We start from the raw sequence: 72,089 nt of genomic DNA, 5'->3' as shown, positions 1-72,089 counted from the left end.
AGTCTCCACTCACTGATCGCGAGCCTCTTGGAAATATATGGCCATTCTTTCACCGTCACTGGGTCAAAATGCTGGAACACCCTCCCTGACAGCACTGTGGGTGTACCTGCACCACACGGACTGCAGTGGTTCAAGAAGGCAGCTCACCAGCACATTCTCAAAGGCCAATTAGGGATGGGCAATAAAACTGCTGGCTCAGCCAGCAAAGCACACATCCTGCAAATTAATAAAAAAAATCAGACTGTTCCCTCTTCCTTGCCCCTCTCTCTCCCTCTCTCTGCTCCCTAATCATCCAATCATAGCTCCCCATTCCCTTCTCCTCCAATCACAGCTACCCTTGGTCTGCCCATTTTTCCAATTAGCCTTTACCCTCTTCTCCACCAATCAGATTCACCCCTCTCTCCCAATTCCTCCAATCACAGCCTTCCATTACACAGTCCACCAGTCACTGCTTGCATATTCCCCTGCCTTCTTCTCCGTCAATCATATTGCCTCTCCCCAACTCCGCTGTCATGTGATGACTAAAACAAGGAAATGCTGAAACAACTCAGCATGTCTAACAGCATCTGTGGAGAGAAAAACAGAGTTAACATTTCAAGTTCGCATGACTCTTCTTCAGAGGTAAAGGGAAGTAAAAACGTCTTGAATTTTATACTGTTTAAGGAAGGTGAAGCTGGAGAGGGCCAGCGATAGGTGGGGGCAAAGGATAGACTGACAAAGATGTCATGAACAAAAGGACAATGTAGGTGTTAATGGTAGTGGCATTGGCTGAAGGAGCTGCTGATGGTAGCATTAATGTAAGAAAGCAGAATGTGATAATAGCAGGACAAGGGTAGGTACTCTGGAAAGAGCAACGTGAGCAAGTGACAAATGACCCAAGGGGGAGGGGACAGTGGTGGGAAAAAGGACCCAAAAGGATAAAAGGTGGAGATAAAAAAATTAATCAGAATGAAAATAAATAAAAATAAATGGATAAGAAAATAAAAATTTTAAAATAAAAATGAATGTTGAATAAAAGGGATAAAAAAGGGGTGGGGGTGGGGATGGAGGAGAGAGTTCATGAAGTTGTTGAACTCAATATTCAGTCCGGCAGGCTGTGAAGTGCCTAGTCGGAAGATGAGGTGCTGTTCCTCCAGTTTGCGTTGAGCTTCACTGGAAAATTGCAGCAGTCCAAGGACGGACATGTGGGCATGAGAGCAGGGTGGAGTATTGAAATGGCAAGCGACAGGGAGGTCTGGGTCATGCTTGCGGATAGACCGAAGGGGTTCCGCAAAGCGGTCACCCAGTCTGGGTTTGGTTTCCCCGATGTAGAGGGGTCCCCATTGGGACCAGTGAATGCAGTAGACCAAAATTGAAGAAGGTGCAAGAGAAATGCTGCTTCGCCTGAAAGGAGGTGTTTCGGCCCTTGGACAGTGAGGGGGGTGGGGAGGGGGGAAGTAAAGGGGCAGGTGCGATTGCATGGGAAGGTGCCGTGGGAGGGGTGGGGAAGAGGTGTTGGGAGTCATGGAGGGGTGGTCCAGGGAGTCCCGAAGGGGCTTACCCTTGTCTGGCAATTATCACGTTCTGCTCTCTGACCTTAACACCGCCATCAGCACCTCCTTTAGCCAGTATCACCGCCATTAACACCCACTTTAGTCCATGACGTCATTGTCAATCTCTCCTTAGCCCCACCTATCGCTGGCCTTCTGTCCAACTTCACCTACTCCACCAACACCCCCTAAACCAGTATATATTTCATCACATTTCCACTTCTCTTTAGCTCTAAAGACTCATCTAGACTCGAAACGTTAACTCTGTCTTTCTCTCCACAGATGCTGTTAGCTCTGCTGAGTTTTTCCAGCAGTTGGTTTCAGATTTCCAGCATCTGCAGGATTTTCCTTTTATCCACTTGTCTCTCCTTGCCCCCTCCCCATCACAGTTCCCGCCCCTCCCATCTCCGTTTGTCCAATTACTATTCTTCACGCTAACCCGCTGCTCCAATCACAAATTGGCTCTCTCTGAGCTCCTCCAATCACAGCTTCCCTTCCCCTTCGGTCCCTCCAATCCCATCTCTCCTCGCTGCTCCAATGGCAGCTCTTCATTCTCTCCGCCCGTTCCAATGACATCTTTCTTCTTTCCCCGCTCCTCCAATCGCAGGATCCGCACTCTGATTTCCCCACCTCCCTTCCCGTTACCCAACCCCTACACGCTCTGTGAGCGTTCCTCCAATAAGAGCTCCTCTCCCTCACCGGCGCTCCGCCAATCGTAACTCTCCTCTCTCTACGCGCTCCTCCACCCACAGCTCCTCGCTCTCTGCCGCTCCTCCAATTACAGCTTCCCTCCACGATCCGGCTACGCGCTTTGTCGGTTGGGGTTTGAAAGTCGCGCACGCGCTGCAGGCTTCTGTCCCGGACTCGGGGAGATGGCGGCGGAGCTGGAAGAAGGGGCGAAGGGGAGAAATTCGTCTGAGGAGCACCTGGGACTGTGACACTGATGTTGTCGAAGCCAACTCTACCAGCCCCGAAACCCCAAGAACTTAAACACTACCTCCAAACATTAAATTTCATCACTAATACCAATCTCTGAGCCTGAACCGCTAAAGCCCAATAATCTAACCCCCAACTCCAAACCCTAAACCCCAACTCCAAACCCTAACCCCCAACTCCAAACCCTAACCCCCCCAACTCCAAACCCTAACCCCCCCAACTCCAAACCCTAACCCCCAACTCCAAACCCTAACCCCCAACTCCAAACCCTAACCCCCAACTCCAAACCCTAACCCCAGCTCCAAACCCTAACCCCCAACTCCAAACCCTAACCCCAGCTCCAAACCCTACCCCCAACTCCAAACCCTAAACCCCCCAACTCCAAACCCTAACCCCCCAACTCCAAACCCTAAACCCCCCAACTCCAAACCCTAACCCCCAACTCCAAACCCTAACCCCCCCAACTCCAAACCCTAACCCCCCCAACTCCAAACCCTAACCCCAACTCCAAACCCTAACCCCCAACTCCAAACCCTAACCCCCAACTCCAAACCCTAACCCCCAACTCCAAACCCTAACCCCCAACTCCAAACCCTAACCCCCAACTCCAAACCCTAACCCTCCCAACTCCAAACCCTAAACCCCCAACTCCAAACCCTAACCCCCCCAACTCCAAACCCTACCCCCAACTCCAAACCCTAACCCCCAACTCCAAACCCTAACCCCCAACTCCAAACCCTAACCCCCAACTCCAAACCCTAACCCCCAACTCCAAACCCTACCCCCAACTCCAAAGCCTAACCCCCAACTCCAAACCCTAACCCCCAACTCCAAACCCTAACCCCCAACTCCAAACCCTAACCCCCAACTCCAAAACCTACCCCCAACTCCAAACCCTAACCCCCAACTCCAAACCCTAAACCCCAGCTCCAAACCCTAAACCCCCCAACTCCAAACCCTAAACCCCAACTCCAAACCCTAACCCCCAACTCCAAACCCTAACCCCCAACTCCAAACCCTAACCCCCAACTCCAAACCCTAACCCCCAACTCCAAACCCTAACCCCCAACTCCAAACCCTAACCCCCAACTCCAAACCCTAACCCCCAACTCCAAACCCTAACCCCCAACTCCAAACCCTAACCCCCAACTCCAAACCCTAAACCCCCAACTCCAAACTCTAAACCCCAGCTCCAAACCCTAAACCCCAACTCCAAACCCTAACCCCAGCTCCAAACCCTAAACCCCAACTTCAAACCCTAACCCCAGCTCCAAACCCTAACCCCAACTCCAAACCCTAAACCCCAACTCCAAACCCTAACCCCAGCTCCAAACCCTAACCCCCAACTCCAAACCCTAAACCCCAACATCAAACCCTAACCCCCAACTCCAAACCCTAACCCCAACTCCAAACCCTAACCCCCAACTCCAAACCCTAAACCCCAACTTCAAACCCTAACCCCAGCTCCAAACCCTAACCCCAACTCCAAACCCTAAACCCCAACTCCAAACCCTAAACCCCAACATCAAACCCTAACCCCCAACTCCAAACCCTAACCCCAACTCCAAACCCTAACCCCCAACTCCAAACCCTAACCCCCAACTCCAAACCCTAAACCCCCCAACTCCAAACCCTAACCCCCAACTCCAAAGCCTAACCCCCAACTCCAAACCCTAACCCCAACTCCAAACCCTAAACCCCAACTCCAAACCCTAACCCCAGCTCCAAGCCCTAACCCCCAACTCCAAACCCTAACCCCCAACTCCAAACCCTAACCCCCAACTCCAAACCCTAACCCCCAACTCCAAACCCTAAACCCCCAACTCCAAACCCTAACCCCCAACTCCAAACCCTAACCCCCAACTCCAAACCCTAAACCCCAACTCCAAACCCTAAACCCCAACTCCAAACCCTAACCCCCAACTCCAAACCCTAAACCCCCAACTCCAAACCCTAACCCCCAACTCCAAACCCTAACCCCCAACTCCAAACCCTAACCCCCAACTCCAAACCCTAAACCCCCAACTCCAAACCCTAAACCCCAACTCCAAACCCTAAACCCCAACTCCAAACCCTAACCCCAACTCCAAACCCTAACCCCCAACTCCAAACCCTAACCCCAGCTCCAAGCCCTAACCCCCAACTCCAAACCCTAACCCCCAACTCCAAACCCTAACCCCCAACTCCAAACCCTAACCCCCAACTCCAAACCCTAACCCCCAACTCCAAACCCTAACCCCCAACTCCAAACCCTAACCCCCAACTCCAAACCCTAACCCCCAACTCCAAACCCTAACCCCCAACTCCAAACCCTAACCCCCAACTCCAAACCCTAGACCCCCCAACTCCAAACCCTAACCCCCAACTCCAAACCCTAACCCCCAACTCCAAACCCTAACCCCCAACTCCAAACCCTAACCCCCAACTCCAAACCCTAAACCCCCAACTCCAAACCCTAAACCCCCAACTCCAAACCCTAACCCCCAACTCCAAACCCTAACCCCCAACTCCAAACCCTAACCCCCAACTCCAAACCCTAACCCCCAACTCCAAACCCTAACCCCCAACTCCAAACCCTAACCCCCAACTCCAAACCCTAACCCCCAACTCCAAACCCTAAACCCCCAACTCCAAACCCTAAACCCCAACTCCAAACCCTAACCCCAGCTCCAAACCCTAACCCCCAACTCCAAACCCTAAACCCCAACTCCAAACCCTAAACCCCAACTCCAAACCCTAACTCCCAACTCCAAACCCTAACCCCCAACTCCAAACCCTAAACCCCCAACTCCAAACCCTAACCCCCAACTCCAAACCCTAAACCCCCAACTCCAAACCCTAACCCCCAACTCCAAACCCTAAACCCCCAACTCCAAACCCTAACCCCCAACTCCAAACCCTAAACCCCAACTCCAAACCCTAACCCCAGCTCCAAACCCTAAACCCCCCAACTCCAAACCCTACCCCCAACTCCAAACCCTAACCCCCCAACTCCAAACCCTACCCCCAACTCCAAACCCTAACCCCCAACTCCAAACCCTAAACCCCCCAACTCCAAACCCTACCCCCAACTCCAAACCCTAACCCCCAACTCCAAACCCTAACCCCCAAATCCAATCCCTAACCCCCCAACTCCAAACCCTAACCCCCAACACCAAACCTTAACCCCCAACTCCAAACCCTAACCCTCAACTCCAAACCCTAGACCCCCCAACTCCAAACCCTAACCCCCAACTCCAAACCCTAAACCCCAACTCCAAACCCTAACCCCAGCTCCAAACCCTAAACCCCCCAACTCCAAACCCCCCAACTCCAAACCCTAACCCCCAACTTCAAACCCTAACCCCCAACTCCAAACCCTAACCCCCAACTCCAAACCCTAAACCCCAACTCCAAACCCTAAACCCCAACTCCAAACCCTAAACCCCAACTCCAAACCCTAACCCCCAATTCCAAACCCTAATCCCCAACACCAAACCTTAACCCCCAACTCCAAACCCTAACCCTCAACTCCAAACCCTAGACCCCCCAACTCCAAACCCTAACCCCCAACTTCAAACCCTAAACCCCCCAACACCAGACCCTAACCCCCAACTCCAAACCCTAAACCCCAACTCCAAACCCTAAACCCCAACTCCAAACCCTAACCCCCAACTCCAACTCCAAACCCTAACCCCAACTCCAAACCCTAAACCCCAACTCCAAACCCTAAACCCCAACTCCAAACCCTAACCCCCAACTCCAACTCCAAACCCTAACCCCAACTCCAAACCCTAAACCCCAACTCCAAACCCTAACCCCCAACTCCAAACTCTAACCCCCAACTCCAAACCCTAACCCCCAACTCCAAAGCCTAACCCCAACTCCAAAGCCTAACCCCAACTCCAAAGCCTAACCCCCAACTCCAAACCCTAAACCCCAACATCAAACCCTAACCCCCAACTCCAAACCCTAACCCCCAACTCCAAAGCCTAACCCCCAACTCCAAAGCCTAACCCCAACTCCAAACCCTAACCCCCAACTCCAAACCCTAAACCCCAACTTCAAACCCTAACCCCCAACTCCAAACCCTAAACCCCCCAACTTCAAACCCTAACCCCCAACTCCAAACCCTAACCCCCAACTCCAAACCCTAAACCCCCCAACACCAAACCCTAAGCCCCTACTCCAAACCCTAAACCCCAACTCCAAATCCTAACCCCCAACTCCAAACACTAAACCCCCCAACTTCAAACCCTAACCCCCAACTCCAAACCCTAAACCCCAACTCCAAATCCTAACCCCCAACTCCAAACCCTAAACCCCCCAACTTCAAACCATAACCCCCAACTCCAAACCCTAAACCCCAACTCCAAACCCTAACCCCCAACTCCAAACCCTAACCCCCAACTCCAAACCCTAAACCCCAAATCCAATCCCTAACCCCCCAACTCCAAACCCTAACCCCCAACTCTAAACCCTAAACCCCAACTCCAAACCCTAACCCCCAACTCCAAACCCTAACCCCCAACTCTAAACACTAACCCCCAACTCCAATCCCTAACCCCCAACTCCAATCCCTAACCCCCAACTCTAATCCCTAACCCCCAACTCCAAACCCCAGCCCCCAACTCCAAATCCTAAACCCCAAGTCCAATTCCTAAACCCCGACTCTAAACCCTAACCCCCAACTTCAAACCCTAACCCCCAACTCCAAACCCTAACCCCGACTCCAATCCCTAAACCCCGTCTCTAAACCCTAAACCCCATCTCCAATCCCTAAACCCCGACTCTAAACCCCAACTCCAATCCCTATACACCAACTTCAAACGCTAAACTGGAACCCCAAACATTAAACTCCAACACTAATGCCAACCTCAGAGCCTGAACCCCTAAATCCCAAACCCTAGCCCCCAACGCCAAACCCTAGCCCCCAACTCCAAACCATAAGCCCCAACTCCAAACCCTAAACCCCAACCCAGAATATTAAACTCCAACACTAATACTAATCTCAGAGCCTGAAACCCTAAATCCCAAACCCTAACCACCATCTGCAACCCTAACCCCCATTTCCAAAGCCTAACCTCGACACGAATGCCAATCTCTGAGCCCGAACCCCTAGATCCCAATCTAACCCCCAGCTCCAAACCCTAAACTCCAGCACTAATGCCAATCTCTGATCTTGAACCCCTTAAATCCCAATAATCTAACCCCAATCTCCAAACCCTAACTCCCAAGTCCAAACCCTAAACTCCAATACTATTGCTAATCTCTGAGCCTGAGCCCCTAAATCCCAATGACCTAAACCCCATCTTCAAACCCTAACCCCCAACTCCAAACCCTAATGCCCAAATCCAAACCCTAACACCCAACCTCCAACTCCAATCCCTAAACCCCAACTCCAATCCCTAACCCCCAACTCCAATCCCTAAACACCAACTTCAAACCCTAAACCGCAACCCCAAACATTAAACTCCAACACTAATGCCAATCTCAGAGCCTGGACCCCTAAATCCCAAACCCTAGCCCCCAAAGCCAAAATCTAATGCCCAACTCTAAACCCTAACACCCAACCTCTAACTCCAATCCCTAAACCCCAACTCCAAACCATAAACCCCAACTCCAAACCCTAACCCCCAACTCCAAATATTAAACTCCAACACTAATGCTAATCTCAGAGCCTGAACCTCTAAATTCCAAACCCTAACCCCCAACACCAAACCCTGGCCCCCAACTCCAAAGCCTACTCCCGACCCTCATCTCCAAACCCTAACCCTTAATTCCGAACCCTAACCCCAAACCCTAATCCCTAACCCCCAACTCCAAACCCGAAACCCCAACTCCAAACCCTAAACGCCAGCACTAATGCCAATCACTGAGCTTGTACCCTCTAAATCCCAATAATCTAACCCCCATCTCCAAACCCTAAACCCCAACTCTAAACCCTAAACTCCAACACTAATGCCAGTCTCTAAGCCTGAACCCCTAAATCGCAATTACCTAAACCCCAACTTCAAACCCTAAACTCCAACTCCAAACCCTAAACTCCAAAACAGATGCCAACCTGCGCCGGAACCCCTAAATCCCAATAACACTAATGCCAATCTCTGAGCCTGAACCCCCTAAATCTCAATAATCTAAACCCTAACTCTAACCCCTAAACTCCAACACTAATGCTAGTCTCTGAGCTGGAATCCCAATAATCTAATCCCCAACTCCAAACCCTAAACTCCAACATGAATGATAAACTCTGAGCCCGAACCTCTAAATCCCAATAACCTAAACCCTAACTCCATACCCTAAACTCCAACGCTAATGCCAATCTCTGAGCCGGAGTCCCTAAATCCCGCTAACCTAAACCCTAAACTCTAACAATAATGCCAATCTCTGAGCCTGAACCCTAAATCTCAATAACCTATGAAAATACAAAGAAGGAGCAGGAGTAGGCCATTCAGCCCCTTGAGCCTGCTCCTCCATTTAATAAGATCATGGTTGATCTGATAGTAACCTGAAACCTGCATCCCGCCTACCCCCGGTAACCCACCACCCCCTTGTTTGCCAACAATCCATCCACCTCTGCCTTACAAATATTCAAAGACCCTGCTTCCACTGCCTTTTCAGGAAGAGTTCCAAGAACGTCTAAGTGAAATAAATTCACCTCACTTCCATTTAAAATGGGCAAACCCTTGTTTTTAAACAGTGACCCCAAGTTCTAGATTCTTCCATAAGAGGAAACATCCTCTCCATATCCACCCTGTCAAGATCCCTCAGGATCGTATATGTTTCAAGTAAGTCACCCCTTACTCTTCTAAACTCCAGTGGATTCAAGCCTAGTCTGTCCAACCTTTTCTCATAAGATAACTCTCCATTCCAGGTGTTACCCTGGTAAACCTTCTCTGAACTGCTTCCAACGTATTTACATTCTTCCTTAAATAAAGAGGCAGAACTGTACACAGTACTCCAAATGTGGTCTCACTAGTGCCCTGTACAACTGAAGCATAACCTCCCTAATGTATTCAGTTCCCCTCACAATAAATGATAACATTCTATTAGCTTTCCTTATTATTTGCTGTACTTGCATACTAGACTTTTGTGATTCATGCAGTAAGAAACCCAGATCCCTCTGCACCTCAGAGCTCTGCAACTTCTCACCATGTAGATAATATGCTTCTCTTTTATTCTTCCACCCAAAATTGATGATTTCACATTTTACCACATTATACTCCATTTGCCAGATCTTTTCCCACTCACTTAACCAACCTATATCTTTTTCTGGCCTCCTTATGCCCTCTTCACAACTTACTTTCCTACCTCTCTTTGTGTCATCCACAAATTTGGTAAACGTCCCTTCATCCAAGTCATTTATATAAATTGTAAACAGTTGAGGTCCCAGCACTAATCCCTGTGGCATGCCACTCATTAAATCTTGCCAACCGGAAAAAGACCCATTTTTTTCCTACTCTCTGCTTCCTGTTAGCCAGCCAATCTTCCACCTATGCCAATAGGTTACCCCCATACCATGAATTTTTATTTTCCACAATAATCTTTGATGTGGCACTTTATCAAATGTCTTGTGGAAATCTAAGTACAGTATATCTACCGGTTCCCCTTTATGCACAGCACATGTTACTTTCTCAAATAACTCAATATGTTGGTTAAACATGAACCTAAAACCCAACTCACTACCCTGGCCCTAACCCAATTTCTGACCCTGAAACCCGAACCCATAAACCCCAGTAACTGAAACCCAATGCCAAGCCCCAATCTGACCCCTGACCTTGAAACCCAATAACTTACACCCAACGCCAAATCCTAAACCCCAATAACATTAACCTTCACACCATGGAACCCAGCCCCTAACCTCTAATCCCCAGTAATTATTATTCGCAACACCATAAATATGAACCACAAACTTCTAATAATACTTACCCCAACCCTAATCTCAACACTAAACCTCAACTGCGACCACTAATCCCCAATACCCACAAAATCTCCATAACCTTGACCTCCATCCCAATGATAAAAACCTAAAACTCAACCACTAATCTTTATCCTTAACTGTAATATCCCAACCCCCATCACTAACCCCTATCCTTAAATAAAATAACCAATCGCAACCACTAATCCCCATTCCTAACCAAAATATCAACCCTAACCACTAACCCCAATCCTTAACCAAATTTTCCTAACTCAAAACACTAGCCCAATCCTTAACCAAAATATCCCAATGAGAACTGCTAACACCCATCCTGAACCAAAATATCCCAACCCCAACCACTAATCCTCATCCTTAACCAAAATATCCCAACCCTAACCACTAAACCCCATCCTTAACCAAAATATCCCAACCCCAACCACTAACCCCCATTCTTAACCAAAATATCCCAACCACAACCACTAACTCCCATCCTTAACCAAAATATGCCAAACTCAAGCACAAATCCCTATCTTTAACCGTAACATCCCAGCCCCAAGCACTAATCCCAAATTTTAACACCCCTGTCGTAAACACTGATCTCTAATAACTATGAATCTCAACCCCTCCCCACCATGTTGTCAATAGACACAGGGCGGCTCACAGTGTCACTGGACCCTGTAACATCACCCATGATGTTGACAATAGTCAATATGGAGGAGGAAGATCCAAATCTCAATGAGAAAGAGTCAGACTCGGATGAGAAAGTGGTGAACACAGGCTTCCTCTCTGAGACCAAATACAGAAACGCCTTTAACACTGAGCACTGCAAAATGGCAATCAGAGTTCCTCAATTATTTGAACAGACAGCAAAATAAAACAGGCAGAATGCCATGAAAATGTTCAGAACAGCAAGTAAGGTAAAATGTTAATGAATAGTTGAAGTGATTGTTTTAATAGTTTCAAATTGATCTCTCTCGTGTCTCGAAGATTAAGGGGCGATCTAATCTAATGGGATGGGCAATAAATGCTGGTCTAGCCAGCAACACCCACATCCCATGAATGAATTTTTTTTTAAATCATGGTGTTTACGTTGATTAAAGGAGTTGATACAATTGGATGTGGAGGGAAATCCAGAACAAGGGGGCAAAAAGTTAAAATTTGAATTCAGGGATGATGTCTGGAAGTGCTTCTTCACATGAAGGGACTGGAAATCTGGAACACTATCCCCCCCCCCCAAAAAGATGAGGCTGAGCATCATTTGGAAATTTCAAAACTGAGATTGATTTTTTTTTGGGTGAGGGTGTTAAGGATCACGGAACCAATGTGCGTAAACAGAGTTGAGGTACAGATCATTCATGATCCAATTATGTGATAGGCTTGAGAGTCTTGTTACAGACAGCAGAGAGATTGTAGGGTTCCCTTTTCACCTCCTGACTGACCGGATACAGATGTTTTAAAGAGAAAAAGTGTTTTAACCCCTTTAGTGCTGTAACTCTCAAGAACAGGCAAAAGACAGGTTTTCCCTCAGTTTAAAAAAAGGATCAATGACTATTAGTGAACACACAAATGCATTCGCAACAGCACACTCACACATGCGCAAGAAAAGGTGATTACAAAAGAGATAGCACTCACTTAGGTCCTAAGAGTCCAAAATTTTACTGTCACCCTTGATTCTTTCGGGATGCAGCCTTGAAACGTTGCAGGCCTGTGATTTTCTTTTGGTTTATTGAAGAGATGGAGGTGGAAACAGATTCACAGTGGCTTACTACTTGCGGTAGCAGGTTTCTGGCTTCATTCCTGTCACGGTGCAGTTGAATCCCTGTGGGGAGATCTGGTTTGGTTCTTCAAATTGTTAAATTAAAGGCTAGCCCCAATTCTCTGCTAGCTTTTCAGTATGGTCCTTCCTTTGCTGGACAGGATCTATCCCTTCTCTCTTTTTCTCTCTCTCTGTGTCTGCTCCAAAAATGTGTCTTCCTTTTCAAAACCTGGTTTCTGTCAGGTGACCATAGTATCTGTTTTCCAATGTGCACACAAATGATCTCTGACAACTTGGCACTGACTCACAATAATCTTTGCGTTTCACCCATTCGTATCTACTTGTGATAAAATGGGATTTTTCCTTACGTTCATTCTGTGGAATTCTATTCTGCAGCCAAGAAGTCTCCAATTTCATTGTGAACTAGCTTCTACAGTTATTAGGATAATGACAGCCATTAATCTGCAGGGAAGGTTTGTTGCATTTTAATGCTTTCTCAATGGAATGTTCCAATAGTTCATTTAATGTGTTGTCCAGGCAAATAAACTAGCTTCCAGCCTTGTGTCTCACGTGTCAGTGCAGACTTGATGGGCTGAAGGGCCTCTTCTGCACTCTGTGATTCTGTGTAGTTCCATGTATATTGACAGTAAAAAAAGAGGTCACCTGACATCTCAACTCCATTTTGTTTCAAAGTAATGTCCCCTTTTTCCATAATCCCTGACTATAACTGTGTATTTTAAGATCCCAGCTGATGTTGCTACTGGACAAATCAGATCGCAGGGTGAAACCTGGCTTGATAGATCCTAAATTTTGTTTTTGTTTAGAAACATGGAGAGAGTCACTGAACAGAGTCACTCAGTCTGCTGATGAACTTTTAACAAAATAGTAAGATATTTCTTAAACAAAGAAAAATTAACTATATTACAGTACACCTTCACCCAGAACACTACCTTTACAGATTATATACAGCTTCATAAGGATAACACAAGTTACAAAATCTCTTATACTCTAGTGTTCACAGTAAATACACAGCCCATGTAAACCAAAAAGCAACCTGTGGTTGGACACACCACACTCTGAAACCAAGTGACAGAGGCCACCCAAAGCAGATGCTATGGATATTTCATCAATTCTCTCCAGATGCTTGTCATACCGTGAGCCAACCGGTCTCACTGAACTCCGTCTTTCACATGGGGGTTTCCAACCTCCACTCTCGAAGAATGCATCTTGGAATTTTCTCCCAAACTATGCTTTCACTTGGACTTTTTCAAAAAGGATCCACTTCCATGGTTTCAACACCTCTTTCTGATGTTCCTCTCCCTTGCATCACCACATGCATTCAAGCTTCACTTTCCATGCACTCTCTCAGAAACTCAGCCATGCCAACAGAACACCACTGCTTCACAGGCCCGTAGTAAGGAGTCACCCACCTTTGGCTGCCTCTTTGGATCTTCTGGCTTCTCACAAGACCACATTGCCTTGAATATGCTCCCTGTAGCTTTCTTTCTTTAATTTGAAGCCCTTACCGCTCCTCCTTTAGCTTAACTGAAAAGGACCTTATTCAGACTCCTGTTCTTTACACTTGACTTCACTGTCTTCCTGGAGCCATCTACTGCCCAACTCGCTGGTTTTTGGAACTTCTTTCTTTTCTTGGGGACCTGCTCCCTGCAGTTCCCTCTCCTGTCCAACTTCTTCACCCTGTGGTACGCACAGACTAACTGAACTAAAACTGCTTACTGTTTCCCTTTGTGTCTTTGAGGGATCCTTGTGGCGAGGCAACAGCACGATTTTTCTTACTTTGTTTTAACTTCCCTGAACCAATTGAAGGGTCATAAAACCTTGTTAAAATGCAGGTGTAGAAACAAAGCTCCAGAGCTGCTGGCCTCACTCTAAAATGAAACCAAAATCCAGGCTTCACCTTTCCAAAATGCAAATAAAAAAAATTAACTTAAACTTAAAGCTACAGCTTATTTTTAACACACACAAGTATGCATATAACTTATTTAGAACTATCTCTAGTTCCTAACATGTGCGTGTGACAGGTTAATGGCTTCCTCCTGTTCCTGTGAAACAGGCTTGAGGGGCTGCATAGCTTACTCCTGTTCTCCTGTAACAGGCTCGAGGGAGGCTGAATGGCCTTCTTCTGTTCTGAGTAAGACATTCAGTGGGCTGAATGTCATCCTGTTTGTGTGTAACATGCTGAGGGGGCTGCATGACCTCCTCTTGTTCCTGTGTAATCGGGTCTAAGGGGTGAATGGCCTCTTCTTGTTCCTGTGTAATCGGGTCTAAGGGGTGAATGGCCTCCTCCTGTTCCTGTGCAACAGGCTGAAGGGGGCTGAATTGTCTCCTCTTGTTCCTGTGTAGCAGACTCGAGGGGGCTGAATGGCCTCCTCCTGTTCCTGTGTAACAGGCTCAAGGCGTTGAATGGGTCGCCTCCTGTTCCTGTGTAACAGGCTCGAGGGGCTGAATGGGCCGCTTCCTGTTCCTGTGTAACAGGCTCGAGGGGCTGAACGGGCCTCCTCCTGATTCTGTTTCCCTATCTCGAACTTTACTGAAAGGATGTTAAATTGAAGATGTTGTAAGATAAAAGCTTGGATGGAGTGTGAAGTCCTGACCTACAAAATGGTAGTTCAGTGTTGAGTATATGCTTGAACTTGAGAAGTATCTTAAAAAGGAGGAAAGTAAGGCCAATTTGACATGTCAAGTTTGTGATGGGGGCGGGCAGGGTGACTAAGGCCTCAGTACGTGTAATCTTGTGCCAGTGTGGTACAGGGCACTATCACAAATGTAGGAGGAAAGTCACTTTGGCTGGAGCTCTAACACAGCAGGATTCAGCAAGGACGCTGTCTTCAACAATGTCATGGTGCATTTGAAGCTTTGGTCCAGTTGTAGGGTGGGTGATGGGCAGAATGAGCATATGACAGATGAGCACAGCATCCAGGCTGGCGCACACTGAGCTGATAATGGGTAGGCAGCATGCCATAAAATAATCTGAAACTGTTAATGAGTGCATGCTTATACATCTTTTCAGGAGAAGCAAGTCCACAATGCCCATCTCTCTCAGGTACTTTATAGTCCTGAGAGATGATCAGGATCAAATATAGCACTCAGCAAAGCACTCAGCTGCTGAGAAAAAGCCTGTAACTCATATGATTTTAAAATGGATACACTGTTCATTCACATTAGCACTGGCAGCAGCAACAGATCGACTAAGCTGAGACCCTACCAGCTTCCACTTGAAAATGGGAACCGCACATGGCATGAATCTGACTCGAAAGATGTAATTGGGCCATTAATGACCTTAAATACACTCGTAATTGACATTTACATAACATGGGCAGGGTTCCCACTTTTATGCCTGGCTGCCTGGCCTATTATGCCAAACGAGAGTGTTGCCCGACGTCTTCACGCCTGATAATACATCTCCAGATGTGGGGAACGCTCCTGATTTGGGCGTGTATTATTCTGCCTGATGTCTTTCCGATCAGACATTAAACTGATGCAACCTCCTCCCCCCACCACACATGCACACACACACACACACACATACATGCATAGTCTCCAGACCCTGACCCTGACCCCAGCCTTCTTAGCTGAATGTAGAAGTTTGCATGGCACTACTTTGATGACGAGCAGGGGCGGTTCTCATGATGAAAGGAGACGGACCTCCTGAAGAAAGGAGACGGACCTCCTGAAGAAAGGAGACGGACCTCCTGAAGAAAGGAGACCGTCCTCCTGAAGAAAGGAGACGGTCCTCCTGAAGAAAGGAGACTGACCTCCTGAAGAAAGGAGACGGACCTCCTGAAGAAAGGAGACCGTCCTCCTGAAGAAAGGAGACGGTCCTCCTGAAGAAAAGAGACCGTCCTCCTGAAGAAAGGAGACCGTCCTCCTGAAGAAAGGAGACCGTCCTCCTGAAGAAAGGAGACCGTCTTCCTGAAGAATGGAGACGGACCTCCTGAAGAAAGGAGATGGACCTCCTGAAGAAAGGAGACGGTCCTCCTGAAGAGAGGAGACGGTCCTGCTGAAGAAAGGAGACGGACCTCCTGAAGAAAGGAGACGGACCTCCTGAAGAAAGGAGACCGTCCTCCTGAAGAAAGGAGACGGTCCTCCTGAAGAAAGGAGACGGACCTCCTGAAGAAAGGAGACGGACCTCCTGAAGAAAGGAGACCGTCCTCCTGAAGAAAGGAGACGGTCCTCCTGAAGAAAAGAGACCGTCCTCCTGAAGAAAGGAGACCGTCCTCCTGAAGAAAGGAGACCGTCCTCCTGAAGAAAGGAGACCGTCTTCCTGAAGAATGGAGACGGACCTCCTGAAGAAAGGAGACGGTCCTCCTGAAGAAAGGAGACCGTCCTCCTGAAGAAAGGAGACCGTCCTCCTGAAGAAAGGAGACGGACCTCCTGAAGAAAGGAGACGGACCTCCTGAAGAAAGGAGACGGTCCTCCTGAAGAGAGGAGACGGTCCTGCTGAAGAAAGGAGACGGACCTCCTGAAGAAAGGAGATGGTCCTCCTGAAGAAAGGAGACCGTCCTCCTGAAGAAAGGAGACGGTCCTCCTGAAGAAAGGAGACGGACCTCCTGAAGAAAGGAGACGGAACTCCTGAAGAAAGGAGACGGTCCTCCTGAAGAGAGGAGTCGGTCCTCCTGAAGAAAGGAGACGGACCTCCTGAAGAAAGGAGATGGACCTCCTGAAGAAAGGAGACGGTCCTCCTGAAGAAAGGAGATGGTCCTGCTGAAGAAAGGAGACGGACCTCCTGAAGAAAGGAGACGGTCCTCCTGAAAAAAGGAGACGGTCCTCCTGAAGGAAGGAGACGGTCCTCCTGAAGGAAGGAGACGGACCTCCTGAAGAAAGGAGACGGACCTCCTGAAGAAAGGAGACGGACCTCCTGAAGAAAGGAGACGGACCTCCTGAAGAAAGGAGACGGACATCCTGAAGAAAGGAGACAGTCCTCCTGAAGAAAGGAGACGGACCTCCTGAAGAAAGGAGACCGTCCTCCTGAAGAAAGGAGACGGACCTCCTGACGAAAGGAGACGGTCCTCCTGAAGAAAGGAGATGGTCCTCCTGAAGAAAGGAGACGGACCTCCTGAAGAAAGGAGACGGTACTCCTGAAGAAAGGAGACCGTCTTCCTGAAGAATGGAGACAGTCCTCCTGAAGAACGGATACGGACCTCCTGAAGAAAGGAGACGGTTCTCCTGAAGAAAGGAGACGGACCTCCTGAAGAAAGGAGACGGTCCTCCTGAAGAAAGGAGACGGACCTCCTGAAGAAAGGAGACGTTCCTCCTGAAGAAAGGAGACTGTCCTCCTGAAGAAAGGAGACTGTCCTCCTGAAGAAAGGAGTCAGTCCTCCTGAAGAAAGGAGACGGTCCTCCTGAAGAAAGGAGTCAGTCCTCCTGAAGAAAGGAGATGGTCCTCCTGAAGAAAGGAGATGAAGTTCCAGGGGCACTCTGAATCTTGAAGATGGACCTCATCGAAGGCACTGAAGTTGGAAGATCCACCTGACAGATTTTCCCCTCACCCACCACTGCTCCATGGACCATGATCCATGGTCGCTGGAGGCCTGCATCTTGAACTCTGAAGGCAGCCGCAAGCCTTCTTCAGCTAAGTGCTGATATGTAGACCCCATGTTGGGTCTTGATGTGTTCTGGGTTGGTGTGATTTCCTGCTGGCACTGTTGACGATCAGGCAGGTGGTTGGGGGGTGGTGGAAATAATTCCAAAAGGGCCTACATCTGCGTCCCATTTGTAGGATGCAAATTAGTTTCATGCGGAGAGAACATTTGTGTGTGCGGAGGGTTCCTCTGTGTGCAGGCAGGACAACAGTGCCCTGTTAAATCCAACCTCTTGATCTTCTTTTTCATGTTATTGTATACCAATATTGTGAAAGTGCTCTCAGGTTCATTGAGTGGGTAACAAGCTAGCAGATGGAGTTTAATATGGGAAAGGGTGATGCTATTACTTTGGTAGTAAAAAACAACATTTTTTGAAAGGTATGAAGCTCCTAAGTATTGATGTTCAGAGAGACCTGCATTCACCCATACAAGGAATGCAAAGTTAGCATGTAGGTGCAGCCAGTAGTTTGGGAAGAAATGGTTGCCCTATGATGGGAAGCCGAGTAAATTGGATCTTGGCTCTCTGGCATTAGAAGTATGAGAAGTGAAAAACACAAGGTTCTGCAGGGGCTTGACAGGGTAGACACTTAGAGGTTGTTCCCTCTGACTGGGGAATCTAGAACAAACGGGCATAGTCTCAGTATAACGGGCTGATTACTTACCACTGAGGTGAGACACACACAAGAATTAGGAGCAGGGGTAGGCCATTCAACCCCTCGAGCCCACTCTGCCATTTGATTAGATCATGACATTGTGAATCTTTGGAATTGTCTATCTTTGAGGTTTGTGAATGCTCCATCGTTGAGTATGTTTAAGGTTGAGATAGATTTTCAGGAAGCAAGGGATGTAGGGCGAGGCGGGAAAGTGGAATGAAGATAGAAGATCAGCTGTGATCGTATTGAATAGTGGAGCAGGCTCGAGGGACATATGGTCTACTCCAGCTCTTATTTTTTATTTTCTTACATTCACTCCCTCCACCATAGCAGCAGTGGGTATCATCTACACGATCTACTGCAGCAACTCGCCAAGGCCCCTTCAACAGCACCTTTCAAACCTGCAACATCTACCCCTAGAAGGGCAAAGGCAGCAGGCGTAAGGGAACACCAGCACCTGCAAGTTCCCGCCTAAGTCACAGACAATCCTGACATAGATCTATACTGCCGTTCCTTCACTGTGGCTGGATCAAAATCCTGGAACTCCCCACCTAACAGCACCATGGGAATACCCATATCACAAGAACTGCAGAGGTTCAAGAAGGTTACAGTCTTGAGGGCAATTAGGAATGGGCAATAAATACTGACCTTTCCGAGATGCCCACATCCCAGTGCGAGCAAACAAAAGAGGACATCCAATTTTAAGTCCTTGAACCCACATCCTCTTGACTGAGAGAGCTACCAATTGACATGGTGATACCTTAAACTGACAGCTTATTTAAATTGGATTATGAATTTCTTTTCATAGACCCACGGTTTTCTAGAATAGATTACAGAGAACGAGGAGCATCTGTAGTATTTTGTTTTTGTACAGAGAACATAGGGACTGAGTTACAAAGGAACAGAAGTAGACCTTTCTGCCTGTCAAGCCTGCTCCACCATTCAATTAGATCATGGCTGATCATCTACCTCAATGCCACTTTCCTGCACTATCTCCATATCCCTCAATGTCATTGGTCTCCAGAAATCGATCGATTTCTGTCTAGAACATGCTCAGTGATTAAGCTTCCACAGCCTTCTGGCTGTGGGTAGAGAATTCCAAAGATTCACCATCCTGTGTGTGAAGAAATTCCTCATCTCAGTTTTAAATGGCCTGCCCCTTATTCTGAGGCTATGTCCTCTGGTTCGAGACTTACCAGCCAAGGTAAACATCCTATCCACATCTACCCTATCACACCCTGAGAGGATTTTGTAAGTTTCAAAGAGGCCACCCCTCGTTCTTCAAAACTCTAGAGAATACAGGCTCAGTTTCCTCAATTTCTCCTCATATGACAATCCCGCCATCCCAGGGATTAACTGGGTGAACATCCATTGCACTCCCGCTATGGCAAGTGAATCGTTCTTGAGATAAGGAGACCAAAACTGTACATAATACTCCAGATGTGGTCTCACCAAGGCTCTGTATAACTGCAGCAAGACATCCTTACTCCTGTACTCAAATCCCCTCACAATGAAGGCCAAAATGCCATTTGCCTTCCTAATTCTTTGCTGCACCTGCATGCTCGCTTTTAGTGACTCATGAACAAGGGCACCCAGGTGGAGTTAAGAACAGCATTTCGGCAGGTTTAAATTGGGTAAATGGGTTCAGTTCTGGTTACTGCATATAGCAATGACTTTTATAGATAGTGACAGGCAGCAGAGTATAAGGATGCAGACTATATCCAATAGAAACCACAGTGAATATTTCTGAGGAACAAATGAAGCTGCAAACGAGGTGCAAGTTTAAGGGAAAATTAGACAGGTGTATGAGGGAGAAGAAAATAAAGGCTTACGATAATAGATTTAAAAAAGGAATGATGGGAGGAGGTTCGATTGGAACATTAAAGCCAGCATTGCCTGACTGGGCCGAATGGCGTGTTACTGTGCTGTTCACCCTTCATAATCCTCTGTAATAAGATTGTGAAGATTAGTAAACTGGAGGAATGGACAAAATTGTAGGAGGCAGATGTTAGAATCCTTGCTTTTCAGTCAGAAACTTGTCAGTTTGAGTTCCACTCAGGAGACTGGAACACAAATTCTAGGCATTTGTGTGTGCTGGAAGCTACATATATTAATACACAGGGCCCTGTTGTTTGTAGACAGAAAGAACATGTAAACATAATGCGCCTGTTTCAGCGAAACAAAATAAGTGACAGCCATTTGCTGGATGATTCCCCAGGGCAATGTCTTGCCCAATCAGAATCAAATTGCATGGTTTAAATTTCAAACAATGCTTGGCAATTAACAGTCAGGCAACATCAACTGGTACATTCTCCATGGCAATACCAATCTGTGTCTATTTGCCAACCAATCGGCACTGTATTGTCATACAGCATACATGTGTTGTTTCCCCTGACATTGGTATTTTCTTGCAAATTGTCCCGATGAGTGCAAGACAAAAAGCTTTTTCAGCAATACTTAAGTCCTGCATTACCAAATGATTATTTACATTCTGCCTTGATAGATGGCCAGAATATTCACCCCATTCTGAGGCAGGCCTTTGAACAACATCGCCATATCAGCATCATTGATAACCTCTTGGTTGATGACCTCTTGGTCTATGATGAGCGGTTGGAAGTCCTACCAGCTCTCTGCCTAAAGCTCCTCCAGAAGATTCAGCAGGCGAATCTTCATATTTCCCAAGTGCTGGGCCAGGGCTCAACAGCCCGTGCAGAAATCCCAGAAATGGCCGAAATTTATAAGTCCCGCCCCTGAAACCAGTACTTCACTGGGTCAGGCCAGTGTTCGAAGAGGCAGGTGCCCACTTAAATCACCAGCTGCCTCCACTGAAGTAAGAGTTTTGAACTTGAGCTTCATGAATCCTGGAATGTGCAGAGCAGACCAGGTAAGAGGAGACCTGAACTTAATGGGTTGTTTGGATTGCCAGGGCATCCCTTTGGTGAGTTAAGATACCCCTTTGGAAGAGGTGAGGCACCTTTTGGGATTGCTAAAATTAAATATGATTATGCACTTTTTATGCACAAGTGTCAAGTTGCCAAGGAATTGTCCAGCTGTCAAGGAACTGTTAAAGAACTCCCCAGCTGTCAGTGCTGTCCAGGAAGTGTCAAAGCTGTCAATGAACTGTCCAAGGAAAGCAGGCTAGTTGGCATGGTGGGTGTAAATGCAAAGGGTGGTCAGTGGGGGGCCTGATTTGTCATGTTTTGGCATTAAGTTGACATTGGGGTTATAAGAGGCCATGGGGGGGCGGTGGCGGTGGGTAGAGGCACATGGGCTTATGAGGGGCCATCAGGGGTGGCTGGCAGCATTGATTGGCATGGATGGGTCATAGGGATTGTGTGAGGGAGTGACAGCTGGAGGGCTGTTTTTAAAAATTATTATTTACTTATTTATTTGCACACAGCGCTGAGCACAGAGGCAGGCCTTGTGACCAGTCCACCTCTGCACCTAACAGCCTCCGTACTTGTTCCGAGGTCGCCCGCCCCAACTCCTATTTCAGCCCAACCGTCCCCCGACTGAAAATCCAGCCTGCAGGCAGACATTTTTAAAGGTCAGGTTCACAGAGCCAGGGAATCTCCCATCTCTGTGTACCTGACCCCGGAACGAAAATCTGGGCCATAGTCTCCAACTGCATCACCTGTGCCATTCAGAGACTGGAGCAGAAAGAACCACTTCATCCCTCCTCTTTCCCATCCAGTCCATGGGAATGCTTTGGCATGAACCTATTCGAATTCAAAGGGAAAATATTTCCTATCATTGCGGCTTATTATTCCCGCTAGACTGAGGTGCAAAAGTTACATGCGCTCACCTCTAAAGTAGTTATAACCTCCCTGAAGAGGATATTTTCCATGCACAGCATTTTGGACATTGTCATTTCTGACAATGGGCCATAATTCATCAAAAAGTCTTTCCAATCATGTGCAAACTTCATTTGGATTTGTTCATGTCACAAGCTCGCCAAGGTAACCTCATGCAAACGGACAGGCTGAGGGCGGTGGGGGGTAGGTGGCGGCGTACAGTACCAATTAGGCCTCTTCAGATTTTGAGTCAGCCCTGCTCAGCTACCACTCTGCACTGTTGCAGAGCGGCTTCACCCATGCGAGCTTTTAATGCAGGCTAAGAAACCAACTTCTTCCCCTTCCTCATACATTAACACCACAGTAGAGCAGCACCACTGTGCCTGTGCCGAACAGAAGGAAGAATGTTATACAGCAGGCCATGCTGGGCTCACAACCCACTCATACTTGAAAGGGGAGAGATGGATTAGGGACCAGCAGCGAGAAGCTACTGGAATGGATAGTTTGCAACGTCAAAGATCATATCTTGTCCAGAAAGAAACCGATATCACCTGAAGAAATAGGGGAGCCTTGATCTCAATGAGCAAGAGGCCATTCACCAGATGAACTGCACACCCTGATCCTCAGGAGGAAACTACAACTACAGAACCAATAACGATGAAAACAAGAAATTATGACCCTCGGAGAATAAGTTTGAAGCAAACAGATCCTCAACAACCTCAAAAATGACTCTGTACACCTTCTGGGAGATTGCTGAAACCACCACAAAAAGTTATCCTTGTAAAAACAGCGACTTTGGGGGGAGGTGTAGGAACATGTGTACATAGCTAGTAAAGACTTGGGGGGAGGTGGAAAGGGTCAACTCTTAATATTACTCTAACAGTAGCTACTGAGCAGGTGCAAAAGGGGCGACATAATAATATCTCTCAGAAGAGAATGAGGGGAATCAGAGAGGAGCAATGGCTCAGTCCTAGTGCGTTTTCATCCTTTACATAGCTGAGTAGGCAAATAAAGGATAGGTTGAAAAAGGATCTTTGCCTCCAGTCGGACCTCTCGCCAAGAGTAAGATACCCAACATCTTCCAAGATGACCCAGCAATAGCTGACCCTGCTTCTCAAGTTCACCCAGCTCAGGGATTCAGAACAATCTAGAGGCTGGAGATCACTAGGAGGCACCACCCAACCGGTTGAGCGGGAAAGACTCGTGTCGGGGTGGTGGCTAACTCTAGGATAGCTCGGCTTAAACTACTGCCCTTCCAACACATACAGAGAAGGTTAAAATCATTTTCCATCGCCAGGTTAAGGGCACCTTTCAAAATACTTACAGTTGGTTGATACACCTCCACTTACTATGAATTCCCAATGGACTTTGGTCAAATCCTTCCTTTGGGAATCATAAATTTCTGGTTATAAAATGTGCCCTTTGTAAAGGGACTGAATAATCTTCCCCTCTGTCTGTTAAAGTTGTACTCCATATCAGGTTCAAAATGAAGCAGGATTTAGAGAGTCTTAACCATCATTATGCCTGGGGAGAATTTCTTGGGTTGATGCCCTAATGCTCAGACATAATTAAACTGAATTTTACCAGCTTCCTGGTGGCAGGAACATAGGGGAGCTGTTTCAGAAAGCTCCAGAAATGGCCAGGGTGCAGAGTTGTTGCATTTCTGTGTACAGGCGCACTACATTTCTGTATAGAGTGGGGAACTACACTTCTGTATCCTTGGAGTAGGGTGGTGGAGGTGGGTTACATTTCTGTGTACAGGGAGCATATTTCTATATGGGGGGGGCGGTTTCTGTACACAGGATAGGGGCCTACGTTTTGGTTACAGTAGTTGCATTTCTGTGTACTGAGGCAAAATGGCTTCCTCCTATTCCTGTGTAACAGGCTCGAGGGGGCTGAATGGCCTCCTCCTATCTTTGTGCTCCTAAATCTAACTCCAGATCGAAAGGATGTTAAACTGAAGATGCTGTGAGAAAGAAACTGGGATGCAGTGCAAAACAGTGACCAACAAAATGCTAATTCTGTAATGTATGGACTTTTGAATATAAGAAACATGTTAAAGGGGAAGAGAATGCACACTCAAGTTCAACCTTTCATCTGTGAGAAATGTATAGGGAACAGTGAACAAATGAAGCTGCAATCCTTCTTGAACAGAGGCGTAATGCGGCCTGTTTGTACCCTGGAGTACCAAAATACTAATCCTACAATTGATTCTCTTACGGATTAACCTTGTGGATTATTATCCCTACACTAATCACATGTACTGAATGGGTATCAAGCTGGAATACACCAGGAAACTATAAGAACTCTATATAGGAAATGCTATTTGGATTTTTATCTTCAGATAGGGGATTCCATCTGGGGCCTCTTTAAAAAAAGACTACCCCTCCAACAGTGCAGCATTCCCTCAGCACTGACCCTCTGACAGTGCAGCACTCCCTCAGCACTGACCCTCCGACCATGCAGCACTCCCTCAGCACTGACCCTCCGACCGTGCAGCACTCCCTCAGCACTGACCCTCTGACTGTGCAGCATTCCCTCAGCACTGACCCTCCGACTGTGCAGCATTCCCTCAGCACTGACCCTCTGACAGTGCAGCACTCCCTCAGTACTGACCCTTTGACAGTGTAGCACTCCCTCAGCACTGACCCTCTGACAGTGCAGCACTCCCTCAACACTGACCCTCTGACAGTGCAGCACTCCCTCAGTACTGAACCTCCTACACTGCATCACTCCCTCAGCACTGACACTCTGACAGTTCAGCACTCCCTCAGCACTGAACCTCCGACACCACAGCACTCCCTCAGCACTGACCCTCTGACAGTGCAGCGCTCCCTCAGCACTGAACCTCCTACACTGCATCACTCCCTCAGCACTGACACTCTGACAGTTCAGCATTCCCTCAGCACTGAACCTCCGACACCACAGCACTCCCTCAGCACTGACCCTCTGACTGTGCAGCAATCCCTCAGCACTGACCCTCCGACAGTGCAGTTCTCCCTCAGTACTGACCCTCCGACAGTGCAGTACTCCCTCAGCACTGACCTTCTGACTGTGCAGCACTCCCTCTACTGACCCTCTGTCAGTGTGGAGCTCCCTCAGCACTGACCCTCTGACAGTGTAGCACTCCCTCAGTACTGACTCTCCGACAGCGTGGCGCTTCCTCATTGTTGACCCTCTGACGGTGTGGCGCTCCCTCAGTACTCAGTAGTTATGGACCATGATGGGAGAGTGTCCAGTCGATTCTAGCCCCACTTCTCTCCAGGTTGTAATAATAGTTTAAATGTCTAACTCCCCCACAAAACTGGTCAGTTGTTTACCTTTGAAACTGTTATTCCCAGCGTAAAAACACTCTAATCAGGTTTCTTTTAGTAAACTCAAAAAAAATTGACTTATTATAAAACTCTTTTTAAAACAATTTATAAAATTGGTTAATGTACTAGTTTAGAAATGGAACAATTTCCCCATGTTTTAAAAAATATTCAAACCTCCACTCACTCACACACACAAACACAAAACTGGAGAAAACAAACACAGTCCCTTGCAAAGACTGAAGGGTGGGAACATTTATTTCAAACAGATAAAATTCGAAAAGACCTTGATGTTGTTGATCTAACAGAATTCTTGTCACAATAATCTGGAAGCTCATTCAGAGGGATTTTCTAGTGAAACTGTCCTTGATGACTGTTACTTATCATAACTATGTGGACTTTCCTGTCCCCATGAGTCTCTTCTCTGTAACGTTGATTGATGTCGGTAGTCTGTAATCAGGCTGATGTCCCAGATCCTTTGCTGATTATCGAGGTGTACACTTTCACACACAGTCCAGCTCTGTGATTACTCAGTGACTGAAGATAGTTGGCTCCATTTGGACTGAACTTATTCATCTGCAAACTGAAACAGAGCGGTTAATATCAAACATAGGTTAGTCATCCCAACAGGAGATATTCATAAAGCAGAGGTATGTAGGGAGAGACTTCTTGTTTTATTAACAGGCAGTAAATCAGGGGCTGAGGACACACAGTGTCCCAGAATGGACTCCTGACCTGTGCCCAGGCTGCAGAAGGGGAAAATTTACCCTTAAAACATGGACACCATGGGTGAATGGGTGCAGTGATTGAGTGTGTGTTTAGACTACAGTCTAATATACAGTATAAATGTTTATTCAGATCCATGGGGAAGTAATGCACTGTTGGAGGGAGGGAGCATTGAAACGAAAAGATTATAAATTGGTTCAATGTGAGTTTCTGGAGGGAAAGAGGGAAGGGCTTGGAAATATGCTGAGCAGATGGGCAGGTTTGGTTAAAATTTCCTCAAAGCTGTAAACACATTGATCCTTAAGTATTTTTTTAAATTGCTGAATGTTCTTATCCAAGTTCTTAGGTGCAGATCCACATCTGGAGCTGAACACAGATTCTAGGCTGACACTCCAGTGCAGGACTGGGGGAAATACGGCACCGTGTGAGGTGCCAGGCTTTGGATGGGGAATGAAGTAAATACCTGATCTTCCTGTTTCGGGTGATGCTAAATGTCCAGTAGTTCTATTGGAAGAGGAGCCAGGAGTTAATTCTCTCCCAGGGTGGAATTTTACGGGGCAGTGAGAGGCTGTGGAAAATGCAGCGAGCTGTTCAACAGTGCATTGAATTCGGCAGGACCAGAAAATCCCGCCGGCAGGAGGGGCCATAAATTTCCATCACCAGTGTCCTGGTCAAACAAACACTCAACCAACACCACTGGGGAAAGAAAAACGCAAAACATTTCTCATTGCTCGTGGGATCCTGCTATGTTCTATAAGGTGATTCATCGGGATGTAATACATGTGGGTTGTTTCTATCATTTGATCAGAGTAAGGGGAGGAAGGAATACATTAAACATAGCCTTGCACACAGGTACACTCACCTGATCTCCTGCAGGTTGGTGTGTCTCTTGATCAGATTCTGAAGAGCGTTAATGGATTGGTCTGTGAACAGATTTTTGGACAGGTTCAGTCGCGTCATTGACAAGTTTCTAATGGGAATCCTGGTGAGTTCCTCTGCGGAGGCATCTGTCATCCCATTATCCTCCAGTCTGCATAATTCAGAAATAACAGATACAATAACAGAAGAACAAGCTGTTTACACAAGAGACGTATAGGGTGAGATTTTACAGTCCCGTCAAAGTCAATGGACTCTTGAAAGGCTCTCTGTGAAGGGGCCGTAAAATTCCACCCATGGAGATGGTGACAGAAAATGAGTGAAATGGCAGTAAACTGGAGTCAAAATGAAATGTACTGCAATGCTCGTGCGCGCGCACAGTTACTTACTGTAGTGTTTGGATCGGACAGCTCTGCTGACTCAGTGTGACAGTCAACAGTTTAAGTCCCTGGTCTCCGAGTTTGTTCTTATTCAGATTTAAGCAGGTTAAAAATCGGTTGTTACTGACAGTGAAAATCAGTTGATCAACAGCATTATTTCGAATCAGATTCTCACAGAGCCTGGTGAGGAGAAAGAACATTGTTAATAGTTACTTTATAAGAAAGATTTCCTACACACAGGAAGACAAAGGCAAATTAACTTAATTTAAAGATTAACTTAAACTAAAAAAGAGGCAGATCGAGAACCAGAGGGCACAGATTTAAGGTAATGGTAAAAACATTTTCCACACAACGAGTGGTTAAATGTCTGAAATGCCTGAGTGTGTATGATGGAGGCAGGTTCAACTGAGACATTCGGGAGGGAATCAGATGATTATTTGAAAAGCAACAATGTGCAGGGTTACGGGGAGAAGGCAGGAGAATAGCTCCAGGTGAAATGCTCATTTAGAGAGCTGGTGAGGACACAATGGGCCGAATAGCCTCCTTCTGCAATGTAACAATTTTGTGATTTGTGAACTTACTCCAGAGTCTGTATTTTACAGTGACAGTTGCTCAATGCCTCACATAGGCTTTTCACTCCAGTGTCTCCCAGTTTATTCTTACTTAGAAAAAGCTGCGTCAGTGACGAGTTACTGGTGAGACCCATTGCAAGTGGCTGGGCATCCATGTGGGAGATATCGTTGGAACACAAGCTGGAGGGGTAGGAAAAAAAAAAGTGCACAGTTTGTTAAAATTGAAATTGCAAAGTCATGTATAGGCAAGCCACATAGACAATAAACACAGTATCACTTACTCCAGTGTCTGTATTTTACAGTCCGGCCTCCTCAGTGTAGCTGACAGCAGTTTCATTCCTTCATCAGTCAGATAATTACCCCTCAGTCTAAACACAAACACACAGAGACTTAGAGACCAACACTGTGCATTGACCTTTAAATCGAGTTAGTTCAGATTTAGCTCCATGGACTCAATCATTAATTTCTGTTGTATTTAAACAACAAATCTTCAAATGTAAAAGATATCAGAATGAAATCTATTCCTGATACAATCTGATGAACGTAAATCAGTGTGAGTATAGAGAGTGAAACAGGACAAGTATAAAGGACACGAACTGTGGTGGAAGATTAAGGAGGGAGCAAAGTTCCAGTGGTAGTCCTGCTTGGCATCATGTGGAAAGTGGAATTACATACACTGATAACTGCCTGATAGAGGCATTAAATGTTTGAAATGCACTGCTGGTTAAATGTTTGAAATGCATTGCTGGTTAAGGGGAATATCATAGCTGTACGACAGGAGGACACCTTGGTGGGCTCATGCAGCGAGGCAATATGGGTAGAGCTCTGGAACAGGAAGGGTGCAGTCACAATGTTGGGGGTTTACTATAGGCCTCCCAATTGCTGGTGGGCGATTGAGGATCAGTTATGTAGGCAGATTTTGGAAAGATGTAAAAGCAATAGGGTTGTTGTGGTGGGTGATTTTAACTTTCCCTGTATTGACTGGGAATAACTTAGTGCTAGGGGTTTGGATTGTGCAGAATTTGTAAGGTGCATCCAGGAGGGCTTCCTGAGACAATATGTAGATAGTCCAACTAGGGAATGGGCAATACTGGACCTGGTGTTAGGGAATGAACCCGGCCAGGTGGCTGAAGTTCCATTAGGGGAGCATTTCGGGAAAAGTGACCATAATTCAGTAAGTTTCAAGGTACAGATGGATAAGCATAACAGGAGTCCTTTGGTTAAGGTGCTTAATTGGAGGAAGGCTAATTATAACAATGTTAGGCAGGAACTGAAGAATCAAGACTGGAGGCGGATGTTTGAGGGCAAATCAACAACTGACATGTGGGGGGCTTTCAAACGTCAGGTGATAAGAATTCAGGACCAGCATGTTCCTGCTAGGATGAAGGATAAACATGGCAAGTTTCAGGAACCTTGGATAACGAAGGATATTGTGAGATTAGTCAAAGAGAAAAGGGAAGCATTCGTAAGGGCTAGAAGGCTGGGAACAGATGAATCACGTGGAGAATATAAAGAAAGTAGAAAGAAACTTAAGCAAGGAGTCAGGAGGGCTAAAAGGAGCCATGAAAAGTCACTGGCAACCAGGATTAAGGAAAATCCCAAGGCCTTTTATACATATGTAAAAAGCAAGAGGGTAGCCAGGGAAAGGGTAGGCCCACTCAGGGACAGAGGTGGGAATTGTGTGTGGAGCCGGAAGAAATTGGAGAGATACTAAATGAATACTTCTCATCAGTATTCACCAAATAGAAGGACTTAGCAGTCGATTTGTCTAGCGAAGAGTGTGTAGATAGCCTGGATCATGTTGAGATCAAAAAAGAGGAGCTGTTAGGCGTCTTGAAGAATATTAAGGTGGATAAGCCCCCTGGGCCAGCTGGGATCTACCCAAGTGTACTAAGGGAGGCAAGGGAGGAGATTGCTGAGGCCTTGACAGAAATCTTTGTATCCTCACTGGCTACGGGTGAGGTCCCAGAGGACTGGAGAATGGCCAATGTTGTTCCATTGTTTAAGAAGAGTAACGGTGATAATCCAGGAAATTACAGGCCGGTGAGCCTTACGCCAGTGGTAGGGAAATTATTGGAGAAGATTATTCATGACAGGATTTACTACCATTTGGAAGCAAATGGGGGTAATAGTGGGAGGCGGCATGGTTTTGTGAAGGGGAGGTTGTGTCTCACGAAATTGATCTAGTTTTTCGAAGAAGTGACGAAGATGATCAACGATGGAAGGGCAGTGGTTGTTAGATACATGGATTTCAGTAAGGCCTTTGACAAGGTCCCTCATGGCAGACTGGTACAGAAGGTAAAGTCGCACGGGGTCAGAGGTGAGCTGGCAAGATGGATACAGAATTGGCTTGGTCATAGAAGACAGAGGGTAGCAGTGGAAGGGTGCTTTTCTGAATGGAGAACTGTGACTAGTGGAATTCCGCAGGGATCAGTGCTGGGACCATTGCTGTTTGTAGTATACATAAATGATTTGGAGGAAAATATAACTGGGCTAATTAGTAAGTTTGCAGATGACGCTAAGGTTGGAGGTGTTGCAGATAGTGAAGAGGATTGTCAAAAGATACAATGGGGTATAGATCGGTTGGAGACTTGGGCAGCAAAATGGCAGATGGAGTTTAATCCAGACAAATGTGAGATAATGCATTTTGGAAGGTCTAATACAGGCAGGAATTATACAGTAAATGGCAGAACCCTTAAATGTATCGACAGGCTGAGGGATCTGGGTATACAGGTCCACAGGTCACTGAAAGTGACAACGCAGGTGGATAAGGTAGTCAGGAAGGCATATGGCATGCTTGCCTTCATTGGCAGGGGTATTGAGTATAAAAGCTGGGAAGTCATGCTGTGGTTAGGCCACAATTGGAATATTCCGTGGAATTCTGGTCGCCACATTACCAGAAGGATATGGAGGCATTGGAGAGGGTGCAGAGGAGGTTTACCAGGATGCCTCCTGGTCTGGAGGTTATTAGCTATGAGGAGAGGTTGGAGAAACTCAGATTGTTCTCACGAGAGCAACGGAGATTGAGAGGAGACTTGATAGAAATTTACAAAATTATGAGTGGCATGGACAGAGTAGATAGTCAGAAACTTTTTCCCAGGGTGGAAGAGTCAATTACTAGGGGACATAGATTTAAGGTGAGAGGAGAAAACTATAGAGGAGATGTGCGGTATTTTACACAGAGGGTAGTGAATGTCTGGAATTCGCTGCCAAAGGAGGTGGTGGAAGCAGGTACGATAGTGGTATTTAAGAGACAGCTTGACAAATACATGAATAGGATGGGAATAGAGGGATAAGGACCCCGGAAGTTTTAGTTGATGGGCAATATGATCGGCGCAGGCTTGGAGGGCTGAAGGGCCTGTTCCTGTGCTGTACTTTTCTTTGTTCTTTGAAATGGTATATGGTGCGTCTGCAACATTGTAAGTGGGTTCCTTTAGAGGGGTGCTGTAAAAGCTTTCACAGAGCCCAGGAAAAGTTGAGATGTAAATCAATCTGTCTTTCACACAGACACATACCATATATACTCAGATAATAGTCCATCTTATGTAAAAGTCTATCCCGCCTGACTTTTGGCCAAAATAATCTTTGATTTGTCATATACCTCAATTAATCATTCATTGAAACAGTACTTGTGAATGCCGATTCAGTGCAATCCCCCTGTACCAAGCATCAAGAAGATATAATTATTTCACAATAAACACCAATAACATTTGTGAGAATTGAGTAATAGTGGGATGTGTCTATGTGCCTAATTGAATTAGTCTAGGTGCTTTGATCTAAGAAGACAGGTTAAGTTTCAAATGTTAATTGGATAAACATGGGCAAGTTTAGAAATGTAGATGTCAAGGGAACATTTGCATTTTTAAATAAACCAGACTAGCTTGTTTTCAAAGGAGGGGTGAAATGTGTCACCTAGCCGGGTGAAGTTTAGAAACAGTGTGTTTATTTTTCCCAAAGATTACTGGTAAAACTTAGTGCTAAGGGAAGGCTTTATTATCAGGAGATAAAGTCCAAAGACATAGTGAAACAATGGGTATTTGCATTCAAATATGTATAAAGAGAAGACTGTTTGTAAGGGAAGGCATTTATAAGACCTTACAAGTGTGTGAAAAGCCTTCAGTATTTATGCCTCAAGCTGCTGTCCTCAAAAGGACTGAAGTTAAGAAAATTCACTTGGAATTCAACTTATTCAGGGTATCATGTTTCTTTGCCAGGGTCTTTTAAAATCTGTCCGTCTTACTGTTGCCTTAACAAAAGTGTAACTGGGAGTTAGAATGATTAGGGGATTTAGAACTTATAACAGTAATTTGTAGATCTATATATGTATTTAGAATAATTTTTCTTATTAGTAAATGTTTAATCTAGTTTTATAAAAACTTATAAGACTTGGTGGCCTTATTACTACTGAATTGAAGGCACGCCCCCTATACAGATTTAAAATTAGTTGTGACATTTATTTCAAGTTTCCGTCTGGGATTTGAGCAGCTCAACATTTACCGTTGGCTGTGTCATAACACAAGGCTTAGGACAGGGGCTGGGAGCCGTCAACGTGACATTGTCCAATGGCGCAGCCCTTCCCTTTCCCTGACACCGAGCAGCATTGAAACCGCAGGCCCAGCCGAAGCTGCTGCTTCCTCTTCTGGGCTGTGAAGGGTCAGTGGAGGCTCTCTGAAGTGAAATCACAGCCTGAGGAAATTGTATCAGGGAGTGGGCTTGGGTATGATGCCTCCAAGGGATTTTGGCATGTGAACACCATGTTGATGGGTCATTACATTCACCTAACACTCAATGGATGCTGCATGGTGCCATGCTACCCTGAAAGAAGTTCTTATATCCAGTTCAGAGTTCATGGGACTGGTAAAGAGTTAGTTATCCGGTATACCAAGGACCAATTAAGCCCAGGAACAATGTTTGGAAGTAAAAGATAAGTACAATGGTTTAAGACTTTCATATACACATACCCAAATGATGAGTGTGCTGATTGGGTGTTTCCATGTGTCTGAGTGATGGCTTCCCCCATTACCTTTTAAGTGAAAGTAAGTTCCTGGAAACCATTACCCCTGTAAGAATTGACCTCTCTCCCTTAACTTTTTGCTTAAAACATGGGTCTCAAGTATTCGACTTTTATACGAGTATACATGTAGATCTCCTCCTGAGAGGGGAGTGACACTGACAGATCTTGAGAGGGAAAGAGATTGCTCTGATTAGGAAGCAGTAATGAAAAGGAGCAAACCAGAAAAATCAAATGGCTGAAATAGAGGAAGAGATTGATCCTGTGGAAATACCTGAGTATTTTGCATTTGTGTAGAACAGGTGCCAGTCTCTGGATCCCTTCACTCCCTAGGCGGCAGTTATTGAGGTTAAGCTCCTGCATCTCATTACAATGATCAATGACAGTCGCCAGCATAGCGCAGTCCACAGGCATCAGTCGGATTGTATTGTAACAACAGTCATGACCAAGTGTGACTTTCCCTCCCAATCCCACAGTGGACTGCACTAATTCTGCATTCTGTGACTCAAACAGATAGTACAGTGATTCCAGCAGTTTGCACCTGCTGAGTTTATTCTGTGTGTTGAGGTTATTCTGGGTATTGCTGAGGTTGCTTTCAGTTTGTTTCTTCACCCAGTGGATCACGCTGCGGGCGGTGGCCTGATGAAGAAAGGACCCCAGAATCCCTCCGAGTATCTGAGCTGAACCTGACGAGGAGAGACCAACCAGAAATCTGAGGAATGTCTTCAATTGGACATTATTCCTGGATTCTGCTGAGAGTAGTGCCAGATTTTGTGGATCTTCAGTCAGGTATTTAGCCAGAGCTGCCACAAACTCCTGGAGGGTGATGTGAATGAACGAGAAGATGGTTTGAGATGTTTCTGTGTCTCGATGTTGTATCATAAACCCTGGCAGGGTCTCTTGTCGCTCCAATTTGAAGTCATTTAGCTGCTTCTCATTGAACCGAGTGATGTTGTTACAGATTCCGAAATAGGCTATTTCACCAGTTCGGAGTACCAGGTCACGAATTTGTTCAGGTCTGAGATCATGTTGTTTATAAATATTGAACTCATGGTTCTTGAAAATGTTTGCTATGTAACTTGCAAATAGCTGAGTGACTGTTGTAGGGAGTGTTGACTGTGTCTCCTGCCTTTGTCTTAATCCTGGGGCTAGTGAGTAATGGACGATTGTGCAGTAGGAGGGGTTGTCACACATGGAGTACAGGATGTCATTCTGTTCCAAGTAGGTGAAAACTCTCTCCGCTAGTCTCTGGTCTGTAAAGTATTTTTTAAAGTACTCCTTGCGCTGTTCCTTTAAGAAGCCCATGATCTCTGCCCACAAATTGATCTCAGCCTTTCTCAATGACTCCAGTTCAGTCGAGCAGGTTGTGATGAGTACTGAACAGCCTTTCAATACTTTCTGTTGAATCAGACATCGCACAATGTCAGACAACTCACATTCACATTCTGGGTGGAAACATTCGTGCTCGGTCAGTGTATTTCTCTTCCTGTCTGTGAAATCAATCTTCTCCTTAAACTCGTCTAAACCATCCAATATAAATAGCAGTCCCTGTGGTTCCTCCCAGAGATGCTCAATCCTATTCTTAAAGTGAGGATATGAATCTAGGATCAGTTTCTTAAAACTTGTTCTGCCTTTAATGTTGAGGTCTCGAAATCTAAAGAGGAACACAAACTGAAACTGTTGGTATATTTTCCCTTTGGCCCAGTCACAGACAATCTTCTGGACCATGGTGGTCTTTCCAATCCCTGCTGGACCACTGACCACTGCAGTCCCGGATCGGCTGCTTTTCCCAAAGCTGCTCCTGAACAACTGACCAATTCTCACAGTTTCCCATTGTTCTTTGATCATCTTCCTTTGACCTTCCTCACGCCGTTTCCCTCTCACTCTTATGTCAAGTCTTGAAACACTCTGTTCAGGATCAGAAACGATGATGACCTGTTCTGTATATTGATCCTCCAGGGAGGATATAACCTTTTCCCCATTGATAACATTGACTGATAATTTCTTATTCTTTTCATGAAGGAATTTTTTGTGTTGGACCTGGATTTCTTGAATTGAAAATTGAAATTGTTATAAAGTGAATAACACAGACAATAACAATAACCGAACATGTACAGAAAAAAATTCAAAAAGGCTCATGAAATGCTGGGCTTTGTACCTAGAAGACCAGAATACAAGGTGGTAGAAGCCATATTTCTGCTATACAAAACCATGGTTAGACCATACTTGGAGAACCGTGTACAGTTCTGGGTAGCACATTAGGCAGGATATATTGGCCTTGGAGAGAGCAGATTTACCAGAATGATACCTGGGCTAGAAAATCACGGCCCTGGACTCCAGGAATTCAATTACAAGAAGCAATAAGACAAACTAGGGATGTCTTCTGTGGAATTTAGAAGCTGAAGGGTTTGATTTAATTGGAGTTTAAGATATTCAGGGGAGCTGAAAGGGTCAATGGCCTCCTCCTGTTCCTACACCCGAAATTTTGAGACGGGAACCCAAACCCGCCCCGCGCTCCCCAGGACCCGAGCCCGCCCCAGCCCCGTGCTCCCCCCGGGACCCGGACCCGCTCCAGCCCCGCGCTCCCCCGGAACCCAAACCCGCCCCGGGACCCAGACCCCCCCCAGCCCCGCGCTCCCCGGGACCCACCCGCGTTCTCCGGGACCCAGACCCGCCCCCGCGTTCTGGTAGTTGGGGATCGCTCTCAGATTAAATCAATTCTTTTCTACATTTTTACCTTTTAGATAGTTGGACACTTTGGTTTCCATTAGACTTTTGCTCACTTCCAATGGTAGGTCGGCTCCTATTGAAATAAATTTCATCATTTATAATTCACAATTTTTCTCTGTATAAACAGAATACTGAATGTTCTAATTTTAAACCTGAGTACATCAGGCGTTACTCCATACCTTTATTTTCAATATCTTGTAGTATTTTTCTCAGTTTTGGTTTTGTGCACTTCATCTTTACAAAGGTTTCCCACATCGCTCTCCCTGCCTGAACTCCACTCTCCATCACGGTGTCCAGGAGACGTTTGGATGCTTCCCGATGATGCCCGTCCCTCACCAGTTGCTGGATTTCCTGAAAAAAACGGGTCAGTCACATCACAGACCATTCTGTCTGCAGTGTCTCTGCAATAGCATTAGGGCAAGAAAACCTACTGTCATTATTTGGTCTACACACTTTTTTCTGAGGACTGAGTGCAATGAGCCATAATTAAGTGAAATAACTTGTGAAAGTGAAACATGAGATTATGAGCTTATTGCTAGATGGATAAACCATCAGTTATTGTTGATTCAACAGACAAGTGTTTATCAGAGATTCCTGGTATGATGATATCATTCTTTGTAATACCATAGGAACCCATGGTGACTGCACTGCAGTAATGATTGTAGTTTTAACGTTGGGCAATATGGGAACAACTACCTAGGAGGATGTGGTGTTGTGTTATAGTCAATGAACTAGTAATCCAGAGACCCAGGACAATGCTCTAGGGACCCAGGTTCAAATCCCACCATGGCAGATAGTGAAAGTTGAATTCAGTCATAAAAAACTGGAATTAAAAGTCTGATGATGACCCTGAAACCATTTTCGATTGTTGTAAACCCCCATCTGGTTCACTAATATCCTTTACAGAAAGAAACCTGCTGCCCTTTACTGGTCTCACCTACGTGTCAATGTGGTTGACTCTTAACTGCCCTCTGAGCCATTCAGTTCTTAAGGGCAATTAGGGATGGGCAACAAATGCTGGCCTAGCCAGCGACACCCCTAACCCATGAATGAATTTTGAAAAATATTCCACACCCTGCCTGATTTCAGTTCAAATCCCACCACGACAGTTTGGGAATTGAATTCAGTGAATTAAATCAATGAATTTGTCTTGGGGAGACAGTGGCATAATGGTAACATCACTGGACTAGTAATGTCAATGGACTAGTAATCCAGACGCCCAGGCTAATGCCACCATGGTAGCTGGTGGATTTTAAATTAAACTAATAAATCTGGAGTATAAAACAAGTCTCAGTAATGGTGACCATGATTGTCGTAAAAACCCACCTGACTCACTAATGTCTAGGACATCTGCCTTCCTTACCTGGTCTGGCCTCCATGTGACTGCAGACCCACAGCAATGTGGTTGACTCTAAACTGCCTGCTGAAATGGCTGAGCAAGCCACTCAAGGCCAGTTAGGGATGGGTAACAAATGCTGGCCTTGCCAGCGACGCCCACATCCCATGAAAGAATAAAGAGGAAAGAAAAGTCATCCTCAAGGCAGTTAAGTGGAAATCGGGAAAATTCCCACCCCTCGGCCTGCCTGCATTAAGGGAAAGTGCCCACGAAAGGTGGGATACTCAGTCTGCAGGGGCTGGTGCAGTCTGGAGTCAGGCCAGCCAACCTGGGAAGAAGTGTGGAGGCAACCAGCAGGGGCTGCCGGGTACGGAGATGAGCTGTTTAAAAGTCTCTCCTCGATGCAATTGGACTTTGTACCAGTGAAAATAAAAAAAAACAAAGAACATCCATCCCTCACCCCTCAAACACTCTCCATATCCCATCCATGTCACCTCATGCCCCCACCCACCCCTCATGCCCCCTAAGCCCCTCTGCCATTCCCCTATGTACCTTCGTGCCCCCTATGCCAAGCTCTGCCCTTCCACCCACTTTCTATGTTACCTCATGCCCCTGTGCCCACCCCCTATGGCCCCTCATGCCCCTTAAGCTAAGATATGGCACTTCCAAGCTCATTGGTTCTATAAAGTGTACAGTAGGTCAATGAGCCCTATAGTGTATAGTGGCATGTCTGAAAAAAGGCTTTGAAAAAAAGTAATAATTGATAAAAGGTAAAAGAGTCTGCTCTACAACCTAATGAAAAGAGTGTCAATCATCCATACTCTTTGAAGTCTCAAAAACCATAAACTACAAACTCTTGAAACCACTTGACTTGTCTAAACATTGTGAAATAGGCAGCAAAGATTAGAGAGCTTGAGCTGTCAGTCAATGTTTAATCTGGGGAGCAGGTGGTCCAGTATTCTAATGGATATTTGGGCTCTCAGCCAAGCATACCATAGGGGGCATGAGGGGGCACAGGGGGGTGGGTAGGTGGGCAGAGCTTGGCATAGAGGGCCCTTTTGAACTTACCTTTTGAAAGGTCCCCTCATGCAGACTAAGGTTCATGACTCCTCCTAGGGGCCGTGAGCCACGAATCTTTAAAATTTTGACCCAACTCTGTGAAAATTATGGAAGCATAGGCAATGCCCATCTCCACAATGGAGCCGGCCAGGTTGGGAATGCCGGATGTGGGCTTCTGACAGGAACCAGCCCACACCCTTTAAAGGCACTCCGGGAATAGGGTCAGGGATTCCTGAATCAAGACCCACCTGACATTTTTTAAAGGACTCCCGAGTCAACCTGACATGGTATAAATCCAGGCCCTAACCTCAGTAATGGTGACCATGAAATTACCAGATTGTTGTAAAAACCCCAGCTGGTTCACATATGTCCTTTAGGGAAGAAGGTCAGCAACCCTTAACTAGGTCTGGCCAATATGTGGCTCCAGACCCGCATAATGTGTCTGATTCTTAACTGACCTCTGAAATGGTTCATGGAAGACACTCAGTTGTACCAAACCACTACATAAAACTACAACAAGAATAAACTGGACATCAGTCTAGTCTTGTCAGACATGACAAAGGCACACCCAGCCTAGTCAATCCTACAAAGTCCTCCTTCACTATTGTTTGGGGACTTGTGTCAAAGTGGACAGTTAACACAATTCCACTGGCAGGTCAGACCCACCAGAGGTACGTAGTGGTTTACAGCCGGGAGGGAGTTGCCCTGGGAGTCCACAACATTGATTCTAGACCCCATGAAGTCTCATGACATCGGGTCAAACATGGGCAAGGAAACCTCCTGCTGAATACCACCTACGGCACCCCCCCACGACTTCTCTCCCCCCACACCACCCACCTTAAACCAGCTTATATTTCACCCCTCTCCTAATTTTACTCAGTTCTGTTGAAGGGTCATGAGGACTTGAAACGTCAACTCTTTTCTTCTCCGCCGATGCTGCCAGACCTACTGAGTTTTTCCAGGTAATTCTGTTTTGTTTTGGATTTCCAGCATCCGCAGTTTTTTGTTTTTATCTCAATGTTTGAATTATGTTGATTTTGTTTGATTTTTATAAAAAAATCCATTGATGCTTTCCGTCGGGAACTTTGGGAATTCCATTCTTTTCAAACTTTAACTGTCTCTACAGGGATGGTAACAAGGTTGGGGGTGGTGGGGTGGTGGTTGGTTTGATCCCTGACCCCGATGTGGGAAGGGGGCTGCCCGAGGCTGAAGGGAGGGGAAGGATTCATTTGGTAGGATGGGTCTGTGGCCTGGTTTGAGAGCCTTGGGCATGCTGGGATGAAGCACTACTGTTCCTCTTGAATCACAAGCAGTGCTGAGAAGCCTCTTGTCTTCTCCCCAACTCTCTTCACCTCACTGCAGCTGTAGGGTTTCCCAAGACCTGGAAAGATTGTCCGACCACAGTTAAACCCATTAGATCCAAGGCTTGAAGCTTCATTAACATATTTAAAATGACAGCCAGCATTCCAACCCTTATTCTGCCTACATAAAACTCAAAGGTGGATGGTCAGCGGGTTATTTACACTTCCATTCTTTACCCATTTCACCCCCCACTTCCCCCAATCTGCATTCAACCCCACCTGCTCACCCATGTTAAAAATGCCTCCTTCACTGTCAAAGCTCGCATGTGAATTATAGACTCCATTGAGGGACACAGCTATCTATTTACAAAATGGAGACGTCAACATCTTCAGGAAAGAGGAGAACAACATTGCAAGCAAGAGATATCAGCATTATTAAAGAAAGTTATTGTGTTGAAACATCAGCGCTGTTTAAAACAATGATCAGCAGACTATTACATTGAAGATTTGCGTTCTATCCAACATACCCTGTACTGATGGCCATCTGACTTTAATTCATTTAGTATCACTAGGCTGATAGCTTCTACAAATTCCTCAATGGCTTCTTCTATTCTCTGCCTGTAGAATTCAGTGACTTTGCGAAGATCATTGTCATTGTAATCTCTCAGAGTCTTTCTGATTGCAGCGCAACTATCTGGAAATAAGGTATAAATAAACTCTGGTTAAAATCAGTGGTACACAATGCAAGTCAATGTGGGTGAAATCAGTAAAACTGGTTGTTGCAAAATGTCAGGGTGTGAGCATTGTGGGCAAGGTCAGCATCTATTGCCCATTGCCCATTGCACTTGGCCCTTAAGGTGGTAGTGGGTTATCTTCCAGTTAAATACCACCCCATCAGCCTTCTTTTCATCATCAGCAAAATGATGGAACGTATCATTGGCATTGCTATCAAGTGCCACTGAGACATCAATAACCTGCTCACTGATGCCCAGTTTGGGTTCCGCCAGGGCCACTCAGCTCCTGACCTCATTACAGCCTTGGTTCAAACATGGACAAAAGCGCTGAACTCCCGAGGTAAGGCAAGAATGACAGCCCTTGATATCAAGGCAGCATTTGACTGAGTGTAGGCATCAAGGAGCCCGAGCAAAACTGGAGTCAGTGGGAATCAGGGTAAAAGCTCTCTGCTGGTTGGGGTCATACTTAGCACAAAGGAAGATGGTTGTGGCTATTGGAGGCCAATCATTGTATTCCCAGGACATCATTGCAGGAGTTCCTCAGGGTACTGTCCTAGGCCCAGTCATCTCCAGCTGCTTCATCAATGACTTTCCTTCCATTATAAGGTCAGAAGTGGGGATGTTTGCACAATGTTCAACACCATTCGTGACTCCTCAGATCCTGAAGCAGTCCATGTCCAAATGCAGCAAGACCTGGACAACATCCAAGATTGGGCAGACAAATGGTAAGTAACATTTGTGCCACACAAGTGCCAGGCAATGACCATCTCCAACAAGGGAGAATCTAACCATCGCTCCTTGGCATACAGCGGCATTACCATCGCTGAATCCCCACTATCAATATCCTGGGGCTTACCGTTGACCAGAAACTGAACTAGCCATATAAATACTGTGGCTACAAGAGCAGGTCAGAGGCTAGGAATCCTGTGGCAAGTAACTCACCTCCTGACTCCCCAAAGCCTGTTCACCATTTACAAAGGCACAAGTGGAATACTCTCCACTTGCCTGGATGAGTGCAGCTCCAATAACACTCAAGAAGACACCATTCAGGACAAGGCAGCCAACTTGATTGGCACCTTTCTACAAACATTGACTCCCTCTACTACCAATGCTCAGTGACAGCAGTGTATACCATCAACAAGATGCACTGCAGGAATTCACCAAGACTCCTTAGACAGCACCCTCCAAACCCACAACCACTACCATCAAGAAGGACAAGGGCAACACTACCAGCTGCAAGTTCCCCTCTAAGCCATGAGTTGGTGAAATATCGGCCGTTCTTTCACTGTCTCCGGATCAAAATCCTGGAACTCCTTCCTTAATAGCACTGTGGGTGTACCTACACCACATGGTTTGCGGCGGTTCAAGAACGTGGTTCACCACCACGTTCTCAAGAACAATTAGGGCTGGGCAATAAATGCTGGCCTCACTACTCCCATAGATGAATAAAATATTCACTCCATGGACTGCAATGTATGCAGTTAGGTAGTGATTTCCAAGATCTTAACCCAATAACAAGGAAGAAACACTCGACACTGAGGAAGTGTTGGACTTTCGGAGGCACTGTCTTTTGAATTCAACATTAAATCGAGGACCCATAAGTGGATGAAAAAGATTCAATGTCATTGTTTTTGATGTAAATGAATGTCAACATCTTTCTAATGATGTATATCTTATTGAAACACCAATTTTACACCTGGACTACAAGTTGAAAATCTACTGAGTGTTCCTGTCCAAACCACTTATTACTGTATCAGTGATTTGTTCACTGAAGTCAGTAAAGGAATTGAGTCACAGGAGATGAAACAGATTGAATTTGCTTCCATTCCCTTTCGGCAATTACATAACTTTCAGAAGAGAATTAGCTAAATATTTGAAGGGGAAACATTTGCAGGATGATGCAGAATAGCAGTGTGGACTGGGACTAATCAGGTAGGTCTTTGAAAGAGCCAGCACAGTCACAAAGAGCTGAATAGCCTCCTTCTGTGCTGTAGCATTCTACGATTCTGATATGATTCTATGATTCAGTGGGGAACTGCTGCAGTCAGTGGGACTGTCAGTTCAAAGCAAGTTTCCATCCAGAAAACTAGTTTTGTCATGCTCAGTCCTGACTCTTAGATGAAGGACAGGAAAGACATTCTTTGACGTGTAAAGGGAGAACCTGTACAGGTACCTGTGTTAGTCTGCTCCAATGCATCAAGCAAATCGATAGAGAAGCGCAACTTCTTTGTTTCCTTCATCGGTGTTTCTCTGTCACTTGCTGCTGCTGTATCCAGATCATCATCTTTGACGCTTAACTTCCTCAGTGTTCTTGTGTAGCTGCTACTCCTTTCAATACTGGCAGGCTCTTGTTCCATAGTCTCAAGTGACTCTGCTATGATGTCCATCTGGTTCATATTTGCATCAGCGGTGGCAGCACTGTTGGTAGCTTTTATGGGTGTCTGATACTCATCATCCATCATGCTACAACCTGAGTCACGATAACTGAATGGAGCTGTTATGCTTCCAATCTGATTCCTGTTACTGAATGCAAAGAGATTTTCACCTCGTTTTCCGAGTATTCCATCCTCACCTCCTGCTGCTAGTTGACTGAACGTAAGGTTACCAAATGGCCCTGCTTTCTCACTCTTCCAATTCCAACTGGTAATATTGCGGCTTGTTTTTATGCCAGGGCTGTGTGTTTCGTGGCTGAGTCCAGCATACCCACTTGTACCGCAGTCCATCTCATTCGCACTCTGCTGACTGAAGACACCACCTTTTTCAGTTGCTGTGCTCGAAACCTGCTCCTCACCCCCAGGAGCTGCACCATGCCAACCTGCAACATTAGCAAAGGTCCCCGAGTCTCCTGCATCCAGCTTTTTCACAGCTTCACCTGCTGGCGTGGGATGGTTTTGCTTTTGATCAGTGTCACCCAGTGTTTCACAGCCTATTATTTTCTTTCTTCCCCAGCCCAACGTAAAGAGAGCCCCTGCCCTCCCTTTAGCCCTCTGTTCTGCCTTGCTGTGGAGTGCTTGGGTGGTGGCCTGGCTTCCACGTCGACTGCTGCTACTCCAAGCCTGCTTTAAATTCCTGAAAGAGAAGCCCTTTAATCTGGTGCCTGGTCCCTGATCCTGTGTCCGCACTGCTGCAAGGCTGCAACTAGGGCTACCAGATTTCCCTGGGTTGCTGCCTGTCAGCTGCATGTTAGCTGAACCGAATAGGGTCCCTGCGGCCATTGGATTCATGTTCTGCTCTTTATTCCTCGGTATCATACATCCGAAACCTGGCGATGCCGAGTTGCTGCTGGCCTGGGGAGGACTGGCAGAAGAGAAAGGGGCAGCACATGCTGTTGGGTCAGGGGCCCATTCCACATCTGCGACAGCCTCGTGAGTCAAAGCAGCGTTAGGAGAGATACCTGTGCTGCTGTCCATTTGGTGACAAGGTTTAGGAAAGCCGATTCTGTGTCTCTCATTCCTATTGGTTCTTTTACATCTGACGCCAGATTTAGGGAACATGTTTGGTTGGAAATGCCCAATAAAAAGAGCCTTTTGATCTTGCGACAGGCAACTATTCCCTTCTCCATTCATTCCCCGCCATTCTCAATCACTTATAATTCAATGCAAAATAATGTTGGAAGTTAATTCCCCTTATTCCTCAGATCACAGTCCTGTTTTCATTACAAATTATCTGTCCCACTAAGTCTGCCTTGTTTTTGTCCCTTCTCACATAAAAACTTGAGCTTGCAAACTTTAACCCCACCCCCTAAATGGATGACGCTGTATACACAGTGTGCTAAATATAGAGTGTATAAACACAGGCACTTGTGATGATACAGTGGGATCAATTCAGCTGCTCTCACTCCCTTGTGAAATCCACAGTCAGGACAAAGGTGAATTTATTCCTTGTATAGAAAATGCTGGAAATACCCAGCAGATCTGGCAGCATCTGTGGAGAGAGAGAGAAAAAAAACAGAATTAGCATTCCAGATTGATGACCTTCCATCAGAATGGGGAGGTGGTAGTGTAGTGGTATTGTCACTGGACCTGGGTTCAAATTCCACCATGACAGATCCAATAAAAAGGTCTGGAACTGAAAGGCTGATGATGATGACTATGAAACTATTGATGTTAAAAACCCATCTGGTTCGCTATTGCCCCTTTAGGAAGGAAATCTGCCATCTTCATCTGGTCTGGCCTACATGTGACTCCAGACCCAAGGGTCATTGTTGGCTGGTTGACTCTTAAAAGCCCTCTGCACAAAGGCAGAGGGGGTCACCGCGGTGGTGCAAAGGCAGTTAGGGACAGGCAATAAATGCTGGCTTAGGCAGTGAGGTGCCCCAATCCCATGAACAAATAAATAAAAAAGTTCGAAATGTGAAAGGTTTTCAGCAGGTGAAAAGGGGGAGGGTGAGGAAAAGAACAAAAAGTGGATAAGGATAAGGGTGGAAGACAACACATTTTAAATGTGATGAGAAAAAGGGTTAACATAAAGAATTGATGATGGAACAGGGAAAGAAACAAACCATGGGTCAGAGGAGCTGTGATTAATGAATAACTGTGACTAATGAATAACTGCTGTCCATAAGCACAATAAAATTCAGAAGAAAGAAAGGCAAACGTGGGCAGACATAACGATCTGAAATTATTGATCTCAATGTTGTGAAGTGCCTCATCGAAAGATGAGGTGCTGTTCCTTCAGCTTTGTTGGGATGCTGCAGTAGGGTGAGGACAGAGGGGTCAGAGTAGTACTGAGTTTTTCCAGCATTTTCTGTTTTTGTACCACAAAACTATTGCCGATTGTCATAAAAGCCCATCTGGCTCACTAATGTCCTATAGGGAAGGAAATCTGCTGCCCTTACCTGGTCTGGCCTACATGTGACTCTTAAATGCCCTCCGATCAAGGGCAATTAGGGATGGGCAATAAATTCTGGCCCAGTCAGTGATGCCTGCATCCCATCGACGAATTTAAAAAAAAGACCCGGCGCATGTTATACTCCAGATAGCCAGGTAGTGATAGACAGAAATAGAGCCACACTTTAACCACTTAACAGATTTTATTCACAGAGGCACTTTTTATTCCAAATGTACACCTCCTGCCCCAACAAGTACCCGCAGCCCTGCAAGAAGCTGAGAGCCCTCATCAGCTGCAGGAGGAAGAATTTCAGGAGGCACAGTGGGAAACAAAGGCTGTTGGACAACCAAGTTATCCAATCCTTCCTGATGAGGAAACGAGACAGTGGATGATGAAGGGATGGAGACAGTGAAGGATGAAGGGATGGAGATATTGAAATGAAGGGGTGAAGACAATGGAGGATGAATTGATAGAGACATTGAAATGAAGGGGTGAAGACAGTGAAGGATGAAGGGATGGAGATATTGAAATGAAGGGCTGAAGACTATGAAGGATGAAGGGATGGAGATATTGAAATGGAAGGGTGAAGACAATGAAGGCTGAATTGATGGAGACATTGAAATGAAATGGTGAATGCAGTGAAGGATGATGCAGTGGAGAGATTAAGATGAAGGGGTGAAGGGACAAATTGTGGGGACAGGTTCTCAGGAAATTAAAGGCAGGAGCTCAATTGATGAGTGAAACGATGTTGATAATATTCCTGGTTTCATCATTATTAAAGTAATAATATTTAATCCAAGTAGTAATGATGAGCATAATTTAAACCTCAATTAAACCATTAGCTGCAGTATTGGGCTCCACATTACAGGATCGATGTTGAAGGTTTAGAATGAGTGTCACTCTGATTTGCCATGATCGGGCCTGGTATCAGGAAATATAAATGCAAAGAAATACTTGTTAAAATAGAGTTTTGGAACATTGACTAATGAATGATGTTAGAGGATTGTTTAAAATTATGAAAGGATGGGGCACCTTAGGTGGAAACAGTTTTTACATTAGGAATGGGGTTGAAAATGAAACGTCTGAGATAGAAGCTTTAAAGTAGGAAGACTTAGAGCAAAGGGCATGATAAATCACTCCACACAGAGTAGTCAGGTGATGGAATTGACAATGGAGTGTTGGTGACCGATTCAGAACCAAGGTCAACATTCGAGATTAGGTCTGTCTTCTGAAACAAGGAGCAGGAGAAAAGAGAATATTGATTGAACCAGAGGATGATACAACACTGAAGGGAACCATTTGGCCCATTGTGTTTGTGCCATCCGTTTGAACAGGCACCCCAATCAGGCCCGCTCCTCCAGTCTTTCCCCCAAACCCTCTAAACGTTTTCCATTCAAGTACTTCTCCAATTCTGTTTTGTGTATTAGCTAGTTCCAGGGAGCAGAGTCGGCGGGCGGAGTTCCAGAGGGGTGAGTATAAACACCTTACCTCGGGGATTCGCGGCCTAGTTCCAGGGAGCAGAGTCAGAGGGCGGAGTTCCAGAGGGGTGAGTATAAACACCTTACCTTGGGGATTCGCGGCCTAGTTCCAGGGAGCAGAGTCGGAGGGCGGAGTTCCAGAGAGGTGAGTATAAACACCTTACCTCGTGGATTTGCAGCCTAGTTCCAGGCAGCAGAGTCGGAGAGCCGAGTTCCAGGGAGCAGAGTCGCAGAGCTGAGTTCCAGGGAGCAGAGTCGGAGGGCAGAGCTCCAGAGAGGTGAATATCAACACCTTGCCTCGGAGATTCGCGGCCTAGTTCCAGGAAGCACAGTCAGAGAGCAGAGTTCCAGGAAGCACAGTCAGAGAGCAGAGTTCCACGGAGCTGAGTCAGAGAGCAGAGTTCCACGGAGCAGAGTCGGAGGACAGAGTTCCAGGAAGCAGAGTCGGAGAGCAGAGTCGCAGAGCAGAGTTCCAGGGAGCAGAGTCGGAGAGCAGAGTCGCAGAGCAGAGTTCCAGAGCAGAGTTCCAGGGAGCAGAGTCGGAGGGCAGAGTTCCAGAGTGGTGAGTATAAACACCTTACCTTGGGGATTCACAGCCTATTTCCAGAGAGCAGAGTCTGAGGGCAGAGTTCCAGAGAGGTGAGTATAAACACCTTACCTTGGGGATCCGCAGCAGAGTCTGAGGGCAGAGTTCCAGAGAGGTGTGTATAAACACCTTATCTCGGTGATCCGGAGCAGAGTCCGAGGGCAGAGTTCCAGGAAGCAGTGTCTGAGGGCAGAGTTCCAGGGAGGAGTGTATAAACACCTTACCCCGGGTCTCAAAAAAAAATAAATTAATTAAAAGTGGCGTCACTGCAAATCTGGGACCTGATTGGCTGGTAGGGAATCTACACTGAATTTGAAACTAAAACATTGTTAAACTAATAAAGCTAATAAATTAATCACTTAATTAATAAGTAGAAGGTATCTAAAACAGAATCAGGTGATTACTGTTCATAGAATTTAGCATTTTTAGTAGAAATCTAGCCCTAGGGAATGTATAGTTATTAAGGAGTCAATAAGCAGTTATTAGATTAAAATTAATTTATTAAATAATTCTAGAAATTGCAGTTGCTCGGGTGAAGTGCTTCACCTGTGGGATGTGGGAAATCTGTGACGCTTCAAGTGTCCAGGACAACTGCATCAGCAGGAAGTGTACCCACCTGCAGCTCCTCACAGACCACATGGGTCAGTTGGAGCAGCAGTTGGATGCACTTCAGGTGGCGGAAAGCGTCATAGACAGGAGTTTTACTGACGTGGTCACACCCAAGGTACAGACAGATAGATGGGTGACCGCTGGAAGGGGCAGGCAGTCAGTGCAGAAATCCCCTGTGGCTGTCCCCCTCTCTAACAGGTATACCGTTTTGGATACTGTTGGGGGAGATGGCCTATCAGGGGAAACAACAGCAGTAGCCAGAGCAGTGGCACCATGGCTGTCTCTGTTGTTCAGCAGCGGGGGGTCAAAGCACAGAAGAACAATTGTCATAGGTGACTCTATAGTCAGGGGCTCAGATAGGTGCTTCTGGTGTCATGAAAGAGACACCAGGATAGTATGTTGCCTCCCTGATGCCAGGGTCCAGGATGTCTCTGATCGGGTACGGGACATTCTGAAGGGGGAGGGAGAACAGCCAGAGGTTGTGGTACACATTGGTACTAACGACATAAGCAGGAAGAGTGACGAGGTCCTGCAGCAGGAGTTCAGGGAGTTAGGCAGAAAGTTAAAAAACAGGACCTCTAGGGTTGTAATCTCAGGATTACTCCCTGTGCCACATGCCAGTGAGGTTTGAAATAGGTAGATTGTGCAGCTGAACACGTGGCTGAACAGATGGTGTAGGAGGGAGGGTTTCCGATATCTGGATCATTGGGATCTCTTCCGGGGCAGGTGGGACCTGTACAAGAAGGACGGGTTGCATCTAAACTGGAGGGGCACCAATATCCTGGCTGTGAGGTTTGCTAGTGTCACTCGGGAGAGTTTAAACAAGTATGGCAGGCGGGTGGGAACCAGAGCAATAGGTCGGCAGGTGAAATAAATGATTGGGGACCAGTGAATATGGCCGGTAGAGGAAGAGCAAGCAGGGAGAAATTACTGAACACAGTGGGACTGGGGGTCTGAAATGCATTTGTTTCAATGCGAGAAGTATAACAGGCAAGGCAGATGAGCTTAGAGCTTGGATTAGTACTTAGGACTATGATGTTATTGCTATTACAGAGACTTGATTGAAGGATGGACAGGATTTAGATGTTTCAGGCTGGATAGAGAGGGATGTAGAAGAGGTGGGGGAGTTGCACTGCTGGTTAAGGGGAATATCACAGCTGTACGACAGGAGGACACTTCGGTGGGTTCATGCAGTGAGGCAATATGGGTAGAGCTCCGGAATAGGAAGGGTGCAGTCACAATGTTGGGGGTTTACTATAGGCCGCCCAATTGCTGGCAGGAGATTGAGGCACAGTTATGTAGGCAGATTTTGGAAAGATGTAAGAGCAATAGGGTTGTTGTGCTGGGTGATTTTAACTTTCCCTTTATTGACTGGGAATCACTTAGTGCCAGGGGTTTGGATGATGCAGAATTTGTAAGGTGCATCCATGAGGGATTCCTGAGACAATATGTAGTTAGTCCAACTAGGGAAGGGGCAATACTGGACCTGGTATCAGGGAATGAACCCAGACAGGTGGTTGAAGTTTCAGTAGGGGAGCATTTCGGGAAAAGTGACCATAATTCAGTAAGTTTCAAGGTACTGGTGGATGAGGATAACAGGAATCCTCAGGTTAAGGTGCTTAATTGGGGGATGGCTAATTATAACAATATTAGGCAGGAACTGAGAAATCTAGACTGGAGGTGGCTGTTTGAGGGCAAATCAACAATTGACATGTAGGGTGCTTTCAAACGTCAGTTGATAAGAATTCAGGACCGGCGTGTTCCTGCTAGGATGAAGGATAAGTATGGCAAGTTTCAGGAAACTTGGATAACAAAGGATATTGCGAGATTAGTCAAAGAGAAAAGGGAAGCATTCGTAAGGGCTAGAAGGTTGGGAACAAATGAAGCCCATGGAGAATATAAAGAAAGTAGGAAGAGACTTAAGCAAGCAGTCAGGAGGGCTAAAAGGGGTCATGAAAAGTCACTGGCAACCAGGATTAAGGAAAATCCCAAGGCCTTTTATACATATGTAAAAAGCAAGAGGGTGGCCAGGGAAAGGGTAGGCCCACTCAGGGACAGAGGTGGGAATCTGTGTGTGGAGCCGGAAGAAATTGGAGAGATACTAAATGAATACTTCTCATCAGTATTCACCAGAGAGAAGGACTTAGCAGTCGATTTGTCTAGGGAAGAGTGTGTAGATAGCCTGGATCATGTTGAGATCAAAAAAGAGGAGGTGTTAGGTGTTTTGAAGAATATTAAGGCAGATACGTCCCCTGGGCCAGATGGGATCTACCCCAGAGTACTGAGGGAGGCAAGGGAGAAGATTGCTGGGACCTTGACGGAAATCTATGCATCCTCACTGGCTACGGGTGAGGTCCCAGAGGACTGGAGAATGGCCAATGTTGTTCCATTGTTTAAGAAAGGTAGCGGCGATAATCCAGGAAATTACAGGCCGGTGAGCCTTACGCCAGTGGTAGGGAAATTATTGGAGAAGATTCTTCGTGACAGGATTTACTACCATTTGGAAGCAAATGTGTGTATTAGTGAGAGGCAGCATGGTTTTGTGAAGGGGAGGTCGTGTCTCACTAACTTGATCGAGTTTTTCGAGGAAGTGACAAAGATGATCGATGATGGAAGGGCAGTGGATGTTATATATATGGATTTCAGTAAGGCCTTTGACAAGGTCCCTCATAGCAGACTGGTAGGGAAGGTAAAGTCGCACAGTATCAGAGGTGAGCTGGCAAGATGGATACAGAATTGACTTGGTCATAGAAGACAGAGGTTAGCAGTGGAATGGTGTTTTTCTGAATGGAGAGCTGTGACTAATGGAGTTCCGCAGGGATCAGTGCTGGGATCTTTGCTGTTTGTAATATACATAAATGATTTGGAGGAAAATGTAACTGGGCTAATTAATAACTTTGCAGATGACACTACGGTTGGAGGAGTTGCAGATAGTGAAGAGGATTGTCAAAGGATACAGTGGGATATTGATCGGTTGGAGACTTGGGCAGAGAAATGACAGATGGAGTTTAATCCGGACAAATGCAAGTTAATGCATTTTGGAAGGTCTAATACAGGCAGGAATTATACAGTAAATGGCAGAACACTTAAGTGCATCGACAGGCAGAGGGATCTGGGTGTACAGGTCCATAGGTCACTGAAAGTGGCAACACAGGTGGGTAAGGTATTCAGGAAGGCTTATGGCATGCTTGCCTTCATTGGCAGGGGTATTGAGTATAAAAGCTGGGAAGTCATGCTGCAACTGTATAGAACCTTGGTTAGGCCACACTTGGAATATTGCGTGCAATTCTGGTCGCCACATTACCAGAAAGATACAGAGGCATTGGAGAGGGTGCAGAGGAGGTTTACCAGGATGCTGTCTGGTCTGGAGGTTATTAGCTATGAGGAGAGGTTGGAGAAACTCGGATTGTTCTCACTAGAGCGACAGAGATTGAGGGGCAACTTGATAGAAGTTTACAAAATTATGAGTGGCATGGACAGACTAGATATTCAGAAGCTTTTTCCTAGGGTGGGAGAGTCAATTACTAGGGGACATAGATTTAAAGTGAGAGGAGAAAACTATAGAGGAGATGTGCGGGGCAAGTTTTTTACGCAGAGGGTAGTGAGTGTCTGGAATTCGCTGCCAGAGGAGGTGGTGGAAGCAGGTACGATAGTGGTGTTTAAGAGGCAGCTTTACAAATACATGAATAGGATGAGAATAGAGGGATATGGACCCCGGAAGTGCAAAATGTTTTAGTTGACGGGCAATATGATCGGCGCAGGCTTGCAGGGCCTGTGCTGTACTTTTCTTTGTTATTTGTATCACTTTGAACCTGCTTCCGCTGCACCGTTAGGAAGAACATTCCAAATCGTCGCCATTTGTTGTTGATCTTCTGCCAATTACTCAAAATAGTTACGAGAAGAATTTGGAACTGGATGGGTAAAATATGATTGCGTGGAGGGTAAAGACCAAGAATTGCTAGCTGGGCTGAATGGCCTGATTCTGTCTTGTGACCTCTATGCATTTCCTTGTACATTAAGGGATCAGCATTAGTTTGGTGATTCATACTTTGGGGGGCAATGGGTCGGTGGGTGGGGGGTGGGGGGGCGGGGGGTGAGGCGGTTGGATCATTGGGAATGTGACCTAACAGTTTGTGAACATTGAGAGGGGCTCTGGAGGTAGATCTGAAACATGGGATTCAGTGATCCAGGGAACTCAGAATGTACAAATCTCATTGAAAGATCTCTTCAACTATTCTAAGATATCAGATCTAAAATTCTAAAATCTAAGAAATAATGGCAGCCAGTTAGCCTAACATCTATCGTAGTGAAAATGCTTGAAATCATTATTAAGGAGGTATTAGCAGGACATTTAGAAAATCTCAATACAATTAGGCAGAGCCAACATGGTGTTGTGAAAGGGAAATCATGTTTGACTAACTTAATACTTTTCTTTGAGGACATAACAAGCAGGGTAGATAATGGATAACCAGTAGATGTGGTGTATTTGGAATTCCAAAGGCATTTGATAAGATGTCGCGTAAAAGGTTACGACATTACAGCTCATGTTGTTGGAAGTAACATATTAGCATGGATTGAGGGTTGGTGAGCTAACAAGAAGCAGAGCAGTGATTAATGGGTCCTTTTCGAGTTGGCAAACTGTAACTAATGGAGCACCACAGGGATCAGTACTGGGTCTCAACTACTTATGATCTATTTTAATGATTTGAATGAAGGGACTGAGTGTATTGGAGCTAAGATGATTGGAAAGCAAGTTGTGAGGAGGATATAAAGAGTCTGCAAAGGGATACAGATAGGTTAATTGCTTGAGCAGGAGAATAGAAAAGCAAACTATGATTTAAATGGAGAGACTTCAGAAATTTGTGGTATGGAGGGATCTGGGTGTCCGAGTACATGAATCACAAAAAAGTTAGCATGCAAGTACAGCAAGGAATTGGGAAGTCAAGTGGAATGTTGGCTTCTATTACAAGGAGAATGGAGTATAAATGGAGGGAGCCCTTGCTACAGCTGTTCAGGAGGTTGGTAAGACCACACCTAGAGCGCTGTGTACAGTTTTGGTCACCTTAATTAAGGAGGGATGCCATTACATTGGAAGCAGTTCAGAGAAGGTTCACTAAGCTGATTCCTGGGATGAAGGGATTGTCTTATCAGGAAAGGTTGAGCAGGTTGGGCTGATACTCATTGGAATTTAGAAGAATGAGCGGTGATCTTATTGAAAAAATATAGGATTCCAAGGGGATTTGACAGGGTAGATGCTGGTAAGATGTTTCCCCTTGCGGGGGAGTCTAGAACTTGGGGCGCATTTTTAAAAAGTGGTCTCCCATTGAAGATGGAGGTAAGGAGTTTTCACTCAGAAGGTTGTTAATCTTTAGAATTCCCTACCCCAAAGAGCAGTGGAGGCTGGGTCATTGAATATATTCAAAGCTGAGTTAGACAGACTTTTGATTGACAAAAAAGTCCAGGGTTATTGGGGATAGTCAGTGACGTGGAAGTAAGACCTCAGTCAGATCAGCCATAATCTTATTGAATGATGGGGCAGACTTGAGGGGCAGAATGGACCACTCCTGCTCCTGTTTCCTTATGATCTTAGGATAAAAAATGTATATTCTGTTCCTGCGACATGCTGAAGCTTTGAAATAAAACCATTATGGATGGTGCTAAAAGCAATAACAAAACCAGTGCAAACATTAGATTAATCATGTGAATGTGAAAGGTGATTTTTTTTGTTTAATTTAAAATATTATTCTGAAGATTCAAAATTCTAGACATTTTGTCTCCTGGAAAGCATTTAGATTAATTTGACCATTTCCAGAAATCCTCCCTGTGAAAGAGCTATCTCCCCCAGTTTTTTCCCTATAGCCCTGCAAAATTTTTTCTCTTCAGGCAGTTAACAAGTTCCCCTTTGGAAAGTCATTACTGAATCAGCTTCCAACACACCTCCAAGCAGCACATTCCTGATCATATCAGCTCGCTATATCAGACCACGTCTCGTCATCTTCGCTCTGGTTCTTTTGCTAATTACTTTAAATATAGATATCTTTATTATATATTATATTATTTCAAAAGTGACAGTGAATGACAATTTGGGATGTAGCGATGTTCATTTTGCTATGGTACAGATTGAGAAGCTGGGAGGCGTCAAACTGAGGCTCTACAGCACCGTCACTGGGAGGAGGGTATAATTACAGCTTGGGCACTTCACACAGGCTGTTTCCATACTAAGTGTGAAGAGACAGGAGGAAGTGAATGCAGATATACAATTTCCATCAGCAGACAGTTAAATGAAACATCTTGACGCATCTCTTATCAACATGTGTAACAAATATATTTGAAGTTACATTGAGTATTAAACCCGCACAGCAGCAGCACCGGTGATGGGGTCTTACAAGGTTGTGATGATACTGAACAGTACAGGAATTGGGGGAAGTGTGTTTGAAGGTGTCAGTGAAAAGCCTCTTCAAGATGGCCTCCTTCACCCATATCCAGGACAGTCTTTATCTGCTGCATCCTCCAGTGCTTTCCAGTAGATCAGCAGCTCGTTGGGTTTCACCCAGTGAGAGGTGATGAGTTTACGGAAGCTGCAAACAGAAAACTTCACATTCCCATCGTGTAATTTCTGCTCTGAGTGGATTTTCACTGGTGTGATCTTCAACTCCGCCAAACACAGCCCGACGTACACATCCTCCGGTTTAAAGTGGGGGACCTTCCTGGAAATCTTCCACACTCGGTGGGCAACATCAGTCGAAAGTACGTACCCAGTGCCTGAGCAGAATGGTGGGTATGTTTCCTGAGCATATTCCTGTTCGCTGACATACCATTTACTGGATTTGTTTTTGATAGCTCCAGAATTCCTCATGATGAAGCCGGTGAAGATATCCGTGTGATTCATTCCCAACAAGAGCTTGGTCAGGTGATCGGTGTTGACAAACATGTCGGAATCGGTTTTCATCACGAAGGAGGTGGACGGACAATCGGCTCACCCATTCCAGGCCCATCAGCACCTTGGTGGTCAGGTTGTAATAAGTGCTGGTGAAATTTTTTTGGATGATGTCCTTGTGCAGTGAACTTTCTTTCAGCAGCTGCTCCTGATGCTCTCGGCTGTACCCGAGCAGGAAGTAGCTCACCACCCTCTTGCCATGGGTTGTCCGCGCTCGCCCCCAAGTCTGGCGAATGACCGAGCAAGCTTAAATATCCAAGTATAATAAATATCAGAATAGAGGGCGCAAAAACCAAATAATATTTCTTTTTTGCAAGCAATTTGAAACAACAGCTTCCAACAAGAAATATCTTCATGCTCTGAGTCACCTGTAAATAAAATAAACAAGTCGATTTTGGTGGAGTCCAGGCAAAGCAAAGGAAAGCGCTTTCCTTTTTAAGACTAGGAACACAGCAATACATGGCCATTTGCCCCTTAACCTGTTATGCAAGAACATGAGGAGGTCATTAAGTCGCCTTGAGCCAGTTACACAGGAACAGGAAAAGGCCATTCAGTCCCTCCGGCCAGTTACACTGGAACAGGAGGAGGCCAGTCAGCCCCTCGAGTCTGTGACACAGGAACAGAAGGAGGCCATTCTGTTCCTCAAACATGTTAGACAGGAACAGGAGGGGTCTGTTCAGCCCTTTGAGCCTCTTACACAGGAACAAGAGGAGGCCTTTCAGCCATTCAGTGAGCTTTTGGCCAACCCGTAGTTTAACTACATGGAGACGCTTGGTCCCTTAACATCCTATCCCAACAAAAATCTATCAACCTCCATCTCAAGCACTTCAAAAGACCCTCAGCCTCAATATCATTTTTGGGCGAGAGTTCCAGATTCCCACTCTCCTTTGTGTGAGGGAGTACTTCCTGACATCACCCCTGAATGCCCTGGCTCTAAGTTTAAAGTTCTGCCCCCTTGTTCTGGACTCCTCCCACCAGAGGAAATAGTTTCTTTCTATCAACACTATCGGCCTTTGTAATCATTTTAAACACCTCAATTAAATATAAGATGGAATCCAAAAGTCTTCTATTGACATATAAATACTAAAAAGAGTGGTAAAATGAGGAGTGGGGCTGATTAGGGATCAAAAAAAATTACACATTTGAGGTAGGAGGCATAGCTGAAGTACTAACTGTCTACTTTGCATCTGTCTTTATCATGGAAGACCAAGTTATGGTGAATGAGGAGGTAGTTGAGATACTTGATGAGTTTTCAGCAATGACAAGGAGGAGTTATTAGATGGCTGGCAGTACTTAAAAGTTGATAAGGCAACAGGACCAGGTGAGTTGCATCCACAGATAGGGAGGGAAGTGAGGGTATCAAGTGGGGAGGCATTGGCCATAATTTTCCAGCGTTCCTTATGGTCAGGGGTAGTGCCAGAGGAAGTGCCAGAGGACCCGAGAATTGCAATTGTTGCACTTCTGTTCAAAAAAGGGTGTAAGGATTAGCCCAGCAACGACAGACCAGTCTGTTTAGCCTTCGTGGTGGGGAAACTTTTAATTCAGGATAATTGAGGACAAGATTAACAGCCACTTGGGTAAATGCAGTTAAGGATCCAGAAGGAAAAAGCAGTTTGAATCATTACTCTTATTTCCCAGTTTTTACTGGTGTTCCATTTTAAGGTATAAAAGACCAGTTTGGACCAGTATTCTTATTTCCAAGTTTTTACTCCTTTTCGTTCTGGAGAAAGCCAGAATGTATTTTTAAATGGCCAGTAACTTGATCGAGTTTATTGAAAAGGTAACAGAGATGGCTGATGAGGGTAATGTAGTTAATGTGGTGTACCTAGACCTCCAAAAGGCGTTTGAAGTGCCATACAACAGACCTGTGAGCAAAGTTATGGCTGATGGAGTAAAAGGGACAGTACCAACATGGATACAACATTGGCTGAGTGACAGGAAACAGAGAGTAATTGTTAATGGAAGATTTTCAGTCTGGTCTGCACTGGAGTGCTGTGTCTGGCTGCAGTAGAGAGCTTCAGTTAGAGTTTGGTGACTGAGGGAGTTTAAGGGTTAAATTTAGGGTTAAATCCTATCTAAACTCTAGTCTTTCTTTAATTCAGCAATTAACTTAAAGTTGCTGTTAGGGTTGGAAGAAGGTAAGTTTCAGTCCAGCCTTAAAACAGGGCTCATACAGGCTCAGCTTGCAGCTGCAACTAGTTAATTATATAACTGGCTTAATCAGGTTTTCAGATGCTAGGTTCAGAGAGTATAAAAGTAGACTACCTTACAGTTCTGACTTTGTCTGCACTAGAGTGCTGTGTTTCACTGCAGTAGAGAGCTTCAGTTGGAGTTTCGTGATTGAGGGAGTTCAGTGAGAAGGGAGGAGGTGCCCCTTTCTTTTTCTACCTTTGCTCAGAAAGAAGAGCGGTGGCCTTGGTAGGTAGGAACTTGTGAGTAAATTAGAAAAGTGTTATATTTTTAAAGTTCCTATACTTGGATTTAACTGTGAAATGCCAGGAATAAGGGAAATTTAAGGACCAATATTAAAAAGCAATATAAATAATCTAAAGCAGAATAAAGTTAATGTAAGGGAAGTAGAATTGAGACGTGGCAGGGCAGCTCAGTCACGTGGAATGCATGTCCTGTAATATGTGCGAAGTCATAGATGCTACCAGTGTCCTAGCTGACCACATGTGCAGGAAGTGCTGTCAGCTCCAGAAACTTGAGCTCCAAGTCAGAGGGAGTACAAATGCATTAAGTTTCAAGGGAGTAAGGTAAGGTGGATGGCCTCTACTTTGATGCTAAGAGTATTACAGGTAAAATGGATGAGTTAAGGGTGAAGATTGACATGTGGAATTGTGATATAGTAGCCATCACTGAGATGTGGTTGAGGGAGGGGCAGGATTGGCAGCTCAATATTCTGGGATATAGAATCTTCAAGTAAGACAGGGGAGGGGGTAAAAGAGGAGGAGGCATTGCATTATTAGTTAAGAAATCCGTTACTGCAGTAAGGAGATTTGATATCTTGGAGGGGACATCGAATGAAGCTTTGTGCGTAGAGCTTAGGAATAAAAAAGGGGCAGTCACATTGTTAGGTGTTTATTATAGACTCCAGATAGTCAGCGGGAAATTCAGGAGCAAATATGTGCACAATTTGCGGAGATGTGTAAAAACAATAACAAGAGGGTATTTATATTAGGTGATTTCAACTTCCCCAACATTAATTGGGATAGACATAGTGTTAAGGGCTTGGATGGAGTGGATTTCTTGAAATGTGTACAGGAGAACTTTTTAGGTCAATGTGTAGAGGGTCCAACAAGGGACGGCGCGGTGCTGGACCTAATTCTGGGGAATGAAGCCGAACAGGTGGCTGAGGGGGTGGTTGGGGAGCATTTTAGTGATAGCAACCTCAACATGGTACAATTTAAGCTTGTTATGGACAAAGAAATAGCCAAGTTGCTAAAAAATGTTTTGGATTGTGGAGAACAGATTTTAGTAAAGTAAGGCAGGATCTGGCCAAGGTAGACTGGGAACAGCTACTTGTGGGGAAATCTACTGAGGAAGAGTAGGAGGCATTCAAAAAGGAATTGGGGAGGGTACAGGCTCAAGATGTGCCCTCTAGAGTGACAGGAAGGAGTAACAAGCCCAGAGAACCATGGATGACCAGAGAAATTCAGTATTCGATGAAAAGGAAAAGAGAGGCTTTTAACAGGTACAAGGGAAGCAAATCAGCAGAGGCATTAGTGGAGTACAGAAAGTACAGGGTAGAGCTTAAGAAAGAAATTAGGAGAGCAAAGAGGGGATATGAGAAAGCTCTGGCTAGTAAAAGTAGGGAAAATCCCAAGATATTCTATAAGTATATCAATGGGAAGAGGATAGCCAGGGAAAGAGTAGGGCCCATTAGGGACCAAGGAGGCAATCTATGGGTGGAGCCAAAGGACATCGGTAGAGTGTTGAACGAATACTTCACATCCATCTTCACCCAAGAGAATGAGGATGAAGGTATTGAACTCGGGGAGAGGCTGTGAGTTTCTTGAATAATTTGATATAGGGAGTGACAAGGTATTGGAGGTGTTGGCAGGCTTAAAAGTGGACAAATCTCCAGGTCCGGATGATTTGTGTCCCAGATTGCTGAGGGAGACCAGGAAGGAGATTGCAGGGGATCTGAACCAATTTTTTAATTCCTCTCTGACCACGGGGGAGGTGCCAGAGGACTGGAGAACAGCTAATGTGGTTCCACTATTTAAGAAGGGTTGTAGAGATAAGCCAGGGAACTACAGGCCAGTGAGTCTCACGTCAGTGGTAGGGAAACTATTGGAGAAAATTCTGAAGGAGAGTATCTATCTCCACTAGGAGAGGCAAGGTTTGATCAGGGATAGTCAGCATGGTTTTGTCAGAGGGAGGTCATGCCTAACAAATTTGATTGAATCTTTCGAGGAGGTGACCAGGTGTGTAGATGAGGGTAGTGCAGCTGATGTAGTTTACATGGATTTCAGCAAAGCCTTTGACAAGGTCCCACATGGGAGACTTATAAAGAAGGCAAATGCACATTGGTTACAGGGTAATTTGATAAGGTGGATTCAAAATTGGCTTAGTTGTAGGAGACAGAGGGTGATGACAGAAGGATGCTTTAGTGATGGAAGCCTGTGTCCAGTGGCGTACCACAGGGATCTGTGCTGGGTCCCCTATTATTTGTCATTTATATAAACAACATAGGTGACTATGTGGGGTTAGGATTAGTAAGTTTACGGATTACACAAAGATTGGCCGGGTGGTTAACTGTGAGGTTGAGTGTCTTGGGCTACAGGAAGATATAGACAGGATGGTCAAATGGGCAAATAAGTGGCAGATGGAATTTAACCCTGAAAAATGTGAGGTGATACACTTTGGAAGGAGTAATTTGACAAGGAAGTATTCAATGAATGGCATGACACTAGGAAGTTCTGAGGAACAAAGACACCTTTGTGTGTGTGTCCATAGATCTCTGAAGGTAGAGGGGCATGTTAGTGGGGTGGTGAAAAAGGCAAATGGGACACTTTCCTTTATCAGTTGAGGCATAGATAGGTAGGGAGGTCATGTTGGAGTTGTATAGAACCTTGGTGAGGCCACAGCTGGAGTACTGTGTGCAGTTCTGGTTGCCACATTATAGGAAGGATGTGATTGCACTGGAGGGGTTTCAGAGGAGATTCACCAGGATGTTGCCTGGGATGAAACATTTAATTTATGAAGAGAGATTGGATAGACTTGGGTTGTTTTCATTGGAGCAGAGAAGACTGAGGGGCGACCTGATCGAGGTGCACAAGATTATGAGGGGCATGGACAGGGTGGATTGGGAGCAGCTGTTCCTCTTAGTTGAAGGGTCAGTCACGAGGGGACATAAGTTCAAGGTGAGGGGCAGGAGGTTTAGGGGGGATGTGAGGAAACATATTTTTACTCAGAGGGTGGTGATGGTCTGGAATGTGCTGCCTGAGAGGGTGGTGGAGGTGGGTTGCCTCACATCCTTTAAAAAGTACCTGGATGAGCACTTGGCACATCATAACATCCAAGGATTTGGGCCAAGTGCTGGTAAATGGGATTAAGTAGGAAGGTTAGGTGTTTCTCACATGTTGGTGCAGACTCGATGGGCCGAAGGGCCTCCGTTGCACTGTGTGATTCTGTGATTCCAGGCTTCAGAGCTTGAACAGTGGCTGCAGTCACTGTGGCACATCCACGAGGCCAAGACCTACGTGGATAGCACGTTCAGAGAGGTGGGCAAACCGCAGCATAAGGGCCTGGAGATAAAGAGGGAATAGGTGACCACCAGGCAGCCCAAGAGAAGTAGGCAGGTAGTGCAAGAGTTCCCTGGGGACCCGCTCACAAATTGGTTTTCCATTTTGGAAGCTGGTGAGGCCGCTGTTTCTTCAGAGGAGTGCAATCAGAGCTGAGTTTGTGGCACCATGAGCGGCTCAGCTGTACAGGAGGGAGGAAGAAGAAAGGAAGAGCTATAGTGATAGGAGATTCATTGGTTAGGGGAACAGACAGGTGTTTCTGTGGCTTTAGACATGACTCCAGGATGGTATATTGCCCCCCTAGTGCCATGGTCAAGAATGTCAGAGTGGCTGCATGACATTCTTCTGGGGGAGGGTGATCAGTCAGAAGTCATGGCCCACATTGGGTACCAAGGACTTGGGTAGGAAAGGGGATGTGGTCCTGTGATCAGAATTTAGGGAGCTAGGTAGAAGATAGCAAGCAGGGCATCTAATTTAGTAATCTCCAAATTGCTCTCAGTGCCACATACCATTGAGTATAGAAAGAGGAGGATAAGGCAGATGAATGTGTGGCTGGAAAGATGGTGCAGGAGATTCCTGGGACACTGGGACTGGCTCTGGGGGAGATGGCACCTGTACAAGCTGGACAGGTTGCACCTGAACAGAGCTAGGAGTAGGAGTTCCTTGCGGGGTGTTTTGCTAGTGTTGTTGGGAGGGCTTTTAGCTAACTCGGCACGGGTGTGGGAACCCAGAGAAAAGAATTGAGAGGAATACCAGGGTGTACAAAATACTGGGAGGGATGGATAGCACTAGTATAGAGAATAGTAAGTTAATAAGGGAGAAAGCAACAAAATCTAAATCAGGGTTACTATGCATGTATGTGAATGCACAGAGCATAGTACATAAGATTGGGGAGTTACAGGCGCAGATTGCCATGTGGAAATGTGTGGCGATAACATAGACCTGACTCAAGGGAGGGCAGAGCTGGGTGTTAAATATTCCTGGGTACAAGTTGTTCAGAAGAGATAGGAAAGGAAGGAAGGAAGGAAGGAGAAGGGGTGGCAATATTGGTTAAGGAGAGCATTGCAGTGCTAGAGAAAAAGGATGCCCCAGAGAGTTCAAGGACAGACTCAATTTGGCTAGAGCTAAGTATCATGAAGAGAAATTAATGTATATATGCTATTGGAAATTATTTTAAATTGGACTTGTAGTAGGGTTTGTGTCTGAGTGTGAGTGTATGTGTTTAAATTGGATTAAAGCCATCTAGTCTGGGTGCTTTGATGTATAGTAGTTTTGAGATGTAAACTGTAAGGTAGAGGGTGCATTTGCATTTTGTTGAATAAACCATTCAAATCTTGCACTTAGCTAGGGAACACCAAACAATATGTTTATATTACAAATAAAATTGGTCCTATGAAAAGTGTTTTATTGTTAGAAGAAGCGGAGTTCAAAGGGCCCGGTGATACATTCAAAGAGAAGGCTAGGTATATACAGAAGAGTTTTGTACGTGGAAGTTAGAGGCATGGAAGATATGAGCCTGTAAGCCTACCACTGTGTCTGTGAAGGAACAAACTGAAAGGGACCTCGTTTTGAATTCATAAGATAAAATGTGCTTTGCCAGGTGTCTGTTTAAGTTTTTGGGTTATTGTTGCTTTGGGGAAGATTATTTGGGAGTGATTAATTTGGGGATTTGTTTAATAGTTATTATGGTAGTAATTTGTAGATGTGTATGTGTTTAATTTCTTACTAGAATTTATAAATGTTCAATTTAATTTTTCTAAAAAAACCTCTGGAGGCTTGGAGGTTTCATTTCTGAATTCAGAGTTGCTTCTCAAACATATCAATTGAAAATATAGGTTATGACAGTTGTTTAAAGTTTCTCTTTGGGATTTAAAATAACTGAGCCTTTACCAACTGCTGTGTCATAACACTAAGGAACAAAAAGGGAGCAATTACATTGTTCGGTGTAGCCAGTAGACTGACAAATAGTGAGAAGGACATAGAAGAACAAATCTGCAGGGAAATTACAGAGAGATGCAGGCATTTCAGAGTAGATATAACGGGGGAATTAATTACCCGAATGTAGACTGGGACAGTGGTAGTTTAAAGGACAGAGAGGAACAAAAGTTCCTAGTTTGTGTTCAGGAGAATTTTCTACAGCAGTATGTCTCCAATTCAACAAGAAAAGGCCTGGTTGTACCTGGTTCTTGGAAATGAGGTGGGCCAAGTCGATCAAGTGTCAGTGGGGGAACATTTAGGAGACAGTGATCATTGTATTGTACGTTTTAGGATGATGATAGAAAAGGATGATAGGCAATCCAGAATAAGAATAATTAACTGGACAAGAGCCGACTTCAATGGGGGCAAGGACGGAGCTGGGGCAGATAGACTGGAATAAAAGACTAGCAGGAAGAACTGTAGCTGAACAATGGGCTACCTTCTAAAAAGAATTGGTTCGGACTCAGTCAAGGTATATTCCATTGAAAAGGAAAGGTAAGACAAACAAATCCCTGGATAAAAAAGGAGCTTGAAATTAAGATAAAGAAGAAGATCTGTGCTTATATCAGGTGTCAGGTAGAAAATACAATTGAGAATCAAGAGGAATACAGAAGGTTCGGGGGGAGATGAAAAAGCAAATAAGAGAAGCAAAGAGGGATTATGAGAAAAGACTGGCAGCCAATATAACGGGGAATCCCAAAGTTTTCTATAGGCATATAACTAGTAAAAGGGTGGTATAAGGAGGAGTAGTGCTGATTAGGGACCTAATAGGGAATTTATAGATGGACCAAATGCTGAGGTATTAAGTGAACACTTTGTACGTGTCTTTACCAAGGAGGTAGATGCTACCCAGGCCATGGTGACAGACAAAGAATCTCTGTCACTAGAAGGGTTCAAAATTGATAAGGAGGAAGTGTTGAATGGACTGTCAGTACTTAAAGTTGAGAAGGCACCGGGACCAGATGAGATGCATTCAAGGATATTGAAGGAAGTGGGAGTAGAAATTGCAGGGGCACCGGGCATAATCTTTCAGTCTGCCCTGGACTCAGGCGTGGCACCAGAGGACTGGAGAATTGCAATCATTATGCCCTTGGTGGCCTTATTCCTGCTGAATTCAAGGTCTGCATCTCGAAATTACAAATTGCAAAAATGGGTTATGACAGTGGTCTCAAGTTTCCCTCTGGGATTTGAACAACTCAGCCTTTACCATCGGCTGTGTCATAATAATAAAAACAGATGCAATTCTGAAGTGGATATCAGAGCAGAGGGACCTAGGCGTACATGTGCAGAAATCATTTAAGGAGGCAGGACAGGTTTAGAGCATGGTTAATAAAACACAAGGACACTGGGCTTTATAGAGGCATAGAATACAAAATTATGATAAATCTGCATGAAAGACTGGTTCAGCCTAAACTGGAGGTTTAGTGGTTCGGATCGCTATGCTTTATGAAGGATGCGACGGAGTTAGAGAGGGTGCAGAAAAGATACAAGCAAATGGTTTCAGGGATGAGGAATTTTAGTTGCATAGACAGATTGGAGAGATGGGGACTGTTATTCCTGGAGAAGAGAAGGTTGAGAGGAGATCTGATAGAGTTATTCAAAATCATGAAGGGCCTGGGTAGAGTAGGTAGCTTTCTTTTTTGTGGAGAGATGGAGAACCAGAGGACATTCATTTAAGATGATTGATAAAAGAAGCAATGGCGACAGTAGGGAAAAGGTCTTTATGCAGTGAGTGGTTTGGATCTAGAATGGACTGCCTGAGAGTGCGGTGGACGCAGATTCAATCGTGGTTTTCAAAAGGCATTTGGATTGTTATTTGAAGAGGAAAGATTTGCAGGGCTAAGGAGAAAAGTCAGGGGTTTGGCACTATTGGCACTAGGCGCATTGACCGAGAGCTGGTCCAGACATGATGGGCTGAATGGCCTCTCTCTGTGCTGTAACCATTCTATGGCAAGCCTAGATTGTGTAACCTGTCCCCACAATGTCAGCCTTTGAGACTGAAAGTGGATGGAGCAAATTCAGAACAAATCTTTCATGAGAGGAAGTTAGCACATCAACTCTTAACTTGTTGGGCGGATGTCCCTCTCCCATAGTTTTATTACCTGCCGTAATGGTTTATTTAAATGAGCTAGAGGTCTCCGCTAACATTATCAATAGAGGAATTTCACAGCAACAAGTTCTGGGCTTCTCACGTTGACAATGACAGGAAGATATAATAAATTTCATAATGTTATTAGAATATATTGTACAGTGGAGTAATAGCGTGTGTGTGTGTGTGTGTGTGTGTGTGTGTGTGTGTGTGTGTATGACTTAATTGAATTAAAAGAAGCTGGTCTGAAGGCTTTGATGCAACAGAAGATAAGCTGGGTTTGAAATGTTAAGTAGGTAAACATGGGGGAAGTTTTAGGATGTAAGGTGTTAAGAGGACAATTGCATTTTTAAATAAACCAGACTAGATTGAATTCAAAAGAGGGAGTGAAATATTACACCTAGCCAGGAGAAGTTAAGAAACAGTGTGTTTATTTTTCCCAAAGAGTACTGTTAAAATTGGTACTATGATATTATTAAAGAGGTAAAAGTCCAAAGACATAGTGAAACAATGGGAATTTCCATTCAAAGGGGAAAATACGTATAAAGGAGAAAAGGCCTGTGTGTAAGGGAAGGCACTCTAAGATCTGAAACAAGTGTGAAAAGCCTTCAGCATCTAAGCCACAAGCTGCTTTCTACAAAGAACTGAAGCTAAGAAAACTCACTTTGAATTTGACTTTTTTTTAATTCATTCATGGGATGTGGGCTTCACTGGCTTGGCCAACATTTATTGCCCATTCCTAGTTGCCCTTGAGAAGGTGGTGGTGAGCTACCTTCTTGAACCGCTGCAGTTCCTGTGGTGTAGGTACACCCATGGTTCTGTTTTGAAGGGAATTCCAGGATTTTGACCCAGTGACAGTGAAGGAACGGCCGATATATTTCCAAGTCAGGATGGTGAGTGACTTGGAGGGGAACTTCCAGTTGGCGATGTTCCCATCTTATCTGCTGCCCTTGTCCTTCTAGGTGGTAGTGGTCATGGGTTTGGAAAGTACTGTATAAGGAGCCTTGGTGAATTCCTGCAGTGCATGTTGTAGATGGTACACACACTGCTGCTACTGTGCATCGCTGTGGGATGGAGTGAATGTTTGTGGATGTGGTGCCAATCAAGCAGACTGCTTTGTCCTGGACGGTGTCTAGCTTCTTCATTGTTGTAGGAGCTGCACTCATCCGGGCATGTGGGGAGTATTCCATCACATTCCTGACTTGTGCCTTGTAGATCATAGACAGGCTTTGGGGAGTCAGAAGGCGAGTTACTCATCGTATGATTCCTAGCCTTTGATCTGCTCTTGTAGCCACAGTATTTATATGGCTAGTCCAATTCAGTTTCTGGTCAATGGTAACACCTAGGATGTTGATAGTGGGGGATTCAGTGATGGTAATGCCATTGAACATCAAGGGGTGATGGTTGGATTCTCTCTTGTTGGAGATGGTCATTGCCTAACACTTGTGTGGTGCGAATGTTGCTTGCCACTTGTCAGCCCAAGCCTGGATATTGTCCAGGTCTTGCTGCATTGGACATGGACTGCTTCAGTATCTGAGGAGTTGCAAAAGGTGCTGAACATTATGCAATCATCAATGAACATTCCCACTCCTGACCTTATGATGGAAGGAAGGTCATTGATGAAGCAGCCGAAGATGGCTGGGCCTAGGACACCTGATGAACTCCTACAGTGATGTCCTGCAGCTAAGGTGACTGACCTCCAACAATCACAACCATCTTTCTTTGTGCTAGGTATGACTCCAACCAGCAGAGAATTTTCCCCCGATTCCCAGTGACTCCAGTTTTGCTAGGGCTCCTTGTTGCCACACTCGGTCAAATGCTGCCTTGATGTCAAGGGCAGTCACTCTCACCTCACCTCGGGAGCTCAGCTCTTTTGTCCATGTTTGAACCAAGGCTGTAATCAGGTAAGGAGCTGAGTGGCCCTAGCGGAACCCAAACTGGGCATCAGTGAGCAGGTTATTGTTAAGCAAGTGCCGTTTGATGGCATTGTTGATGACCCCTTCCATTATTTTACTGATGATCGAGAGTAGACCAATGGGGCAGTAGTTGGCCGGATTGGATTTCTCCTGCTTTTTATGTATAGGACATACCTGGGCAATTTTCCTCACAGTCAGGTAGATGCCAGTGCTGTAGCTGTACTGGAACAGCTTGGCTAGGGGCACGGCTAGTTCTGGAGCACAAGTCTTCATTCAGTACTATTGCCGGAATGTTGTCAGGGCCCATAGCTTTTGAAGTATCCAGTGCCTTCGGCCATTTCTTGATATCATGTCGAGTGAATTGAATTGGCTGAAGACTGGCACCTGTGATGCAGGGGACTTCCAGATGAGGCTGAGATGGATCGTTCACTTGGCACTTCTGGCTGAATACTATTGAGAATGCTTCAACCTTATCTTTTGCACTGATGTGCTGGGGTCCTCCACCATTGAGGATGGGGATATTTGTGGAGCTGTTCAGGGTATTGTGTGCTGCTTTGCCTGGGACCTTTAAAATCTGTGTCCTACTGTTGCCTTCACGGAGGTGTAACTGGGGTTTAGATTAATTAGGGGATTTAGAAGTTATCATAGTAGTAATTTGAAGATCCATGTATATGCTTCAAATCATTTCTTCTATTGACATAGGTTTAATTTAGTTTTGTAAGAAGCAAATAAGACTTGGTGGCCTTTTACTGAATTCAAAGCCTGCATCTCAAAATAAGTACAAATTGCAAAAATAATTGTGGCAGCGGCTTCAAATTTCCCTCTGGGATTTGGGTAGCTTGGCATTTACCATCCACCTGCCATAACAGTCAGAAATAGTTATAAACTTACACATGTAGAAAAAAAACTAAAGGTGCGATGATTGAAACACTGGAGTTCCAAACATGGAACCAGTGAATGATCAAAGCTGGAAACCCTGGAGGTACAAAGCTGGAACCAGTGAAGCATCGATCAAAGCTGGAAACACTGGAGGTATAAACCTGGAACCAGTGAAGGATCAAAGCTGGAAACACTGGACGTCCAAAGCTGGAACCAGTGAAGGATCGATCAAAGCTGGAAACACTGGATGTCCAAAGCTGGAACCAGTGAAGGATCAAAGCTGGAAACACTGGAGGTACAAAGCTGGAACCAGTGAAAGATTAAAGCTGGAAACACTGGAGGTACAAAGCTGGAACCAGTGAAGGATCAAAGCTGGAGACACTGGAGGACAAAAGAGAATTCAGGGCCCTCGTAGATTATTGTTTAAACCTCACGGTCATGTACAGAAGATAATCAAATCAGCTCATCGAATGTTGGCCTTTGATAGAATTATAGAATGATTACAGAAGGAGGCCATTCAGCACAGCAGGTCTGTGTGGCTCTCTGTAAGATTACCTCATCTAGTCCCACTGCCCCATCTTCCCTGCACCCAGCTACGAGACACAGAGAAGATGTCACTAATAAATCCAATCGGGAATTCTGGAGAAACCTCTTTTCCCACAGAATGGAACTAGTTACCACCAGGAGTGGTCGAGATGAATAGTGTAGATGCATAAGGGAGAAAGAAATAGAAGGGGATGTTGTTGGGTTGAGATGAAGAGGGGACGGGAGGAGGCATGTGTATGAATATAAACACCAGCATGAGCCTGTTGGGCTGAATGGCCTATTTGTCTGCTTTAAATATACGTGACATGCGATTTAAGCACATGGACTACACGAAGGTTATAAAACAAGCTTAGTTTATTCCACTGGCATCAAAGCATTATCAACTCTCAAGAGAAAGCATAACTCCAAGAAACAAACTATTTTCAGAGCACCACTGCCCATGCTTCCAATCTCTGCCCTGTTTGGAGCGTCGGCTCCTCAACACACTCATTCAGCAGTCTCTCTCTATCTCTCTTTCTCTCTCTACCTCTCTTTGTGATTCCCTTCGTGTGTCACCGATCTGGGCAAATGATACAGGTTGGGATGATATCCAGCATTTGCTCGAGGTGACCTTTCTCAGCCCCTCTTCCGATCTGGCACTTCCAAATAGCACCCAGGGTCTGTGATGAGTCAGCCACATAGGATTCTAGCTCGGCCATATCTCCAGGGACCGTACGATCAGCAGCACTGGTTGCTCCAGCTGCAGCTTCCTTGTCAGACACATTGACATTTCCTTTCAGCACCAGAGTTGGCCCCCTCACACTGGATGCATCCCTGGAACTCCTGACACACACACGTTCCAGGATTCCCCATTTCGTTAGGACTCCTCTTTGCTCAGGCTACCACCAGCTGCCGCTTCCGGCTCCCCTACACTGTTAAGTGGGCTGAATTTCCGCCCACGTCACCCACCAGACTTTTGGCATTGAGAGACTCCCCTCCGGAAACGGTGTCTGAAGTTGCCTCTAGCTACAGGCCTGATGCCACTGGTGTGACCACTGGTGTGGAGCTGCTTCCCTCCTTTGGCCAAAGTACACCACTTACAGCCCTGGCAGTAACCAGCAATATTGGCAGCTACCCCTGGCCACCACCTTCTTGTCAATACAGCCGTCTTCTCCAACACTTGGTGTCCCTCCTGATCACAAACCGTGGTCAACACGTGACGCTGGAGACTGCCACGGGCAGGGTGAGTTGCCTCACCTCCCTCCTGTTGTCATGAACCAGCTGATAGAGAATCCCTCCTTCGACCTGTTCCTCTTCCAGCATTTCAGTGGCTTACGTGCCCATTCAAACTCCTTCATTAGGCAGCTTTGGATCGCTGGACACTGAGTTTTCCAGTAGAATTGATGTCTTCAATGAACAGTTGAAGCTGCCTGAAGTCCTGTTTGGAGGTGGATGGCAAAGGTGAACCTGTACATGGCTCTATTCCTCTGGATCTCCCTCATAAACACATTGGTGACACTTTTATGGCTCCCTGCCCAGGTTCCATAGAGAGAATAGGGGTGAGAATGCTGTCATTTTCTTAAGGCATGGCGTCGGCCGCAATCCTCTCCAAACTGGCAAAAGTGGTCCCCTTCCATGTTCAGCCTTCCAGATGAGCACCTCAGCATTTCCCTTTCCTTTGTATCTTGTGAGGGAGGAGGAATGGAATTTCACTGGCTGGGGTCACCATGCCTGACAGCTGTGATGTATGTGGTTGTTCGGGGCAGCCTCATTGGAATTGCCCAACCCTGTTACAATACCAGAACCTCTTTGGAGTATCGTGAGGCTTACTGTAGAGATAGGACAGCAAAGATTAGATTTGTGCTTGCTGCACAACAACCTGTTCTGCCTGCCTCTTCATCCAGATGTTGACATCCCTGTCCGTGCTGACAGGAACCTCCCTGACACTGGCCTCTTTCCTCGTCTTAGGACTCCAGCCGACCCCAATTATCCGGATGATGTAATCCCGTACGTCAAAGGTCAGTCAGAGTTTGTCATTTGAGTCTCTTCAGCTCCCTCTGGCCATCTTCATCCCTCATCGCTTCAACTAGCTCAGCTGCATGTCCCTGGTCAATCCGAAGGAGTGATCCAGGAGGATAATGCAGTCGAACAACTTCATCGGCTCCAGGTTATGGAGTCCAGGTCCTCTCTTTGATTGCTCGCACTCATAAAACATCTGCTGCAGCTGTGAAAGGCTACTGCTGTCACCAAAAATACTGGGCCGGGACCTCGAAGATCTGTTGGGGAATTCTTTGAATATCTGCACCCCTCCCCAATATTTCCCAATGAGCTTTCCCACACCGATGCTTCAGCACGAATACTGGCTACTCCCTCTCATTGAGGCCTGCTGTCTGCCCTCAATCCAATCCTCAGTCACTAAGCCACTGGACGTCTCCGGTTTTCCCACAAATCTGTCCAGCTTCCTAAACGTCGACAGGTAGAATACCCGTGATGGGATATTCCGTCCTTCTCCTGCTACCTTAACTGAGGGAATACTGGAAGCCACTTTCTTGTCACTGCTCTGACTCTCAGCTTGATCCTGTGAAGCCTGCACCTTTGCTAGAGCTGCAGCTACTTCAGCCTCCCTCGCTAACAGGACCAGTTCAAGTCTTTTCACCACCTGCTCCATCTCGGCCAGGTGCCTTTCCATTTCATCCACCATGACCTGATGCCTGTACTGTGGAATCCTGCTGACTACACCAAGATGTAAATTGTGATTTAAGCACGTGGATTGCTCGGTGGTTATCAAACAAGTCTCGTTTGTTCCATTAGCATCGGTGCCCCAGATCTCTGCCCTATTTGGGGCCTCGGCTCCTCAATGTAGTCACTCCCCAGGCTTGTTCTGCTGCCCAGCTTCTGACTGCCATCCTGTTCTCTCCCTCTCGCTCTCTCTTTCTCTCTCTCTTATGAGGCTTCTCAGACTCAGGCTGCTTCCAGTTGGCTTGACTAGGTTTCCAATTCCCTTCCTGGCTCCTTAGCCAGCCTCAAGGGCTTCAAGCTACCCTAGGCTCCTGCCACACTGCCACCTACAAGCCCTGGATTAGTCCTTGCTTTGTCCTGACTACTTTCTCCCGCACCTCACTGCACTCCCTCACAAGGGCAGTAGAGATATAGGAACACCACCACCTGCAAGTTCCCCTCCAAGCCAGACACCATCCTGACTTAAAAGTACATTGCTGTTCCTTCACTGTCGCTGGGTCAAAATCCTAGAACTCCCACCCTAACAGCACTGCGGGTGTATCTACACCAAAGGGACTGCAGCTCACCACCATCTGCCGTATTCTGACTGAAAGCCCAGTGGAAGCAAATTAAATAGTATCTTTTAAAGGAGAACCAGGTAAATACTTCAAAGGAAATTATTTACAGGTTTATGGTGAAAGAGCAGGGGAGTGGAGGTATTTGGGTAGCCATCTAATAGAGCTGGCACAGGTACATGGACCAAAGATCGTGCTGTATCATTCCAGGATCTTTAATATTGACATGGTTTCTGTCTCAGTCACTAAACCCAATTATCAAACTCATCACATGACCAGCGTGAACATATTTCTCCTGCCTCCTTTTCAAACCCTCAATACATTGATTCTTGACCCATTGTAGTACAAGGGTATTCAACTAGCGAGGGTTAATGTCGGAGTGGAGAACAGTACTGCCCAAAATGTAATGAAAAGGGTCACGTGACAAAGGGCCCGAGTCCATCTAAGACTCTGCAGAGACTTGTGCATGAAGTTAGCGCCTCGTTTAGGCTATACTTTGTATAAATGTATATAGTTATATGTTACTGAGAAACATTACTGTTCAACCTTATAAGCTACTGAACCTCTTAGTGTAACCTACTGAACAAACTCTTACAACATCTAAGCCCCCATATCTACTGTTTCTCCAACTCATCATCACTGTGTCTCCATCCCTTCCTCGCTCACTGTCTCCATCCCTTCCTCGCTCACTGTCTCCATCCCTTCCTCGCTCACTGTCTCCATCCCTTCCTCGCTCACTGTCTCCATCCCTTCCTCGCTCACTGTCTCCATCCCTTCCTCGCTCACTGTCTCCATCCCTTCCTCGCTCACTGTCTCCATCCCTTCCTCGCTCACTGTCTCCATCCCTTCCTCGCTCACTGTCTCCATCCCTTCCTCGCTCACTGTCTCCATCCCTTCCTCGCTCACTGTCTCCATCCCTTCCTCGCTCACTGTCTCCATCCCTTCCTCGCTCACTGTCTCCATCCCTTCCTCGCTCACTGTCTCCATCCCTTCCTCGCTCAATGTATCCACTGAGG

At 45.7% G+C, this 72,089-nt stretch overlaps 2 protein-coding genes across 3 annotated transcripts; both read right to left on the bottom strand.

The window, feature by feature from the left end:
- Nucleotides 1-25,719: 25,719 nt before the first annotated feature.
- On the bottom strand, nucleotides 25,720-47,325 carry LOC121269369 (NACHT, LRR and PYD domains-containing protein 3-like). 2 transcript variants are annotated; one of them, XM_041173951.1, is made up of 11 exons: nucleotides 46,677-47,325; nucleotides 42,378-44,128; nucleotides 39,998-40,164; nucleotides 35,954-36,125; nucleotides 35,782-35,847; nucleotides 33,319-35,092; nucleotides 28,315-28,401; nucleotides 28,043-28,213; nucleotides 27,471-27,641; nucleotides 27,068-27,235; nucleotides 25,720-26,062 (listed from the first exon to the last, which is right to left on the bottom strand). In XM_041173951.1, the coding sequence occupies exons 2-11, from the start codon at nucleotides 43,768-43,770 to the stop codon at nucleotides 25,936-25,938; spliced, it is 4,296 nt and encodes a 1,431-aa protein (XP_041029885.1). In that variant the 5' UTR covers nucleotides 43,771-44,128; nucleotides 46,677-47,325; the 3' UTR covers nucleotides 25,720-25,935. The 2 variants fall into 2 exon arrangements, with proteins under 2 accessions (XP_041029885.1, XP_041029886.1); XM_041173952.1 differs by having other exon boundaries at nucleotides 47,171-47,324.
- A 6,854-nt stretch (nucleotides 47,326-54,179) lies between these two features.
- LOC121269352 (beta-1,3-galactosyltransferase 5-like) lies at nucleotides 54,180-67,271 on the bottom strand. The gene is given in 3 exon segments (XM_041173904.1): nucleotides 54,180-54,678; nucleotides 54,680-54,890; nucleotides 67,268-67,271. Coding segments are annotated over 3 exon segments (714 nt in total).
- Nucleotides 67,272-72,089: the final 4,818 nt, after the last annotated feature.

The sequence above is a fragment of the Carcharodon carcharias genome, chromosome 24 (genome assembly GCF_017639515.1).
Source record: "Carcharodon carcharias isolate sCarCar2 chromosome 24, sCarCar2.pri, whole genome shotgun sequence".
Classification (NCBI taxonomy): Eukaryota; Metazoa; Chordata; class Chondrichthyes; order Lamniformes; family Lamnidae; genus Carcharodon; species Carcharodon carcharias.
This window is presented reverse-complemented; position numbering and strand designations above follow the sequence as displayed.

Excerpts from the sequence above, each read along its gene's own strand:
- LOC121269369 (XM_041173951.1), bottom strand. The coding sequence starts at position 43,770 with ATGAATGGAGAAGGGAATAGTTGCCTGTCGCAAGATCAAAAGGCTCTT. Across the intron at positions 35,848-35,953 it reads ACAAGATATTGAAAATAAAG|GAGCCGACCTACCATTGGAA; the intron begins GTATGGAGTAAC and ends TTATTTCAATAG. Across the intron at positions 27,236-27,470 it reads TGTCCGATCCAAACACTACA|ACTGGAGGATAATGGGATGA; the intron begins GTAAGTAACTGT and ends TGAATTATGCAG.